This window comes from Elaeis guineensis, chromosome 6 (genome assembly GCF_000442705.2).
Source record: "Elaeis guineensis isolate ETL-2024a chromosome 6, EG11, whole genome shotgun sequence".
Lineage (NCBI taxonomy): Eukaryota > Viridiplantae > Streptophyta > Magnoliopsida > Arecales > Arecaceae > Elaeis > Elaeis guineensis.
This window is the reverse complement of record NC_025998.2, coordinates 123,302,380-123,374,468: the sequence shown is the minus strand read 5'-3', so window position 1 is coordinate 123,374,468 and position 72,089 is coordinate 123,302,380. Positions and strand designations below refer to the sequence as shown.

Below are 72,089 nucleotides of genomic sequence, written 5' to 3'. Positions count from 1 at the left end.
AGGATATCTGCATGTCGTTAGTGAGATCCAAATAAAATTTAGAGACAGATGGAAACATTGATAGATAGACAAATGGAGGTCTATTAAACCACAGCTTGTCTAGATAATCAACACAAATTATCACAGTATTTCCAAATTATGTAATCATCTAGTTATTAAAAATATATCAAAGTTTTGATTTACTGTAGATTTATCACTAATTATTTGTTAATGAAGCATTTTTAAAGTTCAAAGAATTAGTCCTTCAAGTACTGAAACTCAGAGAACCTTGTTCTATTGACTTTAACAGTGTTTCATGTTATCATGTGCAACATTTTATAGTTTAGCCGGGCCTAATTTAAGTCTGGTTGCTTTTGATTTGACCTTTCTTCATTTGTATTGCTGTTTTCTTTTGGTTTAACCTATGTTGGTTTTTCATTCTTCTATTTAGTGCAAGTAATTAGACTATGTCCAATCTTTCCATAAAAAAGGATTTCTCAGTTTATTTATTTAATTTCATTTTTATTTGAAATGCAGCAACTTTTTGGCTGTCAAATGTCAAGAAAAATTCTTGGAGACAGGGAAGAAGACGATGCACAATTATACGTCCTAAAAAAGGTTAAAAAAAAAGATATTTTTTCTTAATCTTGATGAGGTGGGCTTTTTGGTCCTTAAAATAAGACTTTACAGGTATGAAAAATTCTTTGTGCACTCGAGCACGGTGATTGGCTCACGCACAGAGCTGGGCAGCACATGGAAATTTTTTTTTTTTTTTCTTCTGCACCGCATTTGAGCCAATTATCACGCTTGATGCACAAAGAATTTCTCTAAAGGTATTAAAAGGGAAAAAAAAATAATTTGCATTTCCATTTGATTTGGATCCAATTAACGCATTAACTCTTTCACTAAATGTTAGTAACCTTCTTCGGCGCATTAGATGTTTGCTGGGCTATTCACTATTTGAGCGAAATTCTCTCATGTCGGGCCTTTTCAAGTCACAATGCAAATATAGGCCTTTTGGTGTATCTTCATTCTAGAGCTGCCCAATGGGCCAGGCTACGGGCCTAAATTATGTCCATGTTCACTCAAGCTTCGGGCCAAGCTTATTTAAAATTTGATGTTTTTTGTACCCAAGCCCAGCTCATGATCAACCGTTCTACATTCTGATGACCTGGCCCATTGCTTCTCAAGTATGTATATATAGTATAGTAGTTGAGCAGTTAAAATGTCTAGATCCCAAAGATATCCTCCTCCTCCTCTTCGAGAGAGAGAGAGAGAGAGAGAGAGAGAGATTGTGTACATTATTTTTTTAAGTGAGATATTGGTTGCTTGAGCTTTATTTTTCTAAATTTTAATTGTTGATAAGACTAACATTGAGCAGGTTCAATGCACAAAGGATGGATGGTTGTGGTCCAATCCATTGATGTCAAGGTAAGTTTTAATTTTGAAAAATGGTCCTGGTACACATTTCATGCACACATGCCAAATGGCATGAGGACAATGGTTTAACTTATAGAATTTAGCACGATACAAGAATGTCGTTGAATATTCAGTTACCAAGCCAATGTTACATGGTTTTGAGAAATTTTTGGCATTTACGAATTGTCTCCCCAAAGTATTTTCCTTTAGTTTTTATTTTTATGATTTTTGAAAATAGAAAAATTAAAACAAATGGGTTGTATTTTTTTAATTCCTCAAAATCTATAGAAGGAAAGAGATTCCACTGCAGGAAGGTCCATTCTCTCCCTACAATTTTGGTAGTTACAGATCAACTTGACTAAATGGATTAGGGCAAAAGTGAAAAGGATCCTTAAGAACTTGATGAATTAATTTTACCCTTGGTATGTAGATTTCTATTCTTTGGAATCAGAGCATCAAGTCCTCCTTTCATGTCATTCTATGAGCCTCAACATTAGGCAGTGTCAAACTGGCAGAGGAACCAGAGTGTGGCCAAGAAGATAGATAGATGGACACTCACATCAATGAGAGAGAGGCCGTAAAAGGACCAAAAGTGTTGAGAGTTATTACATGTTTATACCTGGATTCTATTCCTAGTTTTATTCTATTTAATTATCCCACTTAGAGTGGATATTTTTTATTCTATTTAGTTACTTTTTCTCTAAAATACTTATTTTTATCCTTTGGTAACTATCAAAGTTTGCCTTTTAGTGGGTGTTGATTTTTGAATTTAGATAGAAATTAAATATCCTACCCACATGATGCTCTATTTAAAGCTCTATTTAAAGGGATCTTTAGCATCCCTTTTATGTTGTATGAGAAAAGAGAGAGAGTGTGTGTGAGGTATTTTCTTTGGTGAGGCATGAGGAAGGACTTTTTTATGTGGCTCAGTTTTTTAATAAAATTTTTGTTTCTATTCTTCTAACTTTCTTCTATCAAGAAATTTTTTTAGTGATTTTTTTGGTATTTATTCTAGATCTTGGGCCAGCACGATCAATTTACTTTAGATAGTATATTGTATTACATAGTATCAAAGCAATATAATAGAAGATTGGTTGCTTGCTTTTCATAGCTAAGCATGGCTAATGAGCTTTCAATAATTCATGGTGTGGACTCTTGCTTGTAGGTGATGCAAATATTGGGATCAAAATATTAAGCAACACTAATTATGCATATTGGAAGGCAAGCATCAAATCTTATTTAATTGAACAAAAATTATGGGAGATCATGAATGGGATAGATATGGTGAAGCCATTGGAAACTCCTAATAATGCAAAAATGAAAACAAAAAAGTGCCAGATCAAAGCTAGAAACACTGTATATTCTTAGGACCAATATGGATGAAGAAAATCACCAACATATTTAAGATATAGGGGACTTGACAATAGTATGGGATATTCTTATTGCTGATCTCTATTTAAAGTGTAACGAGGCTCGGTTTCAATTTTTAAAAAATAATATTGATACACTCAAATAAGATAATCTTGTAATATTTTAATATTTTTTTAAAAGAAAGAAATTATTTGATGGGCATAATATAATTGATCCAAATTTTCGTTATGATGAAAATAAATGGAGAGGTTCATTCTCTCCATGCACTTTGACAGTTAAAGAGCAACTTGGCTAAGAGGATTAGGGCCAAATTAAAAAAGATCCTTAAGAACCTGATAAATTAACCATCCCCAACAAAATAAGAGAATGTGGAATACTGTTCTTTGAAATCAAAGGGAGCCAAGTCCCCCCTTGATGTCGTTCTCTGAGTCCTAGAATCAAGCAGTGCCAAACTGATAAAGTAAACCATCTTACAAAAGCATGGCCAAGGAGGTACATATATGAATACCAACATCAATGAGAGAGAGGCCCTGAAAAGATTTCAAAGGTGTTAATAATTATTGCTCATTTATGCTAGGATCCTATTCCTAATTTTAATATATTTAATTATTTATTTAAAAGAGAAATTTTTTATTCTATTTAGTTGTTCTTTGTAAAATAATTATATTTGTCCTTTAGTGATCACCAAAGTTTGTCTTTTAGTGGATGTTGATTCTTGAATTTATTTAGGAACTAAACATCTCAACCATACGCTGCTGCAGGTGTCTTTTTTTGTAAGTTGTGAGAAGAAAACTTTTTATATATCAAAATTATTTAATAAAATATTTTTTCTCTTTCTTAGATTTTTTTTAAATATTTTTTTGTTGTTTTTTTGATTTTTTATGAATCTTGGATCAGTGTGATCACCTACTTTGGATAGCATGCTATTTTATATGATATTGGAGCCATAAACTTAGAGATCGATTGCTTGTGTATCCGTAGCTCAGCATATTTGACTTCTGATTATCCAATGTGCGGTAGTGTAAGCATATAGACTCTTATTTTATGGTGTAAATATTAGCATAAAAAAAAAAGCAACATCAATCATGCATCTTGAAGGCCTACATCAAATCTTATTTGATCGAATAAGTTTTATAGATGGTCATAAATGAAATAGATATGATATAATTACTAGAAACTCTTGAAAATGCATGAATGAGGAAAAAATTGGATACAGTACATATATTCTTAGGACCATTGTAGAAGAAAATCATGAATATATTCAATATATAGAGTAGCCAAAATTAACATGGCATATTTTTACTGCTCTTCACTAGTTTCATGAGGCTCTATTTCAATTTTTCGAGAATGAGATTGGTACTCTCAAACAAAATAATTTTATAATCTTCTAATATTTCTTAAAGAAAAAAAATTATTTGATTAGCTTGGTATATTTGATCCAAATTTTTATTATTATAAAAATAAATAGAAAGGCACATTCTCTCTCTACATTTTTGGTGGTTAAAGTGCAACTTGGCCAAGACGGCTAAGGTAAAATTCAAAAAGACCCTTAAGAACTTGATGAATTAATTACCCCCAATAAATTGAGAGTATATGGATTTCTATTCTCGGGAATCAAAGTGAGCCAAGTCCTCGCTCGATGTTGTTCTCTCAGCCTTAGCATTAGAAAGTGTCAAGGCGACAAAGTAGTCATTTTTAGGAGAGCATGGCCAAGGAGGTATATCGATAAACATCACCATTAATAAGAGAGGCCCTTAAGGATCCAAAGGGCTTTGGCATTGATTGATTCAAGGCCACATTATCGTATTGAAGCTGTGATGAGCCATGAAAGCAGCCCAACTAATAGCTAGAAGCGCGAGTCAAGTTTAACAGCCATATTGACCCTTGAAATTGGCAGTGCTATTGGACATTGGACTTCAGGATAAAATAACTTTAATAACTCAAATATGCAACTCAAAAAATCACTCAGCTGGTGTGTTGTATTATAATTGCTCCCTTTGTACTTGAATTTGTGAATTTTGCCACATTGTGAAGCAAATGTAAATGGTGGAAAGCAGTTGATTGACTTTTTTGAGTGATTTTTATATTATGATATCACTTGTGCTGATATCAATTATTGGAAATGTCCAGTCAGAACACTACTACTACACGATCTTTTCGATACCACTCGCATCGCAGTAGCAAGAAAGAAAAAAATAATACAGATACAATCAGGTACGTGAAACAGTCTAAGTGCTGCCTCCACGGGACTTATAAGCTTCACTATGAGGAAGAAATAATGCAACAAGAGAATATCCACTCTCAACTCTCTTTATACTCATCTCTCTCAACTAAAAGCTATCCTCACAAAAGCTCTCTCAAAATCTCCCAAAGAGATCCTCTCATAGGCTATCAGTACCAGGATCCTCAACGTCCCTGGACGCTTCCTATGGAGCGAACAGCTACATCATGCCTCTCTGTAGCTACTCTATATGATGCTCTGTTCTGCCCTCGATCTCCTGTCAGTGCTCTGCAATATCTGCTCTGCCTGCTATGCACACTCAGAGCTCTGTTGGACTCTTCCCGATAGCTGCACGAGCCTCCCACGCATTGATGCCTCTGCTTATGGCTCTCTGCCGCACGTTGCTGCTGCCTGAGACCCTTCTCGGCTGTACTATCTAGTTCTATTTCGCTACAGGGCCCTTTAAAGCCCTAAAACCCTAAGTGCATTGGAGAATCACTCTTGATCGAACTCCAACAGGTCTTTGATCATCTGATCAGCACCACTCGCATCTCCAACCATCGGATCATGTAAATCTGTGCTCAGATCATGCCTCTTACCATTGGATCATGCCCGATCAAGCTTATCAGACCCAGATCATGCCCGCAAGCCATCTCGCCCATCCGATCGGATCTCAGCCACCCGATCATGCCCGATCCATAGAAACCCGCCATAAACCGCCATACTGCTATAGATGTTAAGGCAAAATCGTGTGGATGCAATTTTGCATTGCAGTGGACCGTGCCAACCGTGCGTGCCCGTGCTGGGCCGTGCACCCACGCATGGCTGGCCCATGTGCCTATGCATGCCTGGGTCGAGCCCGCACCTGCTAGGCTATGTTGGCTGCTAGGCTGCCCCTTGTGGCCCCCTGGATTGCTTCTTGGCCTGCACACTATGGGCCCCATTGCCTCACGTGCTGCAGACCCGTTGCTCCATGTTTTGGGCTCATCGTGACGTGCTCTTCGAGCTAGGCTTCTTCACTTTTAGATTTTTACTTCTGTGGATTGAATTCAAGATATTTTTTCTAACAATTTTCATCTCGACTCGATATTCAGTCTCCACTTGAATTTGAGAGCTTCTAGATCTCGTCCCTATATCTTGGGATAATTGCGTGCTACTCATGGATGGGCAAACATGGAAACGAGCCAGATTGCTCGATCTCATTTTCGTCATGTGTCGTGCACCTCTTGACCTGAGACCTACTCGGGGTAGCCTCCTGACGACATCACATATCCTCCTCTCGAGTCTTCCATCCCGTGCCCGATCCATCTCCATGTGGAGCTCTACCTCGCACTGGACTCCTGCTGGCATCCTTCATGTAGACGGCTTCTCCTTGCACAAGAGAGCATCGATCAATCCTTCGCGATCGATCTTCACCTTGATTGCGTCTGTCTTCTCCATTTTCAATCTTGCTCATCACCATCGCAATCTTGCACTAGTACCACCTCGTTCTGATATCAATTATTGTGATATCACTTGCTCTGATACCAATTATTGGGGATGTCTGGCCAGGACACCATCACCACAGGATCTTTTCGATACCACTCGCATCACAGCAGAAAGAAAGAAGAAAATAATACAGACACAATCAGATATGTGGAACTGCCCAAGCGCTGCCTGCATGGGGCATGTAAGATTCACTATGAAAAAAAATAATATAAGAGGAGAATATCCACTCTCAACTCTCTGTATGTTCATCTCTCTTAACCAGAAGCTACCCTCACAAAAGCTTTTTCAAAATCTCTCAAGGAGACCCTCTCATAAGCCTGCTAGTAGCAGGGTCCTCGACGCTCCTGGATATTTTTGTAGAGCAAATCACTATATCATGCCTCACTGCAGTTGCTCTACCTGACGCTCTGCTCTACCTTCAATCCTCTGTTGGTGCTCTGTAGTGTTTGCTCTACTTGTTATGCACACTCGGAGTTCTGCTAGACTCCTTTCGATGGCTGCAAGAGCCTCCCACGCACTGATGTTTCTGCTTATGGCTCTCTGCTACACGTTGCTAATGCCTGAGATCCTTCTTGACTGCACTATCTGGTTCTGTTTCGCCACAGGGCCCTTTAAAGTCCTAAACCCCTGACTGCATCGAAGAATCACTCCTGATCGGACTCCAACAGGTCTCTAGCCATCTGATCAGCATTGCTCGCATCTCCAGCCATTGGATCAGGTAAATCTTCACTTAGATCATGCCTCTCACCTTTGGATCATGCCCGATCAAGCTCATCAGACCCAGATCACGCCTGCAAGCTATCTTGCAAGTCCGATTGCATGCCAGATCAAATCTTAGCCATCCGATCGCACCCGATCCACAAAAACCCGCCATAGACCGCCATACCGCCATAGACCATGAGGCAAAATAGCGTGGACCGTGACTTTGCACCATGGTGGACCATGCCAACTATGCATGCGTGGGCCTGGGCCATGCACCGTGCACGCTTATGCTGGGTCGCGCGCCTACATGTGGCTGGCCCATGCACGCCTGGGCGGAGCTCACACCTGTTGGGCCGCATTGGCGGTAGGGCTGCCCCCTTGCGGCCCCCTGGATTGCCTCCTGGCCTGCACGCTGTGAGCTCCACTGCCCCGTGCATTGCCGGCCCCGTTGCTCTATATTTTCGAACTCATCACGATGTGCTCTTCGAGCTGGGCTTCTCGGCATCTGGATTTTTGCTCCTGTGGGTCAAATTCAAAATGTTTTTTCTAACATTTTAAAGTTGCCATGGCATTACTCTGAACTAAATTGTTCATTGATTTTGCTATTGGAAAGTTTTGGTGGAATTTGAACAATCATAAAAGGCATAAAAGCAACAAACATCGGACATTTAAGCTAGCCCTTTTCATCTACTAGAGTGCATGCATGTTCAAGCTTGGCATATGGTGTATTCAAGAATTATTTGATGGACAAAATAGGCATATACTGCCTCAGGTATCATGGTGATTTCCATTTTGTCTTTTATTAATGTATATCTTGCGATGAATAACCATACATTTCAAGCTAGATTACATGCATGCAGCCACAATCAATGAAAATGATCTATCCTCATTAGCCAATCAAGCCAACCTATGTTCTATTACAAAGCCAACCAATCAAAAGATTCTAATAATCAAAACAACAAATGTTGAGCATTGGGAATCACAAAGAATTTAATGGTTTGTTGAGCTTGCAGTTTGCAGATGATATCCTATTATTTTGTGTAGGTAAACAAAAAAGTATATTAGTAGCAAAAGTGAACTTGTTGGCATTTGAAGGTACATATGGACTAAAGATAAATTTTCATAAGAGCTCCATTCTTTGTCTGAATATTGATGATGGTGAAGCAGTTATGTTCACTTTTTAGATGAATTGTAAGCAGGATACTCTTCTTTATATATATATATATATATATATATATATATATATATATATATATATATATAGGCCTTCCTCTGTATTATAAGAAGCTACCTAAATATTGTTGGTTGTCCTTAATTGAAAGGATAAGCTCACAATTAGCCTCTTGGAAGGGAAGATTACTTTCATTGGGTGGTAGGCTAACTTTGGTCAACTCAATTTTGACTACACTTCCATATTACTATATGTCTGTTTTGAAATTGCCTATATGGATTGTAAGGAGAATGAACAAGTTAAGAAAAGCATTCTTATGAAAAGGGACAGATAACATTGGTGGATTTCATTGCCTGACGAATTGGGATTATATTTGTATAACCAAGGATCAGCGAGATTTGGGAGTGAAGAACTTTATTTAGATGAATTAGTCACTTTTAGCCAAATGGGCTTGGAAATTTCTATTGGGGTCTCTAAATCTTTGGTGGATCCAGTTGGGACGGGCCTATTACTCATGGAGGAAGTTGGGAATGAGATCAAGGAGTGTGTCAGGCTTGTCTTCCATATAGAAAGATGTTCCTTCAAAAACTTCTATTTTTTGGAGTTGTGTAGCTTTTAAGATCGGGAATGATGCCTTAATCCACTTTTGAGAGGATGTTTGGATTGACATGATCCCTCTTTGCTTTCATTTTGAAGAGCTTTATGATTGTGTATTGAAATTGAATAGATTGATTTCATCGTATTGGCACTGGAGAAATTTAAGATGGTATATCAAAGTTCAAAGTTCATCGACCGTTCTTTAAGAGATCCAATTGTCTTTTTTGCTGTCCATTCTTGCACCTCTTAGGCCATCTCATATTATGGATGTATCGTTTTGGAAGCTTATACAGAATAGTTTATTCACTATTGACTCCTACAAGTTTCTTAATTATGGTTGTCTTACATATCCCATCTCAAAAATTCTTTGGAAAGCATCAACACTTGAAAAAGTGAAATTTTTCTTGTGATTGGCAATAAGGAACAAGCTACATATAGAGAAAGTCCTTGCGAGAAAAGGTTGGAATATCAGCTTCAAGTGTATAGTATGTGGCTCAAGTTCGGAGTCAACAGATACCAATTTATTTTTTAGATGTTCTCTTTCAAGGAATTTGTGGACAACTATAGAATTACAACTGAATTTAAGAGGTAAACTTTCTTGGTTCCTTGATACAAGGGCTGCTTGGAGAAGAAAAAATAAGAACAAACTTGAGAGCAAGGCAGGTGATCAATTATTAACTGTGGTATGTTGGGAAGTTTGGAGAGAAAGGAATAGTCGGGTATTTCTAAGAAAGAAAGGCTCTATCTTCTACATTCTTTAGACTTTTCATAGTTAGGAACACCTTTATTCTTTGAGGAATAAAGACAACCATAGGAGACTTGGGATGAAGCTAGAAACTTTAGCTACAACTGTAACAAATTATAGATAATATTTATTTTTATTTTTCTTTCTTTTCTTCCTTCAATATGTAATGTAGTTTCTATATTTTGCTTCTTTTGGAATGGTAACTTTTATTCTTTTTACTTGCGACAAAAAGGGGTAGCATTCTGCTCCCTCCAATTTCAATCAAATACATAAATAAATAAACATTGAGCTATGTTTTGATCAAAATAAAAAAAAAATAAAGTTGAGGTATTACCACCATTCTTACTCCCTTTTTCATTTTTTGAGAAGTGTAGGAGATTTACTTGCAGTATAATTTACTAGGTTTAGATTTTTAAAGATGCACCATTTAAGAATTTAACCTAAATTCTCTTGCCACTAACTAGATAAAATGTAACCACTAAGGCAAGCCCCAATTCATTATTGTGGATTTGCTTGAATGTTTACAATTGTCAATTTCTCCTGTTCTTTGTAAATTGATGAGTATGGTATTCAATGACAGCAAATATAATGTTTAGTTATTCAGTTTTAATTTGTAGAGTCACTATGGTCCAGTATACTAACTTGAGTTTGAAACCTTGATGGTCTCAATATATTTCAATAAGCCTTTATAATCTTCATTTCAGAATGTTTTTATTTATTGCTTTTCGATATTTATTTTGGTGGATCCGTTCTTATTGTAGGTCAATAATATACTATAGATATTTTTGGCTTGGAGAAAGTTGAGCTCTGAAATGGGAAAAAATGACTTCTATTTTAATTATTTGGTCGGTGGAAGTCCCATTTTCGTTTTGAATTCAAAAATGAATAAGAATATTTTAATTCTCCAAAATCTAATATATACTTTCCACTAATATTTAAAGCCCATTCAAATTTTAATTTGAATTTCAATGGCAAATCAAACACGATGAGATATATGGCCATTTGAATTTCTATTCTAATCCATTTCAATTTTAATTCCAGTTGCAAACCAAAAGCACCCTACATATAGATGGTGAAGTTTGGTGAGCTTCAAACTAAGGGGCTTATCCCTCGTTGTTTTAGCGATTGGACCTCTTCTTGGTTGAGAGAAGAGCTTATGTTTCAACTTCTGGACAACATTTGCTCAAGTGTTTTGACATGATAATAATTCCATCAATCTATAAAATAATCGATGACACTTCCCTTATTACTTCACGTATATATTTCTTATGCAACTAACGTACATTGAAAGCAACAAAGAAGTTTCTCACCCGATGATATATTTCTAGGTTTTGACTGCCACAATTACTTAGAATGGATGATCAGCAATACTTGTTATTTCAAAAAAGCTCTCTAATTGGCTTGCCTTCAATATATAGAGTAGCCAAAATTAACATGGCATATTTTTACTGCTCTTCACTAGTTTCATGAGGCTCTATCTCAATTTTTCGAGAATGAGATTGATACTCTCAAACAAAATAATTTTATAATCTCCTAATATTTCTTAAAGAAAAAAAATTATTTGATTAGCTTGGTATGTTTGATCCAAATTTTTATTATTATAAAAATAAATAGAAAGGCACATTCTCTCTCTACATTTTTGGTGGTTAAAGTGCAACTTGGCCAAGACGGCTAAGGTAAAATTCAAAAAGACCCTTAAGAACTTGATGAATTAATTACCCCCAATAAATTGAGAGTATATGGATTTCTATTCTCGGGAATCAAAGTGAGCCAAGTCCTCGCTCGATGTTGTTCTCTCAGCCTTAGCATTAGAAAGTGTCAAGGCGACAAAGTAGTCATTTTTAGGAGAGCATGGCCAAGGAGGTATATCGATAAACATCACCATTAATAAGAGAGGCCCTTAAGGATCCAAAGGGCTTTGGCATTGATTGATTCAAGGCCACATTATCGTATTGAAGCTGTGATGAGCCATGAAAGCAGCCCAACTAATAGCTAGAAGCGCGAGTCAAGTTTAACAGCCATATTGACCATTGAAATTGGCAGTGCTATTGGACATTGGACTTCGCGATAAAATAACTTTAATAACTCAAATATGCAACTCAAAAAATCACTCAGCTGGTGTGTTGTATTATAATTGCTCCCTTTGTACTTGAATTTGTGAATTTTGCCAAATAGTGAAGCAAATGTAAATGGTGGAAAGCAGTTGATTGACTTTTTTGAGTGATTTTTATATTATGATATCACTTACGCTGATACCAATTATTGGAGATATCTGATCAGGACACTACCACCACACGATCTTTTCGATACCACTCGCATCACAGCAGCAAGAAAGAAAAAAAAAATACAGATACAATCAGGTACGTGAAACAGTCTAAGTGCTGCCTCCACGGGACTTATAAGCTTCACTATGAGGAAGAAATAATGCAACAAGAGAATACCCACTCTCAACTCTCTTTATACTCGCCTCTCTCAACTAGAAGCTATCCTCACAAAAGCTCTCTCAAAATCCCCCAAAGAGATTCTCTCATAGGCTATCAGCACCGGAATCCTCAATGCCTCTGGATACTTCCTATGGAGCGAACCGTTACATCATGTCTCTCCGTAGCTGCTCTATCTGACGCTCTGTTCTGCCCTCGATCTCCTGTCGGTGCTCTGCAGTGTTTGCTCTGTCTGCTATGCACACTCAGAGCTCTGTTGGACTCTTCCCGACAGCTGCACGAGCCTCCCACGCATTGATGCCTCCGCTTATGGCTCTCTGTCGCACATTGTTGCTGCCTAAGACCCTTCTCAACTGTACTATCTAGTTCTGTTTCGCTACAGGGCCCTTTAAAGCCCTAAAACCCTAAGTGCATTAGAGAATCACTCCTGATCGAACTCCAATAGGTCTCTGACCGTCTGATCAGTACCACTCACATCTCCAACCATCGAATCATATAAATCTATGCTCAGATCATGCCTCTTACCATTGGATCATGCCCGATCAAGCTGATCAAACCCAGATCATGCCCGCAAGCCATCTCACCCGTCCGATCGGATCTCAGCCACCCGATCATTCTCGATTCATAGAAACCCACCATAAACCGCCATACTGCTATAGACGTTAAGGCAAAATTGTGTGGATGCAATTTTGCACTGCAGTGGACCGTGCCAACTATGCGTGCTTGTGCTGGGCCGCGCACCCATGCATGGCTGGCCCATGTGCCTACGCATGCCTGGGCCAAGCCCGCACCTACAAGGCTGTGTTGGCTGCTAGGCTGCCCCTTGCAGCCACTTGGACTGCTTCCTGGCCTGCACACTGTGGGCTCCATTGCCTCACGTGCGGCAGGCCCGTTGCTCCATGTTTTGGGCTCATCGTGACGTGCTCTTCGAGCTGGGCTTCTTCGCTTTTAGATTTTTATTTCTGTGGATCGAATTCAAGATATTTTTTTTAACAATTTTTATCTTGACTCGATATTCAGTCTCCACCTGAATTTGAGAGCTTCTGGATCTCGTCCCTATATCCTGGGATAATTGCGTGCTACTCATGGATGGACAAACATGGGAACGAGCCAGATTGCTCGATCCCATTTCCGTCATGTGTTGTGCACCTCTTGACCTGAAACCTACTCGGGGTAGCCTCCTGAAGACATCACATATCCTCCTCTCGAGTCTTCCATCCCGTACCCGATCCATCTCCACGTGGAGCTCTACCTCGCACTGGACTCCTATTGGCATCCTCCATGTAGACAGCTCCTTGCACAAGAGAGCATCGATCAATCCTTCGCGATCGATCTTCATCTTGATTGCGTCTGTCTTCTCCATTTTCAATCTTGCTCACCACCATCGTAACCTTGCACTAGTACCACCTCGCTTTGATATCAATTATTGTGATATCACTTGCTCTGATACCAATTATTAGGGATATCTGGCCAGGACACCATCACCACAGGGTCTTTTCGATACCACTCGCATCACAGCAGAAAGAAAGAAGAAAATAATACAGACACAATCAGATATGTAGAATTGCCCAAGTGCTGCCTCCATGGGGCATGTAAGCTTCACTATGAAAAAAAAATAATATAAGAGGAGAATATCCACTCTCAACTCTCTGTATACTCATCTCTCTTAACTAGAAGCTACCCTCACAAAAGCTCTTTCAAAATCTCTCAAGGAGACCCTCTCATAAGCCTGCTAGTAGTAGGGTCCTCGATACCCCTGGATGTTTTTTGTAGAGCAAATCACTATATCATGCCTCTCTGCAGTTGCTCTGTCTGACGCTCTGCTCTACCTTCAATCCTCTGTTGGTGCTCTGTAGTGTTTGCTCTGCTTGTTACGCACACTCGGAGTTCTGCTAGACTCCTTTCAATGGTTGCAAGAGCCTCTCACGCACTGATGTTTCCGCTCATGGCTCTCTGCCACACATTGCTGATGCCTAAGATCCTTCTTGACTGCACTATCTTGTTTTGTTTCGCCACAAGGCCCTTTAAAGCCCTAAAACCCCGACTGTATTGAAGAATCACTTCTGATCGGACTCCAACAGGTCTCTAGCCATCTGATTAGCATCGCTCGCATCTCCAGCCATTGGATCGGGTAAATCTGCACTCAGATCATGCCTCTCACCATTGGATCATGCCTGATCAAGCTCATCAGACCCAGATCACGCCCGCAAGCCATCTTGCCAGTCCGATTGCATGCTAGATCGAATCTTAGCCATCCGATCGCGTTCGGTCTACAGAAATCTGCCATAGACTGCCATACCGCCATAGACCACGAGGCAAAATAGCATGGACCGTGACTTTGCACCATGGTGGATCGTGCCAACTATGCACGTGTGGGCCTAGGCCATGCACCGTGCATGCTTGTGCTGGGTCACGCGCCTGCGTGTGGTTGGCCCTTGCATGCCTGGGCCGAGCTCATGCCTGCTGGGCCGCGTTGGCGGTTGGGCTGCCCCCTTGCGGCCCCTTGGACTGCCTCCTGGCCTGCATGCTGTGGGCTCCACTGCCCCGTGCATTGCCGGCCCTATTGCTCTATATTTTCGGACTCATCGCGACGTGCACTTCGAGCTGGGCTTCTCGGCATCTGAATTTTTGCTCCTGTGGATCAAATTCAAAATATTTTTTCTAACATTTTAAAGTTGCCATGGCATTACTCTGAACTAAATTGTTCATTGATTTTGCTATTGGAAAGTTTTGGTGGAATTTGAACAATCATAAAAGGCATAAAAGCAACAAACATCGGACATTTAAGCTAGCCCTTTTTCATCTACTAGAGTGCATGCATGTTCAAGCTTGGCATATGGTGTATTCAAGAATTAGTTGATGGACAAAATAGGCATATACTGCCTTAGGTATCATGGTGATTTCCATTTTGTCTTTTATTAGTGTATATCTTGCGATGAATAACCATACATTTCAAGCTAGATTACATGCATGCAGCCACGATCAATGAAAATGATCTATCCTCATTAGCCAATCAAGCCAACCTATGTTCCATTACAAAGCCAACCAATCAAAAGATTCTAATAATCAAAACAACAAATGTTGAGCATTGGGAATCACAAAGAATTTAATGGTTTGTTAAGCTTGCAATTTGCAGATGATATCCTATTATTTTGTGTAGGTAAACAAAAAAGTGTATTAGTAGCAAAAGTGATCTTGTTGACATTTGAAGGTACGTATGGACTAAAGATAAACTTTCATAAGAGCTCCATTCTTTGTCTGAATATTGATGATGGTGAAGCAACTATGTTCACTTTTTAGATGAATTGTAAGCAGGATACTCTTCTTTATATATATATATATATATATATATAGGCCTTCCTCTGTATTATAAGAAGCTACCTAAATATTGTTGGTTGTCCTTAATTGAAAGGAAAAGCTCACAATTAGCCTCTTGGAAGGGAAGATTACTTTCATTGGGTGGTAGGCTAACTTTGGTCAACTCAATTTTGACTACACTTCCATATTACTATATGTCTGTTTTGAAATTGCTTATATGGATTGTAAGGAGCATGGACAAGTTAAGAAGAGCATTCTTATGAAAAGGGACAGATAACATTGGTGGATTTCATTGCCTGACGAATTGGGATTATATTTGTATAACCAAGCATCCGAGAGATTTGGGAGTGAAGAACTTTATTCAGATGAATTAGTCACTTTTAGCCAAATAGGCTTGGAAATTTCTATTGGGGTCTCTAAATCTTTGGTGGATCCAGTTGGGACGGGCCAATTACTCATGGAGGAAGTTGGGAATGAGATCAAGAAGGAGTGTGTCAAGCTTGTCTCCCACATAGAAAGATGTTTCTTCAAAAACTTCTATTTTTTGGAGTTGTGTAGCATTTAAGATTGGGAATGATGCCTTGATCCATTTTTGAGAGGATGTTTGGATTGACATGATCCCTCTTTGCTTTCATTTCGAAGAGCTTTATGATTGTGTATTGAAATTGAATAGACCGATTTTATCGTATTGGCACTGGAGAAATTTAGGATGGTATATCAAAGTTCAAAGTTCATCGACCATTCTTTAAGAGATCCAATTGTCTTTTTTGCTGTCCATGCTTGCACCTCTTAGGCCATCTCATATTATAGATGTATCGGTTCGGAAGCTTATACAGAATAGTTTATTCACTATTGACTCCTACAAGTTTCTTAATTATGGTTGTCTTACATATCCCATCTCAAAAATTCTTTGGAAAGCATCAACACTTGAAAAAGTGAAGTTTTTCTTGTGATTGGCAATAAGAAACAAGCTACATATAGAGAAAGTCCTTGCAAGAAAAGGTTGGAATATCAGATTCAAGTGTATAGTATGTGGCTCGAGTTTGGAGTCAACAGATACCAATTTATTTTTTAGATGTTCTCTTACAAGGAGTTTGTGGACAACTATAAAATTACAACTGAATTTAAGAGGTAAACTTTTTTCGTTCCTTGACACAAGAGCTGCTTGGAGAAGAAAAATAAGAACAAACTTGAGAGCAAGGCAGGTGATCAATTATTAACTGTGATATATTGGGAAGTTTGGAAGGAAAGGAATAGTCGGGTATTTCTAAGAAAGAAAGGCTCTATCTTTTACATTCTTTAGACTTTTCATAGTTAGGAACACCTCTATTCTTTGAGGAATAAAGACAACCATAGGAGACTTGGGATGAAGCTAGAAACTTTAGCTACAACTGTAACAAATTTTAGATAATATTTTTTTTTATTTTTCTTTCTTTTTTTCCTTCAATATGTAATGTAGTTTCTATATTTTGCTTCTTTTGGAATGGTAACTTTTATTCTTTTTACTTGCGACAAAAAGGGGGTAGCATTCTGCTCCCTCCGGTTTCAATCAAATACATAAATAAATAAACATTGGGCTATGTTTTGCTCAAAAAAAAAAAAAAAAAAATAAAGTTGAGGTATTACCACCATTCTTACTCCCTTTTTCTTTTTTTGAGAAGTGTAGGAGATTTACTTGCAGTATAATTTACTAGGTTTATATTTTTAAAGATGCACCATTTAAGAATTTAACCTAAATTCTCTTGCCACTAACTAGGTAAAATGTAACCACTAAGGCAAGCCCCAATTCATTATTGTGGATGTGCTTGAATGTTTACAATTGTCAATTTCTCCAGTTCTTTGTAAATTGATGAGTATGGTATTCAATGACAGCAAGTATAATGTTTAGTTATTCAGTTTTAATTTGTAGAGTCACTATGGTCCAATATACTAACCTGAGTTTGAAACCTTCACGGCAATTGATGGTCTCAATATATTTCAATAAGCCTTTATAATCTTTATTTCAGAATGTTTTTATTTATTGCTTTTTGATATTTATTTTGGTGGATCCGTTCTTATTGTAGGTCAATAATATACTATAGATATTTTTGGCTTGGAGAAAGTTGGGCTCTGAAATGGAAAAAAATGACTCCTATTCTAATTATTTGATCAGTGGAAGTCCCATTTTCATTTTGAATTCAAAAATAAATAAGAATATTTTAATTCTCCAAAATCTAATATATACTTTCCACTAATATTTAAAGCCCATTCAAATTTTAATTTGAATTTCAATGACAAATCAAACACGATGAGATATATGGCCATTTGAATTCCTATTCTAATCCATTTCAATTTCAATTTCAATTCCAGTTGCAAACCAAAAGCACTCTACATATGGATGGTGAAGTTTGGTGAGCTTCAAACTAAGGGGCTTATCCCTCATTGTTTTAGCGATTGGACCTGTTGTGGCCAATCCTCCGTCCCCCGATCGTCGATGTCGTGCATCTGCAAGAGAAATCCTCACAGACCGGAGATGCCTCCGGTAGGACCCTCCGACGGTCAAGTCAGAGAGACTAGGCAACAGCGAAAAATCAGAGGCTCAGCTCGAGAGGGCTAGGGAAAGCTTCGGAAGCTGAAGGGAGCGTTAGAGAGCTTACCAAGACTGTTGCCTTATCCCTTTTTATAGTAGAATACGGCGTGATCCCGCCATTAATGGTGCAGACAACTGGAGAGTTGTCAAATCGTCGAGGACTGTCAAATCACCGTGGACTGTCAAATCACCGCGGGTTGTCAGAATCAACCCATGTCCCTGGTAGAACAATGCTCCAGGGCGGTCACACAGCACGTCCTTGACAGGACAGCAACCCATAGAGGTCGTACGAAATTTGGGAGGGTTGGCCGACCATACGTCAGTATTCAGCTGTCGGGACGTCGGGTGATGACCCGGAGGCACCGTCGGCTGGTCTGGTGCCTTGCTTAAGTCGGATGTTGGCTGCCACCCCCGACAGTGAGTCGGTAATATGGGTTTGGCCGCTCGGTCGGTCGGAAACAGCATGGGTCGATTCGGCCGACACACCTTCGGTCGGATATTGTCGGCAGCCGTCTATCGGAGTCGTCCATCGGAGTCGTCCGTCGGGATCGATCGGGGTCGTCTGTCAGGGTTGTCCGTCGGTCGTCCGTCGGGGTCGTCGGTCGGGGTCGTCCGTCGGGGTCGTCCGTCGGAGTCGTCCGTCGGGGTCGTCCGTCGGGGTCGTCGGTCGGGGTCGTTCGTCGGAGTCATCCATCGGTCGGGGTCGGGGTCGTCGGTCGGGGTCGTCCATCGGAGTCATCCGTCGGTCGGGTCATCCGTCGGGGTCATCCGTCGGGGTCGTCTGTCGAGGTCGTCCGTCGGAGTCGTCGGTCGGTATATCCCAACAGTTGCCCCCCCACTCCTGAGTTCGATGTCGTGTTGGCTCGCGTGAACACGTGGGCGACGGCTTCGGACGAAAGGAGTGGTTTTCCGTCTCGTCTTGCCCCGACTCTGGCGATCACATCAACGAACGATCCAATATCGGTCGTTCCGACTGTAGGTCGAGCATGCACGTCGGATCGGAGGTCGGCCAACCTCCGAATGTTGCTCGTCGACACGATCTTTCCGCAGAGTCTGATAGTCGAGTAGCGTCCGACGTATTCGGATAGGATAACGATGGCAAGTCGAATATCCGTTGTCCTCCCTTGGTCGGGCGTATGCATCGGAATATATGATAAACAGTGGCAAGCCGAATCTCCTTCAACCGGTCATGACCAGATCGGTATGTCGCGGATGCGACTGCGGTCGTCTTGATGTTTTGCCCTTCTTAATCGAAGCTAAGTCGGCAAGTTAGCCAGCCATATTAGTCGAAGCCCTTTGCCTTCAGAGGCGGGGGCCGTCATAGATATTCCGCCCCTTCGATCTCCGTCGTAGAATCCGATGTGTCCTCGATGATCGAGACGTAGATTGAGCCGTTGGTTCGGCGATTCGACGATCAGGCCGTAAATTCATCGTAGATCCGGCGATCGACGAGCTAGCTGTTGGTTCGGCGATTGGCGATTAAGCCATAGATTTGTCATAGATCCGATGATCGATGATTGAATCATTGGTTCGATGATCGACGATTTGTTCGACGACGAAGTCGTAGATTCGGTGATCAACGATCGAGCCGTTGGTTCGGCGATCGACGATCGAGTCGTTGGTTTGGCGATCGACGATCGAGCCATTGATTCGGCGATCGACGATCGATCATGTTGGTCGGAGCCTTTTGCCTTCAGAGGTCGAGGCCATCGGTTCGACGATCGGTGATCGAGCCATTGATTCGATGATTGGCGATCGGCCATGTTGGTCGGGGCCTTTTGCCTTCAGAGGCCGAGGCCGTCGGTTCGACGATCGTGGATCGAGCCATTGATTCGATGATCAACGATCGACCGTGTTGGTCGGGGCATTTTACCTTCAGAGGTCGTGGCCATCGGTTCGGCGATCGGGGATCGAGCCGTTGATTCGATGATCGACGATCGAGCCGTGTTGGTTCGGTGATCGACGATCGAGCCATTGATTCGACGATCGATGATCGACCGTGTTGGTCGGGGCCTTTTGCCTTCAAAGGTCGAGGCCGTCGGTTCGACGATTGGGGATCGAGCCATTGATTCGGCGATCGACGATCGAGCCGTGTTGGTCGGGGCCTTTTGCCTTTAGAGGTCGAGACCATCGGTTCGGGATCGGTGATCGAGCCATTGATTCGACGATCGACGATCGACCGTGTTGGTCGGGGCCTTTCGTCTTCAGAGGCCGAGGCTGTCGGTTCAACGATCGGGGATCGAGCCGTTGATTCGGCGATCGACGATCAAGCCATATTGGTTTGGCGGTCGGTGATCGAGCCATTGATTCGGCGATCGACGATCGGCCATGTTGGTCGGGGCCTTTTGCCTTCAGAGGTCGAGGCCGTCGGTTCGACGATCGATGATCGAGCCATTGATTCGACGATCGATGATCGGTCGTGTTGGTCGGGGCCTTTTGCCTTTAGAGGCCGAGGCCGTCGGTTCAGCGATCGTGGATCGAGCCATTGATTCGGCGATCGGCGATTGGCCGTGTTGGTCGGGGCCTATTGCCTTCAGAGACCGAGGCCGTCGATTCGGCGATCGAGGATCGAGCCGTTGATTCGATGATCGACGATCGAGCCGTGTTGGTCGGGGCCTTTTGCCTTCAGAGGTCGAGGCCATCGGTTCGGCGATCGATGATCGAGCCATTGATTCGACGATCGGCGATCGACCGTGTTGGTCGGGGCCTTTTGCCTTCAGAGGCTGAGGTCGTCGTAGGTTCTCCGCTCCTTCGATCTCTATCAGGATCTGCGCACGAGGAGCGGAAAGAGGGGTGTAGGAGTCATACCTGTGATGTGTCGGTCTCAGACTCCGTTGTCGGGATGAGACCCGTCTATCGATGGGGCCCGCTGGGTTCAGCAGGAGCCCGATTTTTCTTCCGCTTCTCTTTCTGACCCGTGTCCTCGGTCAAGCACCGGTAGAAAGCTCCTTCGTCTGCGCGCATGTATTTGTACGTGCGCTCCAGCAATTCGGCGTACGTCCGAGAGGGTCTTGTCCAGAGAGTATGTGAAACGGGACACCCTTAGCCCCCTCTTCATGGCCGAGGTAGCCATATCTTCGTTGAGGTCCCGGACCTCAAGTGTGACCGCAAAAGAGTGCTCGAGCTACCCGAAGGAATGGATATTTCTAGGGCGAAGATCGGAGTACCAGGCCCGGGCGGCTTTGCGAAGCGTGCCAGGGAAGTCGATGCAAAGGAGGGCATCGGTCGCCCCTTGGATCGTCATGAGAGCCTTATAGCTCTCCAAGTGGTCGATAGGGTCGGTAGAGCCGTCGTAAGGCTCCAAATATGACATTTTGAACCGACCGGGGATCGGTTCGTCAAGGATGAGTCGGGAGAGAGGTTGGGTGGTCTGAAAGTCGACGTCGTTCGAGGACTTCTGTCCGTCCACTTGCAGCTGGGCAAGCCGACGGTCGATTTCTTCGAACTTGCGTTCGTAGTCGTCGACCCATCGATGCTGAGAGACCCCGGGAGTGGAGTCTCCCGATGAATCCGAGAGTGAGGCGGACGGCATCCGCGACCGCTTCTCTCTCCTCGCTCGCTCCAGTTGGGAAGGAGAGGGACGTCGAGACCGGCGGGCATCACGCTGTGGCCGCCTCCCCCCTTCTCGGTGGGAGTGGTGAGATGGCTGCTCTTGAGGAGGAGATGGAAGTGGATGCGGGCGTCGGTGGCTGCTTCTGGACGGCATGGGATGCGCCACCAGTTGTTCCGTCGGCGGTCGCGGCAACTGAGTCAGTCGCTGCTGGAGATTTTTGACCGCATCCGTCAGGACGGTCATTTGCCGCACGATCGCCGTGATCTGTGCCTCCATGGTTACCGCCGGGTGCGGAGAGCTGGGCTCCGCCATGGAGGGTGAAGGAGAGGGCTCTTCCCGACGGGAAGAGTGCCTCGCCGACCCGGTAGCTCTCGATCGCTGAGCTCTATTTTTCATCATCTCGAGAGGTCTCTTCAAGCTTTTGTGGAGCTCGTTGTCTTACCTCTGTCGAGCCCCTTCCTGGCGTGCCAAATCTGTTGCGGCCAATCCTCCGTCTCCCGATCGTCGGTGTCGCGCACCTGCAAGAGAAGTCCTCACAGACCGGAGATGCCTCCGGCGGGGACCCTCTGACGGTCAAGTCAGAGAGACTAGGCAATAGTGGAAAATCAGAGGCTCAGCTCGAGAGGGCTAGGGAAAGCTTGGGGAGCTGGAGGGAGCATCAGAGAGCTTACCAAGACTGTTGCCTTACCTCTTTTTATAGTAGAATGCGGCGTGATCCCGCCATTAATGGTACAGACAACTGGAGAGTTGTCAAATCATCGAGGGCTGTCAAATCGCTGTGGACTATCAAATCACCGTGGGTTGTCAGAATCAACCCATGTCCCTGGCAGAACAATGCTCCAGGGCGGTCACACAGCACGTCCTTGATAGGAGAGCAGCCCATAGAGGTCGTACGGAATTTGGGAGGGCTGGCCGACCATACGTCAGTATTCAGCTGTCGGGATGTCGGGTGATGACCCGGAGGCACCGTCGGCTGGTCTGGTGCCTTGCTTAAGTTGGATGTCGGCTGCCACCCCCGACAGTGAGTCGGTAATATGGGTTCGGCCGCTCGGTCGGTCGGAAACAGCATGGGTCAGTTCGACCGACACACAGGCAGAGACCGTCGGTTTGGCGATCGGGGATCGAGCCGTTGATTCGACGATCGACGATCGAGCCGTGTTGGTTCGGCGATCGGTGATCGAGCCATTGATTCGATAATCGGTGATCGGCCGTGTTGGTCGGAGCCTTTTGCCTTCTGAGGTCGAGGCCGTCGGTTCAGCGATCGGAGATCGAGCCGTTGATTCGACGATCGGCGATCGAGCCATGTTGGTCGGGGCCTTTTGCCTTCAGAGGCCGAGGCCATCAGTTCGACGATCGGTGATCGAGCCATTGATTCGGCGATCGACCGTGTTGGTCGGGGCCTTTTGCCTTCAGAGGTCGAGGCCGTCGGTTCGACGATCGTGGATCGAGCCTTTGATTCGGCGATCGACGATCGAGCCATGTTGGTCGGGGCCTTTTGCCTTCAGAGGCTGAGGCCGTCGTAGATTCTTCGCTCCTTCGATCTCTATCAGGATCTGCGCACTAGGAGCGGGGAGAGGGGTGTAGGAGTCATACCTGCGATGCGTCGGTCTCAGACTCCGTTGTCGGGACGAAACCCGTCTATCGATAGGGCCCGCTGGATTCAGCAGGAGCCTGATTTTTCTTCCGCTTCTCTTTCTAACCCGTGCCCTCGGTCAAGCACCGGTAGAAAGCTCCTTCGTCTGCGCGCATGTATTTGTACGCGAGCTCCAGCAATTCGGCGTACGTCCGGGAGAGGGTCTTGTCCGGAGAGTATGTGCAACGGGACCCCCTTAGCCCCCTCTTCATGGCCGAGATAGCCATGTCTTCGTTGAGGTCCCGGACCTCAAGTGTGGCCGCGAAAGAGTGCTGAGCTGTCCGAAAGAGTGGATACTTCCGGGGCGAAGACCGGAGTACCAGGCCCGGGCGGCTTTGCGAAGCATGGTGGGGAAGTCGATGCAAAGAAGGGCATCGGTCGCCCCTTGGATCGTCATGAGAGCCTTATAGCTCTCCAGGTGGTCGACAGGGTCGGTAGAGCTGTCGTAAGGCTCCAAATGTGGCATCTTGAACCGACCGGAGATCGGTTCGTCAAGGATAAGTCGGGAGAGAGGTTGGGCAGTCTGAAAGTCGACGTCGTTCGAGGACTTCTATCCATCCACCTACAGCTGGACAAGCCGACGGTCGATTTCTTCAAACCTGCGTTCGTAGTCGTCGACCCATCGGTGCTGAGAGACCCCGGGAGTGGAGTCTCCCGATGAATCTGAGAGTGAGGCGGATGGCGTCCGCGGCCGCTTCTCTCTCCTTGCTCGCTCCAGTTGGGAAGGAGAGGGACGTCGAGACCGGCGGGCATCACGCCTCCCCCCTTCTCGGTGGGAGTGGTGAGACGGCTGCTCTTGAGGAGGAGATGAAAGTGGACACGGGCGTCGGTGGCTGCTTCTGGACGGCATGGGATGCGCCACCGGTTGTTCCGTCGGCGATCACGGCAACTGAGTCGGTCGCTGCTGGAGATTTTTGACCGCATCCGTCAGGACGGTCATTTACCGCACGATCGCCGCGATCTGTGCCTCCATGGTTACCGCCGGGTGCGGAGAGCTGGGCTCCGCCATGGAGGGTGAAGGAGAGGGCTCTTCCCGACGGGAAGAGCGCCTCGCCGACCCGGTAGCTCTCGATCACTGAGCTTTGGTTTTCGTCATCTCGAGAGGTCTCTTCAAGCTTTTGTGGAGCTCGTTGTCTTACCTTTGTCGAGCCCCTACCTGGTAAACCAAATCTGTTGCGGTCAATCCTCCATCCCCCGATCGTCGGTGTCACGCACCTGCAAGAGAAGTCCTCACAGACCGGAGATACCTCCGGCGGGGACCCTCTGACGGTCAAGTCAGAGAGACTAGGCAACAGCGAAAAATTAGAGGCTCAGCTCAAGAGGGCTAGGGAAAGCTTGGGGAGCTGGAGGGAGCGTCAGAGAGCTTATCAAGACTGTTGCCTTACCCCTTTTTATAGTAGAATGCGGCGTGATCCCGCCATTAATGGTGCAGACAACTGGAGAGTTGTCAAATCATCGAGAGCTGTCAAATCGCCATGGACTGTCAAATCACCGTGGACTGTCAAATCACCGTGGGTTGTCAGAATCAACCCATGTCTCTGGCAGAACAATGCTCCAGGGCGGTCACACAGCACGTCCTTGACAGGACAGCAGCCCATAGAGGTCGTACGAAATTTGAGAGGGCTGGCCGACCATACGTCAGTATTCAGCTGCCGGGACGTCGGGTGATGACCCGGAGGCACCGTCGGCTAGTCTGGTGCCTTGCTTAAGTCGGATGTCGGCTGCCACCCCCGACAGTGAGTCGGTAATATGGGTTCGGCCGCTCGGTTGGTCGGAAACAGCATGGGTCGGTTCGACCGACACACCTTCGGTCGGATATTGTCGGCAGCCGTCTGTCGGGGTCGTCCATCGGAGTCGTCCGTCGGGGTCGATCGGGGTCGTCTGTCGGGGTCGTCCGTCGGAGTCGTCCATCGGAGTCGTCCGTCGGGGTCGATCGGGGTCGTCTGTCGGGGTCGTCCGTCGGAGTCGTCCGTCGGTCGTCCGTCGGGGTCATCTGTCGGGGTCGTCCGTCGGGGTCGTCCGTCGGAGTCATTCGTCGGTCGTCCGTCGGGGTCGTCGGTCGGGATCTTCCGTCGGAGTCATCCATCGGTCGGGGTCATCCGTCGGAGTCATCCGTCAGTCGGGGTCGTCCGTCGAGGTCGTCCGTCAGGGTCGTCCGTCGGAGTCGTCGGTCGGTATATCCCAATAGGACCTCTTCTTGGTTGAGAGAAGAGCTTATGTTTCAACTTCTGGACAACATTTGCTCAAGTGTTTTGACATGATAATAATTCCATCAATCTATAAAATAATCGATGACACTTCCCTTGTTACTTTACATATATATTTCTTATGCAACTAACGTACATTGAAAGCAATAAAGAAGTTTCTCACCCGATGATATATTTCTAGGTTTTGACTGCCACAATTACTTAGAATGGATGATCAGCAATACTTGTTATTTCAAAAAGCTCTCTAATTGGATTGGGGTCTATTAAATATAAAACTCTTTGCAGTAACATACTTTGTTTCCTTATTTTCATCAGAAAAAAAAAAAAATCAAAGTAATCAATCTCTCCTACATTAACTTCCTAAGGAGTCCTTCATCAACAAATATCCCTACGTCTTGCTATAGAATGCACCACATCCAATCGGGGTAGCTTAGGTGGAAAGTTGAAAAAAAATTTTCACCATTTTTATCTCATTATTAGAGGTGTAATATCTATTTGGATCCATTTTCATATCCGAATCAATTCAGATATGGAAGAAATTTGATAATCTGATTAACATTCGCATCCGTATCCATATCTACTAATGAAAAAAAGGATATGGTAATAAATAAACAACTATCCAATCTGTACCTGCATATTCGAATTTATCTGTAATTTTATATAATTTTATATAGTATTTATTAATTTTTAAGAGAAATATACAACCATATAAACATCTTATTAATTTGATTTATCATCTATATAATAATATTTTTAATTCTGTAGTCATAAAATTTAATTATCCAACTTATATTCATAATTTTTTTTTATTTTCAATATTTGAATTATATCTGTATTTGTTTAAAATAAATATAAATATAAATTTTTATATTTAAATAATATCTGTATCTATATTTGTCAGAAAAAAATAAATATGGATATGTATCTATATCCAATGCATATTTGATCTCGTTTCAGCCCTTCAATCATTATGATGGCAACTCCCCGTCTTTTCTGGGGGAGAGAAGCTCTTCTATCTAATTATACTCTTGCGGACTGGAAATCTAAAACGGGCATAGCAATTAGGGGTCCCGGAGTTGGACATGTTAGGATTACCCGTCCATTGTCCCCCTTGGCAAAGCACAGATAATGTTTTTCTCTTCCTTTATTTTTCCTTCAGATGTATGATTAAGTTTGCTGATGGGAACAAATGATGATCCCGATTAATGTAACGTCCTTAATGATCAAGGAGTGGGTGAATGTGGAAAACCAGTGGCCTTTTTAGGCTGAACCATTGTCCCCCTTTTTAGGCCAAAGCGGGCCAATATTAGCAAGGTTGCAAAGTCTGCCTGCAACAGGCAGAAGGGCCCAAATCCTTGGTTAATATTTCGCACTTTCTACCGCAATTCAGCCAAACAAATATCTACCCGGTGATGTGCGCAAAACTTAAGATCTCACCTAAAAAAGACTAATCAAAAGATTCAATTCCTTTATCCTATATAAGTATCCAGTATATAGCTGATATAAGACTGTGCATATACCTTCTCGCATGCTTTCTCTATTTAATCTCTATCATTAGTATGTGGCAACCTAAATGAAGCTATGGTCTCCAAATCTATGTAGGCCATGAGTGGCCTCCTCTGATATCATTTCTAAGAATCAGGATCCCATCTAAAAAAATAGTCAAAAAATTAAGTTCCTTAGTTTTGTATGAATATCCAAAATCTATCATGTGTATAATTGATATGAGATTAAACATATATATGCCCACACATCTAAACGTAATCTGAGCATCAAAATATAATGCAAAATAGATTTTGCCGCTTTCAAGTGCATCCGAAAAACTGCACTTATAAATAGTGTCACTAATATGATACCACCGCAACAATGTAAACTTCTAGGGCAAAAAAATTAGCTCCTAAAAATTATAAAATTATTTTTAAAATATTCATAGAAATAAATTAGTGGTAAAAAAAAGAATATATTTTTTTTAATAGCCACCCCATCTAAAATTCTAGTGACAATATTTATATTTTGATACCAAAAACGTTATATACAAATAGAAATCTTTTAAGAAATATAATTTTTAGTGTTGTGGGTATATTTTGATACACTTTTGGATACGTGGATTAGAATACTCTGGTTAGAATGCACGTTCCCTTCTCTCCTTCTATCAAAATAAATAAATAAATAAACATCATTTAAAACTCATGATACATATAAATTGCATTATTTGTCATATAGATATATGCTTTCGTGCAGAGGGGATCGTTTCTTTCGGCGGTGCACGTCTAAATGAAGCGAGCTGCATGCCTACGAGCGTGAAAAAGGAAAAGTTATGTCTAAAAAGCTGAATTCTTTTTAGAGACGACAGCACTCTCACAGAGAATTTGGTCCAAGCCATGATGACAAGCATCTTCCCCTTTGGGTCTCATCATGTCAGCGAAAGAACTAAAACGTTTGCGCCAAACAAAAAAAAAGAAAAAAAAAAAAAAACAATTGGAGAACTTGATATATTAACACTCCGCTTTGTTACATACTCCTTTTGCAGAAGAAGTTTGTCTAGATGGGGAAGAAAGAGTGTTTTAGCACCAAGGATTGTGTATATATCTGTAAGGGTGCAAAAATTGTTGGCTAAATTGTTGCATTATAGTGTAAAGATTACGCTTTTCACATCATTACGAGTCACTCCATCATCCCTTTTGATCGGTTCTTATTCAGTTGAAATGCTGTGTAGGCCCTTAGTTGAATGGGCTATAGTGTGCTTCATCTGCCTGGCCCATTGGGCTCTGTCTCTCACAAATACAATAACAATTGTCTATATTTTCTTCATCCCATTATGTGTAAGGCTGCAAACGGATCGGGTTAACCCATGACTCGACCCGATTCGGCCCGTATAGATCCGATCAGAAACGTTTTGAAGGATTTGTGGATCCGGGTCAGGTTCTAAAAGTGGACCCATTTCATTTTTCTGATTGGATCTGGATTTACTGATTTTGACCTGATCCAACCCGATTCGATCCGTGGAGACTTTTAGGTTGATTTGAGTCTTGAGACAAATAATCCGATCTAATCCAACTCAACTCGATCCGATCCGAACCTATCTCTTATCTCCTTTTGTTCCTATATTACATGAATGTTAATTTTGATTGAGCCTATTTTAATATATGTTGTTTTTGAAAAAATATTCTATTGATTTTTAAATCATCATCTTTTAAAATTTTGTTAAAATATTTTGAATTTGGATTAACTAAGTCAGGAGCAATGGTGAGGAAAATGTGATTAAACTTTTTGAGTTCTTGGATGAAGAGTATGGGACATGAGGACTCTAATAGTCTCATACATCAAGATCAAAATTTGTAGTACAAATAAGGTTTGTTTATAAATCTTCTACCTATTGATCTTGTTATTTATAACTCAAATATGAATCAATCTAGATCTGGATCCGTATTTCATGAATCAAGGTTCGGTTATACATGGACTCGATCCGATTCGAAGGACTCATTAGATCAAAAAATTTGATCATATACCCAATCCGATCTTCTGTTGGACTGGATTTAGATCTAATATTTAAATTAGATCAAAAAATCGGATCGGATCTAGGTCACTCATGATCCAATATGATCCGATCCATTTGCACCCCTAATTATGTGCAGACGCCCTTAAAATAGGAAAAGCATTCAATAGAAAGATAGTTTTTTAGGGAAAAATATAAAGTCGAACACTTTATTTCTTTTCATCGTTATAAGATAATTATAATATTGATTTTAATGGAGAATAAAAGCCACGGCCATATTCTTGATCATCCAAAATATGATCTAATTCTAGTGATTATTTTAGCAAGTTGCTTTTTTGCACCTGAGGGTACTCAAGATAGACCTCACCCATTTGCTTCCAATCTAGACATGGTCATTAATGTGGGAGAGAGTTAAATATAGGTTGCATGGTCCACAAGATCGATATTTACAAAGCTGAGGATAGGGAAAGTGTAAACTGTGAGGATAGCCGATCCTACAAAAGGGGTTATATATTTTGTGTAGAAGAAGAATTCACCTTTCCTAAGATCGTATAATGGTTGCTTTGAGATCTATGAAGATGTAATTGAAGAAGCTCGAAGTGTTTTAAGATCTGTGCAAGGTGCAATTTGACAACCAATATCATGAAAGACTATCAATCATTCTTTTCTGTGAAAGATACAACCCGAACACAATCATCTACATGCAAAAGAAAATGAATCCTAGCACCACACTTGTAAGAAGTTTCTACAAGCAAGGTGTATGGTAAATTTTTGCTTGCAAGAATCCAAATACCCTCTCCACTTTAGCAAAGAATACATGAAGAAATCATGCCCGGAAATCTTTAAAGACCCAAGGGTAACCCTGGAAACCTGAAACCTTTTCCAACTGCAATACAAACAACATGAGGACTTTCAATAAACCAAAGGCAGGTTCCCCTCGGCTGTCGCAGTCCCCTCTCCAAGCTTTCCTTTGGATCCTGTGCTCATGCCTACAACCACCACCACCACCTCCCAAAACCCCAGGTGCGGCGGCTTCTTCAGTCTGAGAGGCTGCCCCGGCGAGCCCCGGGTGCGGCGATCGCTGCCGGCCGGCCATGGGCAGCCGGGCTGCGGGAGGATCGACCGGGTGGCCACATGGGTGGGGAACGGCGTCGCCGCCGCGTTCTTCGCGTCGTTGGAGCGGTGCTCCTGCATCAACATCGACACGGATGACGACCGCAACGAGGCCAAGGACGTGCCGCTGATCTACAACGATGGGAACGCCCGCCGGGAGGCCGGCGGGCTTGGAAGAGGCCAGAGGCGCAGGAAGGGGAAGGGGAAGAAGAGTGGAGGTGGGTGTTTTAATGACTTCATGTATGATGATAAGTAGAAGCTTTGCTTAAACCCAGGGGAAACTATTTGTGTGATATGCTGTATCCTATCTATTATTCCTCAATGGATTTTGTGGATGTTTGTATGCTTCTATGAATTATTTTTCTTTTCATGAACAATTGGACTGAAAAGAGGGGGTTGAGATTCGCCATGTTCTGGTTCACTGAATTTTATGTCATCATTATTTAATTTTGTTGATGTTAAAGTTTTTTGAGAAAATAAATTAAATTGGAGGTAACTAAGGTAATATTTTTGAAGGAATAGTGTTGCAAATTAGACTTGTTCATACTTTATTACTAATTGGTATTGCTAGTTCAGTGGCATTCACTAAGTGGATGGGAAAATTTATGAGCAAAGACAAATCCAGGCATGTAGCTCCACCAAGGAGATGATGAAGTTTGTGACTTCAATTTTGTCACTTTGGCTGTTTTAAGAATAAAGGTGGTTCATCCAATAACTAAACACCGACGCATGAGAAAAGAATTATTTGGTTTGAGTTGGCTCCATTGCATGGGCCCTTCCATTGCCCTAATGTGAAGGACAGAATATCTTCCAAGATCTATCCGAAATTTGTTCTTTGAAGATAATCCAACATGATGATTTTTTTCTTTTCTTAACTAGAGTTATATGCACACTTGGTAGCAATAATTTGCGAGTTCATAAGCTCTCCAATTCAAGCCAGCTTCCATCAATAGTCATCGATTCTTATGGAACCATTGATGATTAAGTGCAATGTATTGCAAACTTAAGTGGATTTGAACTCAAATCTTGTTGCCTCACTAAACTAGCAGCATTTGTGGCACCTTTCTTGATGGTGAAATAGCACTTGATTGCCAGCTAGCATGAAAGGCATATCATTGACATAAGCAATAATGGACACAAACCATAGTTAAAGGTGCAACCAGCAACACAATATTCTTTTATTATTATTATTATTATTTTGGAACCACATGATATCTTCATCACGCTAAACCTATGAAATCACATGCCGTCATTTGGATGGAACACTTTGCTCCATGTCATTTATATAAGTTCCATCATGAAGGGCCAACTTGATGTTGATCAACCAACCACTTTTGGGACCAATATTTAACTAATCGTATATAAAATTCAAACAGTCTGTATCTAGCGTAGATGTGCCATAAATTGATCCACATTTCGCATGGTCATACGGTCACACCCATGGCTCATGCGAGGCCTAAATTGTGGACTTTTTCTTTCTTACCTTTTTCCTATGTTCCTTTTTCCCTTTCCAATTAATCTAAACTTATGTTTGCTTAACCTCGTGCCATCATGAGTACTTCAACAACTGTAATCATGCCTAGGAGTACCACAATGGCCCATCCTTGCAGACTAGTCGAACATTTTATGTTTCTCCACGTGCAAGTCACGTGATAGCCAACGGTAGCTTTGGGCGGTTGGAATCTGCGCACTGCCTACCGTCCACGCAACAAGGAATATCGGAAGGAACCAGAAAGGAAGGAATGCCCACAAGACAATGCAAAAGTAATGTTCATCTCATGGCACCACTAAATTTCTTTTGACGTCGTAGCAATCTCTTCTTTGAAAAGCCTTGGAATCTGAAATCAATCTCAGCGGCAAGGCATCCAAATGCGTTGAAGGTGGAAGACAAAAAGTCTTTGGTGGCCCACCTCTGTCTTTCGTCAGACTTTTTTCTTTCAAATTTATATGTTTATTTCTCCATGCTCGCTATGATTCTTTTTTTTTTTGCACAAAATAACATAAAAATGGAAGAGACGATGTAGCTTTCTTCACTATCTTATTAGGAAACAGAATTTGGAGCACTTAATATAGGTTATTGATATTCCTTTATTTTTTTTTTTATAGTACTGTTACAAATTATCACATCCCAAATCCAACATCCAGATCAATCACGTGAAATGGTCATACAAAGCAATATCTAAAAGAATATGTAAGATCTAAAATTCGCTATAATCTCAAAATCAATGAATAATAATAATCTCAATTCATAACAGATAATAAAGCTGGTATAATTATAAAATTCAATCATCCATACAGCATCAATGATGCTCTATTCATTCATCATTTTACCCATGATTCCAACTATAGCCAAGTACTATGCATAAGTACTATGCATTCTGCAACTCAAAAAAGAAAAAAAAAAAGTTAGTGTGAGCTTTATAATCCAATAAGAATTTTCATTCATCCATCCCAAACTCAACAATCAGATCGACCATATAATGTGGCCACATAAAATCTAGAGTGATATCCTAAAGATCATATAAGAGCTAATGTCATGCTCCGAACCCAACATCCAGATCGGATACATAATGGCCGCATACTCTTTAAGGTACTCTAAAGAATAAGCAAGGCCTAAAATAATTCATTATAATATTTCAATATCTATAAATAATAATGATCTATTTTCATAGCAATAAGCAAAATCTATACAATTACAAATTCAATTCCTTCTATCATCTGACTGGATATCAATAACGCTCAATCCATTCATCTGCTCACCCGCAAACCCAAACCATAACTAATTATGAGTATCCTGTAACTCTGAGAAGAAAAGAGAAATGGGGGGATGTAAGCTTTACAGTCCAGTAAGAATCCCACATATCACATCAGTATAATAATACAATCTGAAAATAATGATAAGTAATATAGTATGAAATCTCATATTCAATATTTAGGATATTACAAATATCCATAAAATATATGTCAAATATATGTCAATTATCTATCTTGTCAAAAGAGATGTGTTATCATAAGTCAACAAGTAAAATCCTTTACCAGTATTACTTCATATCTCATATCACAATTCCATCATAATTTCAAATTTCTTAATTTTTTCTTTCCAGCTTTGGACTAATCAAATCATGCCTCAATTATTGGTCTGATCCAAAATCCCATGTGTAAGCCCGTAGGGGCTGTTCTAAGCATAAGCTCCTGACTAGCTATCTCAGATATAAGCTCCTGACAGGCTATCCTAGGCATAAGCTCCTAGAAGCTATCCCAGGCATAAGCTCTTGACCAGCTATCCTAGGCATAAACTCCTAGAGGCTATCACAGGCATAAACTCATGGCCGGCTATCTACATGATGAGGTTAGTCCCAACTATATCTTTTTATTTCATGTTGAATTTGTCCCATCAATTTTCGTTTGAGATGTGATTAAAATAAGTATATCAGATCCATAGAGTCATACAGTCAATTACTGGTGCACATATATCTGATCAACACATAATATACTCATGCTAAAAATTATACAAATGAAACAGTTATATTTCAAACATGACAAATTCATCCATCCAAATCCAATGATATAAATTCAATGATATAAATCTAACAGTAAAAATAATATATATAATGATGATCATGTACAGAAATTCTTACCTCTACTGGTGACCGATCTAAATACAGAAATCGATAAGCTCCTCAATCTACGAATTCGAAATCAAGATATTTGCTCGATATCTTCTTGTACAATAATTGTATATCTACATGATTAGGATTAAATATAAAAAACATATGCGATTAAGGACAGAAAAATTATAAAAAAATCTCTAAATATTATAAGTCCAGGACTCTCCTAGGGTCAACCAATTATCTGGGTTATGTAGGTATTTGGACTCTCCACTGGTCCATAAGATTTTTGGAGAGAGAAAATTATAAAGAGAGATAAAATAGAGAGAGAAAATTGGGGTTCAAACCTAGAGCAGAGGTAGGAAAAAGAGAAAATTCTCTCTTTTTCTTTTCTTTTCTTTTCACGGGAGAGAGGACCCATGCATCCTCTCTTTTCCCTTTCTTCTTTCATGGAACAGGGTGCTTGTGCTCCCCTTGTTCCCGAATAAAGAGGCCTCCTCCCCACTGACGATCTCGAAGGATGGAAGGGGGGCGATAATCGATCGAGTCCAGTGACCAACGGCGGCCCAATGGCAACGAAAAATCAAAACAAAATAGAAAACAGAGGAACCCAATAATCCATTATTTTAAGAGATTTTTGGTTGAGAAATTAGGAAAAATTTGAGCTTGTAACCCATACAAAATTGAGGGGAAGATGTTTGAAGAATTTACCTGATTCTTTGGATGGGATTTGATCTGATTTCCATGGTCAAAGAAAATCAAATCACCGATAATCATAGAAAAAGGGGCAGCCAATGATGGGATTTTTTGTGAGGAAAGATCCAAAGAATTGATGCCTTTATATAGACCTCTAATGGGAGGGATTTAGAGATACATTTCAATTCAAAATTTGTGAGGTTTTAGGTTTCTAAATGGAAGAAAACCCGTTTAGGAGTTCTTCATATGTTTCCCAATTTCCACCAAACTCTTAGCTCCCCCAACACGTGTTGGCTTTAAAACCTCCCTGCCTTTTATTTTTTTAAGGAATTTTGGGCTTCCAAAGTTTGGGCTTGGTCCAGGGCCCAAATGGGCTGGGTTATTATATTCTCTTCTCCTTAACATAATTCTGTCCTCAAAATTAAGTTGTATTGTTTAAGGTACATACTTCAAAAATATACATTCTTCATATCATTTTCAAGCTTCCAATAATGTCTTACATATTATTTATTTCTCATGATCTTGATATAACAAAATTATTTGAAATCTCAAATTTATTTCTTTTATATTGATTTCTCAACTTTTTCGAAGAACAGTAACTTTTTGATCTTGTATTAAAATATCATAATTATTTATCCAATATATTCTACTCAAAATTTATAATTATCTCAGACTACTTATGATAGAAAATAAAGAAAGGCCGAATATCAGGCACTCTTCACAATCATCGATTTTTTTTTCTTTTGACCTTCCAACAAATTTAGCAGGTGGATTTTCATCATAAAAAAACCTCAACCTTCTATGTCAGTTCGAATAACAATATTAAATTTTAAAAAATGAGATCTGTGTCAAGACATTCTATATTTGAACTAATAAAATAACTATCAAGCTATTAACAATAAACTTGAGATATCTAGGATTTCTTGGTGTTATTTGCAATAAAATAACCTATCGGCAAAAACTGCATGTCTATGATCAGATTAGGTCAAAAATATCAGTAGCATCCTTTCATTATCAATAAAATCTTTTCTTATTTGTAACTAATATATGTCATTATAATATCTATTAATTTAAGGGATTAATATTTTTAATCAATTTAAACCATCATGCTTTTGCTGTGCACTCTGATCTTAACTTATCAAATTATATAAGTTTATCAAAGATAAAAATATCCTTGTATGTTAGATCAATCAAAGATAGATCCAACCTTTCAATTTTTATATAGATCTTAGAGCAAAATTTTAAATTTTTTGTCTTTACTATCCCTTGGGCATAGCACATCAAAATTAAATCTTGATCTACTTTCTATGTTTGAAATCATTGCATAAGCTTCATCACTCCAAAAGAATCCAACATATCTAGAATTAATTAGAGTTAACCTTGAATTTACCTTACAATCATTTAGATAATTTTCAGATCAATCTTTTTTTGCAAAAGAATTAACTCCAACTTGAACAAATTAGAAGAACTCAAGTCAATATCTTTGTAAATAGAATCAACTTTATTATTTCTTGTAGAGCTTCTTTCGTCACAGTCCTTAACATCAATCGATAAATTCAAGCAAAATCTTGTCCCTTATATGTTAAGATTTATATAAGTCATTCAAAATTTAATAATAACAGGAGATCTTAGATCAGCTAAAAAAATTTAAACTTTAACTTGAATAATTAATACACTCTACTAACTTCAATAATCATAAGAAAAATTAAGAAATCTAATCCAAAGATGGTAATATGAATTATTAAAGATTTTATCATAACATATATATTATACTCTAACAAAATCAATTTTCATATTCAATTTAACAACAATATCAAAACATCCTAGATCTATTTAGAAAAGCAAACTTCTAACTTAAAATTCAATACAACTTGAAAGATCAAGAAATCAGATCTAAATATAATTTTTTTTTGAATAATCAAAGATTTCACCAAGATGTATGTCTCATATTTTTATAATAAAATCTAAATATATTATTTTTTTATCTAAATTTGAGTTTCATATATGATCCTCTTATAGGTTCAATGCTCGAAAATATTTCTCTCTCATATGATATAATTTCTTCTTAGACTATACCCTAATTAACTTCCTTCTGATAAGTCTAAAATTTATAATACTCAGATAATTAACATCGAAATCAAAAAAAATTATCATGATCTTCACCCATATAAGTTTAGCATTCTAAAATCATCAAGTATACTCAACACAACATATCAATATCTCTCACTTCATTCCAGGGTCAATATTTCTCATATTTAGGTCAATCTCACTAATTGAAATCTAAGATATAACTTGTCAATTCTATTATAGACATCATATGCCACTTATGCATAAATTTCATCATAGTATCTATTCATTCGAAATCCAAACATTGAATCTTTTCTTCTATGTCTATCATGTCCCCAATGATCATAATCTCCAGTTCAAATATCACTAAAGTTACAATCTTAGATAATTATAACTTTAAGCTCAAATACCACTTAAGTCATATTCTCTAGTAATCTCTAAACTCTAATATCATTCCATCACATCCTTAGTGATCATAACCTTAAGCTCTAATATTATCTATCATACTCTGTTGATCATAATCTAAAATTTTGATATAGCTTATGTCACAGTCTCTAGTAATCTTAAACCTAAACTCTGATACCACTCTGTCACGCCCCGAACCCAATATCTGGATCGGATATGTGATGGCTGCACACTTCCTAAGATGTCCTAAAGAATATGCAAGGTTTAAAATAATTCATTACAATATCTCAATATCTATAAATAATAATGGTCTATTTTTATAATAATAAGCAAAATTTATGCAATTACAAATTTAATTTCTTCTATCATCCAACTGGATATTAATAACACTCTATCTATTCATTCGCTCACCCACAAATCCAAACCATTGTCAATCATAAACATCCTATAATTTTGAGAAGAAAAAGAGAAATGGATAGATGTGAGCTTTACAGTCTAGTAAGAATCTCACATATCATACCAGTATAATAATATAATTTAAAAATAATGATAAGCAATATAGCATGAAATCTCATATTCAATATCCAGAATATTATAAATATCCACAAAATGTATATCAAATATATGTCAATCATCTATCTTGTCAAAAGAGATGTGTTATCATAAGTTAACAAGTGAAATCCTTTACCAGTATTACTTCATGTCTTGTTATTTATTCCTCTTATCACAATTCCATCATAATTCAAAATTTTTTAATCTTTTCTTTCTGACTTTGGACTAATTAAATCATTCCTCAATTCTTGATTTGATCCAAAATCCCTTGCATAAGTCCGTGGGGGTTGTCCTAGGTATAAGCTCCTGACGAACTGTCTGAAGCATAAGCTTTTGACAGGCTATTCTAGACATAAGCTCCTAGAGACTGTCCCAGGTATAAGCTCTTGGCCAACTATCATAAGCATAAGCTTCTAGAGGCTGTCTCAGATATAAGCTTCTGACCGGCTATCCACATGATGAGGCTAGTCTAAACTATATCTTTTTATTTCATATTAAATTTTTCATATCAATTTCAGTTTGAAATGTGATTAAAACAAGTATATTAGATCTATAGAGTCATACTATTAATTACTGGTGCATATATATCTAATCAATACATAATATACTCATGCTAAAAATTATACATGAAATAGTTATATTTCAAACATGACAAATCCATCCATCCAAATCCAATGATATAAATTCAACGATACAAATCCAATGATAAAAATAATATATATAATGATGATTATGTACAGAGATTCTTACCTCTAGTAATCAATCTAAATACAAAAATTGATGAGCTTCTCAATCTACGAATCTGAAATCAAGATATTTGCTCGATACCTTCTTGTATAATAATTATATATCTACATAATCAAGATTAAACATAAAAATCATGTGCAATTAAGGACAGAAATATTATGAAAAAATTTCTAAATATTATAAGTTCAGAACTGTCCTAGGGTCAACCAATGATCTGGGTTACGTAGGTATCTGGACCCTCCACACTACAAAAAAAGAGGCCATTAACGACTTTTTCGTGCCGACGCTTTTGAAAGCGTCGGCAGGTTGCGCTGACCTGCCGACGCTTTTAAAAAGCGTCGTTCTTTAACGACGCTTAAAAGCGTCGTAAACTATGTGCGTGTCAACGCCGACGCTTTTAGCAAAAGCGTCGTTAAAGTAACGACGCTAAAAAGCGTCGTTAGGTTCGTTTAATACCACCCTCCTCCCGTGCCCTAATCTATCTACCGCGCCGCCCCTTTCCATCTTCTCCTCCGCGCGCCGACCCCATCTCTGCCGCCGGTGCACTCCGGTCTTCCTCGCCGCCGTCCTCGAGTACCTCTCCGCCGCCGTCCTCCGAGGTTGGTCCTTCTCCTCCCTTTTTCTCTTCGTCTTTCAAAAGCTTTTGAGTTCTTGGTAATGTGAGGGGGGGGCGAGTAGGTGGGGGGTTGGTGCCGTGGAGAAATCGCGGGCCATAGGAGGGGGTGGGCTGTCGGGGGGTAGGTGGGCGGTGGCTCCGGCGGGGCGTGGTGGCGCAGAGAAGCCGCGGATCGTGGGGGGAGGTGGGCTGCGGTGGCGCGGAACCGGTTCTCCTCCCAAGGTCTCCGACGATCCCTCTTCTCGCCGGAGTGTAGAGGGACATGGGCTCAAGGCCGTAGGGTCAGGCCAGTGGCATCTGGGCCGATGGGGTCGGGGTGGCCGCAGGCATGGAGGGACGTGGGCTCGGGGCCGCAAGATGCCAGAGGGATCAGGTGGGGAAGGAGGAAAAGGGGGTTGGGGGCCATTAAGGGGGGTTTGGGCACCGACGAGAGGAGTCTCCAAATTTCTTTTGATACTCTCATGACAGTTTTTCTCATGATACTTGATTCTGTTACAATAGTAATTGCTATTCGTAGTTTAACAAATAATGTTTGTTTTTGTAAAATTCTTAGCATGAAAGATCAATTTTTTGTGTTGATAATGTTGTTCTCTGAACTTTGTGGCTGTTCCTGTTCTTAAACCAGTAAACTTCCACAAAATTCTGGAATTGCTTTGCATAATTTTGAACGACGTTCGGGAAGTGTTTTACCTCCTCCAAGGGACAATTTCTGCAGCAGCAACAGTAGTGTTGCTAAGGACAAATTTCTCATCCACTCTGTTGTTTATGTAAGAAACAACATAAAACAAAATTACTATTTATCCACATATGATTTTGTTAAAAATTTTATGAACAACATTGCATGCAAGCACATTTTTGCTTTCTTTCCTCTGTAATTAGGATAAATTATAATGGCATCTTTTTAATTTTTCGTAATTTATATTTGCTTATAAAAAAATTTTAATTTTTCAATTAGATCCCAAGCTGAGCCATCCGGCTCTTTTAAAATTCACGACCATATGATAGTCACATGAGATAATTTTAGATGAGAAGAAAGTTACTGAGTTTTGGTGAGAATGGGAAGGAGATCAGGTAGAATGGGGCTTCTTAGTCCCGTTTCAATCTAGTTAAAAGAGAGTTATTATTATTTTTTTCTTATTGAATGGGGGCTTCCTGATCTAATTTTAATCTAGTTCAAAGAGAGAAGAGGAGAGAATGAAAAGAGGAGAGACCATTGAGAAACAGAAGGAAGAAAAGAGGAGAAAATAGAAGAGAAAGAGGAGGAGAATCTGAAATTTATATAAGTATGAACTCTAATCTTTCACCAGCTCCTTCTTATGTTCTAGAACTGTAGGTCAAAGGGCTCCATTGAGGATCTCATAGGCCATAGCAAATTCCAGCATCAGTTTATTGGTGCTCCATGTACAAGACCAGAAAAGAATGCTATTTTTAACTGATTTTTTTCAAACAAAATTTCTCCTATTGAAAATTATTACAACAAGTTCGTTGGCATTGAAATGAAGCGTTAGGAACTGAGACGAGACGGTTACTATGAAGGATTCATCAAATAAACAATTGTAGATATAAGACGTTATAAATATTTTAGGATGCACATAAAAATCGTAAAAAATTATGAGGATGTTTTATAATTTTTCAACAAATTTTTTAGATTTTTAAATAAAAAAATAAAGTAGTGTTGCATGTGCATGTGTGTTTCTGTAAATTCATGCATTTTATCTATAACAAAATTAGCAACAAACAAGCCATCCAAAGAATAAAAAAAACCTTTTTCAAAATCATCATAAGTTCGAAACACATGCTTCAAATCCATGAATACATAGATCATAATACATAGATCAAATTAGGAGAGATTGAAGTGGTGACCCACATGCATGAAAGGAAACATAAGATGGCTCAGATGGCAGATGCTTTTATCGCTTTGCCTGGTGGATATGGAACGTTTGAAGAGTTGCTAGATGTTCTTACGTGGGCTCAACTTGGGATCCATAAGAAACCAGTTGGCCTTTTAAATGTTGATGGTTTTTATGATTCATTGCTGTCACTTTTCGACAAAGCCACTGATCAAGGATTTGTAACCCAAGCTGCTCACAACCTCATCATCTCAGCCCCATCAGCTAAGGAACTTGTTGGAAAGTTAGAGACATATGTGTGGAATTATGAATCTGGCTTTGTTTGGGATGTCAAGGATCAGACCCCTAGAAATGAGTAGAAAATATTTCTTTCTAACTTTTTCAGCTTGATCATCCTTAATTCCCTATTTGGTTATATGAGGGAAGAAACCGTTATTTATCAAAAATCTACCTCATTTATTTTCAGATTAGTTTCGTTTTGACGTACCCTACATATATGAGAGGAGTAAGATCCATTGATGAGAGGGGATTTGCATGCCTTTGTTCCGGATTAGTTTCATTTTGATATGGAAAATCGCGTGCAAAGATGATTTGTTAGGCTAGGACTGGTTAGACTTTGACCAATGGAAAAGCCACATCATCAAGTCTGATTTCACAATGACAATAGTATCACCGCTGTGTTGGAATCATAGAAAACCTATGAGCTGCAAAATGTTTGCTGCAGTGGCACGCTAGAATGCAAATAAAACTTGTTATTTAATAAATAACACTAGGTTCCCTTTTGTGAAAAGTATAAATAGTAGTTTCTATTAGGTTATGCAAGGAATATCATAATACAATAAAATATGAGTGATCAAACGGTATTCAAGGTTTGTACCAAAAAATTCTAATAATATATAAGGTAAACTACAAAGGATGTGACTACCCAAATCTAGTTTGTATGTCCTTATTTGACATGTATTTACGGTTGAAAGTGGCTTTTTTTGATTTGTATGGTCTAATGTTCACATACTACTGATCAGTCCAATCAAATGACACTTGTTTTTTTTTCTTTGTGGCTCTTAGCCTAATGCTAGCGAGATATCAAGCTTTTCATTTATCAAATTAGACTTCATTTTGTTGTGATTGAAAAGTTAAATATCTTTTCTGTTATATGGAGATTATGAGCACATGGTGCATAGTTTTCTATATCATTGTGAAATATTCAAGTTGGTTGATAATCTCTCATTAAATTGTAGTATTAGTTGCAACTTTTTATCACAGAAATGGCTAGATTTTCAAATGCATGCTAAGTAGATTTTCATGGGTGTTTTTGTGATGGTTGTGAATTTAATGCCAGGCAATGTTAATTATGAATTAATTTAAAAAAAAAAATTGCATTGCATAGAAACATAGACCCGTCTTTTGATTAATGTACATATTCTATTGTATCCGTACATTTATTTATTTTTATACGGATAAAAGAATTATGTACATTGATCAATTGATTGTCCAGTATGGACAGTTTGGAAAATGTGAGTAATTCTATAGGTCATTACCATAATCAAATAGTATGCTGAGGGTTCGGAATAAATTTCGGATGGTATTTTCCTTTTGTTCTTCCTATACGGAAGAACTAAGGGGAAATGCTGCCGAAATTTTTTTTGGCTCTTGTTGCATATCATTTGATTTTTGTAATTGACCTATAGAATTAATGCATTTTCTGAATGGGATAGGACTTTCTTTACCTATTAGTTGATGATAGCAAGCATTTACTATGTAAACTTTATGTAGCTGTTATTTTTTTGGATTTTATGAAATGACTGATATTTTTTACTCATTGCATTAATATAGATTGTATAATTTTTTTTATTTTTAGATAAATTGCAAGTTCGGTCAGTTTTATTCTACAATGGACAAAAGTTGGATAAATAAACCAAGGAATAGTAAAGAATATTTAGATGGAGTTCATGACTTCATTAAATTTGGTATGGAGAAAAGTAGTTTGAATGGAAAGATTTTATGTCCATGTCGGAAATGTGTAAATAGTTCTTCTTTAGATCCACAAAATGTTGAAGAACATTTGGTATGGAATGGTTTTTTAAGAGGTTATACCGACTGAATTTTTCATGGAGAATCTATGTTGCCATCATCATGTAACCAACCCTTGACTCATTGCGGATCCACTAGCCTAGAAGACAATTCTGCAAGAGATGATGATATAAGGGGTTTGATCACAGATGCTTTTGGATTTGATGTTCAAAATTTAGGAGAATCCAGTAGTATACAAGAAACAGTTGGGATGTTTGATGGATGTACGCATACGGAACGTATGCATGTTGAGGAGCCCATACATACATCTAATGATGAGACAGCTCGTTATCACACTTTAATGAAAGATGTAGACGAAGAATTATATCCGGGTTGTACAAAATTTTCTAAGATTTCTTTTCTTGTACATTTATTTCATATAAAATATTTGAATGGATGGTCTGGAAAGAGTTTTACCATGCTGCTCAAGTTATTAAAGGATGCATTTCCAGAAAGCACTCGTTTACCACCATCGTATTATGAAGCCAAGAAAGTAGTAAAGGAATTGGATCTTGGATATGAAAAGATTCATAGTTGTCCGAAAGATTGTATGTTATATCGGGGTGAAAACGCTAATCAAGAGTCATGCAATGTATGTGGATCTTCAAGATGGATAACACAAAAAGAAGATCGAGATGATGTACTGAATGAATTGGATGCAACGCGGAGTAAAAAGAAACCGGCTAAGGTATTGCGTTACTTTCCTCTTATACCTAGATTGAAAAGGATTTATGCATCATCAAAAACAGCTTCATCAATGAGATGGCATCATGAAGGACGTACAAAGGATGGAATGTTGAGACATCCAGCAGATAGTCTTCAATGGAAAGCATTTGATGATAGGCATCCTGATTTTGCCTCTGATGTTCGCAGTGTTAGGTTTGGCTTAGCTTCTGATGGCTTCAATCCATTTCGGACCCTGAGTTCTACCTACAGCACTTGGCCAGTCATTTTGATACCTTACAATTTGCCACCGTGGATGTGCATGAAACAATCATTACTTATCTTGTCAATGGTTATTCCAGGAGATAAGGGTCCAGGCAATGATATTGATATTTTTCTACAGCCTTTGATAGAGGAATTGAAACAGTTGTAGGAGGGTGTTGATGCATTTGATGCTTCCAACGGCCAAACATTTAAACTACGGGCAGCTTTGTTATGGACTATTAATGATTTTCCAGCATATGCCAATTTATCTGGCTGGAGTACAAAGGGACGGATCGCATGTCCTTGTTGTGGAGATTCAACACATTCAATTTGGTTAAAACATGGAGGTAAATTTTGTTACATGGGACATCGTCGATGGTTGGAAGCAAATCATCCGTTTCGATTTCAGAAAGATTTGTTTGATGGTACTATAGAATTGGGATGTGCCCCTATTCCACCTTCTGGAACTGATGTTCAGAGACAAATGGATGGCATGAATTACAGCTATGGTAAGCACTCAAAGTCCTCTAAAAAAAGAGGAAGGGATGATGTTGAAAGCTCAGTGCACGAAGGGTTACCAGAGGAAGTCAGTATCAGTACTATAGATGCAGAGTTGTTTCAAGATCCAGATAATTATTTCGAGGATGAAAATGAGGAAGACACACAGATAGCATCTACACAACAGCCAAGTAAACATTTATGGAAAAAATGAAGTATCTTTTTTGACTTACCTTATTGGAAACATAATCTTATTCGGCACAATCTTGATGTCATGCATATAGAGAAGAATGTTTGCGATAATTTACTTGGAATATTTTTAAACCTTGATGGAAAGAGCAAAGATAACATGAAGGCACGTCTTGATTTAAAAGAAATGGATATCCGACAGGAACTTCATCCTAAAATGCTTGCTAATGATAGAATTTATGTGCCTCCTGTATGTTACACAATGTCTGCTCGAGAAAAGGATAATTTTTTGGGAGTTTTGAAAAGTATCAAAGTACCCGATGGATATGCATCGAATATTTCACGATGTGTGCATCTAAAGGATCGAAAACTTTCAAATCTTAAAAGTCATGATGGTCACATATTGATGCAAGATATTTTTCCAATAGCTTTAAGATCGTCATTACCGAAACAAGTTGTTACAATTGTACTTCGATTATCGTCATTCTTTAAGGCATTATGTTCCAAAGTTATTGATCCTCGGAAACTTGATCAGTTAGAATCGGATATTACAATTACACTTTGCCAGATGGAAAAGATTTTTCCTCCTGGATTTTTCACTATTATGGTTCATCTGCTCATTCACCTAGCTTCAGAAGTTAAAGTTGGTGGACCGGTACATTATAGATGGATGTATCCTATTGAGAGGTATTATTGCAAACCTTAAATCTTTTGATAATTTTATTAGAAACAACAGCATACTGATATTTTAATAAATATTTAATTCTTGAAGGTATCTTGTGCGTCTTAAAGATTATGTGCGAAATAGAGCCTATCCCGAAGGCTTGATTGTTGAAGCATATATTGCGGATGAATGTTTGACATTTTGTTCAAGATATCTTCAAGGTGTAGAGACTATTTTTAGTCGACCTCAACGGCATAATGACTTTGTGGAGAATGCAGAACTGTATAAGTTCTTAACTGCTGGAAAATTCTTGGGAAGAGGTGAAGGTATTGTACTTGATCAAAAATCCTTAGCACAAGCACATCGTTATGTGTTACTTCATAGTGACATAATATCTGACCATCGCAGGTTAGTATATTTAAGGAATGACATCAAAATTTAAATTTTATATTAGATATAATATTCTAAATGATATATTTATATTTTATGCAGTGAATTTTTAATTTATCAGAGATGAGCCAATCATAACATTCGTCCTAATGCAAGGATTGAACAGCGATGGTTGGTCGAGTTATTCCCTATGTGGCTTTCGAATCAGGTGTGATTTATATTTAATTATGGGATATATTAATTTTTGATACATATTTAATATCAGATAACTCAACTGCACTTCGTCATATCATTTTTTGTTAGGTATCAAAGATGATGGAGACAAATAATTCAGATGAACTAATAGCTCTTGCTCGAGGACCTAACAAGATTGTGAATAGATATAACGGTTTCATAATTAATGGCTTTAAATTTCATACTAGAGAACGGGAGAAATTTAGAAAAACACAGAATAGCGGTGTTATGGTGGAAGCGGATGGAAAATCCTATTATGGTGCACTTAAAGATATCTATGAGTTGGATTATTATGAAAAATTTAAAGTAGTACTGTTTAGATGTGATTGGATAGACATAAACTCACCAAGGGGTTTGAAACAAGATGCAAATGGATTTACACTTGTAAATTTTTCAAGGTTGATACACACTGGTGTGTTATTGAAGGATGACCCATTCATTTTTTCATCTCAAGCTCGTCAAGTATTTTATGTACAAGACGCAAAAGATAAAGATTGGTTTACTGTCATCAAAACAAAACCTAGAGACTTATATGATATGGGAAATCAAGTGGAGGATGATGACAATGACACTTATACACAATGTATGCCCTACAATTTTGTGCCAGCTGATGATTTAAATGCTACGACGACGTTGGTTAGAACAGAATTCGAAGAAAACACTACTGCTTGATTGTTACTGGTAATAATTATTTATGATGTATATATTTTGCATTAATTATTATGTTATTTTACTCCATATATTAACTGATTCTACCTTTTATTTATATAAATGCTAGGTGACATCATGCGTCGCAGGGGACGATATGCTAGTGTGCAGTTTCAGTTTTCACAGACAGAGGCCGGTACATCTTCTTCAGCACAGCAGCCTGAGGCCAGTTCAGCTGCACAGCATTCTGAGCCCTGTCCTTCATCATCAGCACAGCACGATCCTCCTGTTCATCAGCCAGATGATGAGATACACGTGCAGGGTATATATTGTCTTTCATATAATTTTTTTTTATTTCATTTTATGTATATTTATGATATAGTTACTTTTATGTATTTTTTGCAGACGGATCCGGGAGAGTACGCCCCAGACGCGGACCCACAGTAGTACGAGATGTGTGGCAGATGCGTGAGGGTGAGAGGATTGTTGTGGAGTGCAATCAGCTAGGTCAGTCAATTAAGAAAGCTGCCTGCTTATTGACTTCATTTTTGGGGACTGTTGCTCGGAGGCCTCAGCTATGTCCGTTGGGCTATGCAAAATGGAATGACATGCTTCCAACGTACAAAGTTGAGCTCCTCCGAGTTATAGAGGTAATGAATTGATGTTCATACTGTATATAAATTGTTAATCATTTATATAATTTATTTCATTTAACTTTTTTTTTATAGAGCAAGTTTGTTCTCCCTCCATCCACTCATGATTTTATAATGAAGTCTCTCAACCGCAAATGGAAAGAGTATAGAGCACAATTGAAGAAGGACTATATGAGACAGGGTATGACAGAGGAGGAGGTTGCTAGGAATTGTCCTCCTGATGTACCCCCTCATCAGTGGATGGAGTTGGTTCATTATTGGTTCTCCGAGAGGGCACAGGTATATTATCTGTTTATTATCTTTTTTTCCTAAATATTTTATAAAAATATTGATTTTTATTATATATTGTATATATAACAAGTTCTTTACTTTATTTTACAGACTTATTCTGCTATTGGTAGAGCTGCATGAGCAGCTCAGTCTGTTCCTCATACATCGGGGTCGAAGAGTTATGCACGACTCCGACAGGAGTTTGTATGTTCCTTAAACTTTCATAATTAACTTTTAATTTTTATGTTCAAATATTTATATAACTAATATCATTATGTATCGTGGACCATGTCTGTATCATGATACTCATATATTTTTTTAAATTATCATAACTGTTTGCTTAAAATTGAAATTATTTGTGTAGGAGGATGAGCATGGGAGGGAACCCGGACAAGTGGAGTTTTATCGGATGACTCATACTCATCAGGATGGTACTTTTGTTCGAGATGAGTCGAGAGATTTATATGTACGGCATTATTAATATTATATTTTTTGCAATGATTTAAATTTAATTTTGTTAGCTATTAATGTATAACTCTTGTTTTCAAAAAAAATACAGGAGAGGGCTACATCTCTCATTGCGGAGCGTGACGACGAGTCCGCAGCATCTACGCAGTAGAGCTGTATCGAGGCTGAGGTATTCACAGAGTTGATGGGACCAGAGCGCTACGGCCGAGTGAGGGGTTATGGAGTAGGAGTCACCCCCACTCAGTTATCTGAGGTTAGTAGATATACGCAGCATGTTGCAGCAGATGCTCAGGATTCACGCGTTCGCAGACTCGAGGCGGAGATACAGGAGATTAGACAGAGTCGTGCCGCTGAGATGGAGGAGATGCGACAGAGCCGTGCCGAGATGCAGGCCATGAGGGGACAGATTGATCGCCTTACATCTTTATTAGAGATGTATGGTTCATCTCAGGTAAACACATAATATTAAATATATATTTTTGTATTAATTTAATGATTTATATATTTTATTTATAGATATGCAAATCATGCTTTTGATATATTTTTTGTAGGCTCCTGGCATATCAGGCACCCGTCGAGATAGCGGCACGTCACGTGGAGACAACGACGACCATCCGCCTGCAGATTGATGTTATTTTATTTTTGTTGTATTTTTATATTTATTTATATTACTCTTGATTGTAATGGACGATTAGTACTTTATTTTTATTTATATAAAATATTATCTTTTGGTTTGATTAAATTTTTTATTTCAGCTTGCTTTTGATGTGAATGATGGTGATTGTACAGGTGTGAATGTGAATGTGGTGATTGTACATGTTTATTGTATTGTACATGTTTATTGTACAGGTGTGATATGATTTCGTACAGGAATGTATTGTATTTTTTTTTTTTTTAGATAATATCTATATTTTTTTTTCCTCTTAAAACCTTTAACGACGCTTATAAGCATCGTTAAAATTATTTTAACGACGCTTATAAGCATCGTTAAAGACAAAAAGCCGACGCTTCAAAAAGCGTCTTGGTAGACTGTATAAAAGTCTAAGGTCATTAACGACGCTTTAAAGCGTCGTTAAATTTGTCTTTTGCGACGCTTTAAAGCATCGTAAAGATTTACATTAGCGACGCTTATAAGCGTCGTTAAATTTGTCTTTTGCGACGCTTTAAAGCGTCGTAAAGATTTACATTAACGACGCTTATAAGCGTCGTTAAGACAAATTTAACGACGCTTTAAAGCGTCGTTAATGTAAATCTTTACGACGCTTTAAAGCATCGTTAAAAAATAACGACGCTTTTAAAAAGCATCGGCGCTATTCATCCCCACTCTTACATAGTCGACGCTTTGCCGACGCTTTTCGAAGCATCGTAAAGCGAAATAGCGACGCTTTAAAGCATCGTTAATGACCATTAATAGCGTCGTTAATGACCATTTTTCCTGTAGTGCCACTGATCTATAAAATTTTTAGGGAGAGAAAATCATAAAGAAAGAAAAAATTTTGGAGAGAGAAAATAGGGGTTCAAACTTAGAGTAGAGATAGGAAAAAAAGAAAAATTCTCTCTTTTTCTTTTCTTTTCTTTTCATGAGAGAGAGGACCCATGCGTCCTCTCTCTTCCCTTTCTTCTTTCACGAAACATGGGTGCTTGTGGTCCCCTTGTTCCCGAACTAAGAGGCCTCCTTCCCTCCTGCGATCTCGAAGGATGGAGGGGGGGGGGGGGTTAGTCCCCGACGGCAACAATCGATCGGGTCTAGTGATCGACGGTGGCCTAATGACGATGGAAAATCAAAACAAAATAGAAAAATAGAGGAACCCGATAATCCATGATTTTAAGAGATTTTTGGCTGGGAAATTGGCAAAAATTTGAGCTTGTAACCCATACAAAATTGAGGGGAAGATGCTTGAAGAATTTACATGATTCTTTGGATGGGATTTGATATGATTTTTCATGGTCAAAGAAGATCAAATCGTCGGTAATCATGGAAAAAGGGGCAGCCAATGATGGGATTTTTTGTGAGGAAAGATCCAAAGAATTGATGCCTTTATATACACCTCTAATAGGAGAGATTTAGAGAAATATTTTAATTCGAAATCTGTGAGGTTTTAGGATTCTAAATGGAAGAAAACTCATTTAGGAGTTCTTCATATGTTTCCCAATTTCCACCAAACTCTCAGCTCCCCCAGCATGTGCAAAGCATGTGCTGGCTTTAAAACCTCCCTAGCTTTTTTCTTTTAAGAGAATTTGGGCTTCCAAAGTTTGGCTTTGGTCCAGGACCCAAATGGGCTGGGTTATTACAGCTAAGATGAACAAATTTTTAACAACTCTAGAAATTTAAAATAAATATTAATATTAAATAATCTAACTAAATAAATCCATCATATTCAAATAATTAAATTTATTTAATTACAAAATTTTTAGATGTTCACCAATATCAGAAAATAAACTAACCAGCTAATGGCTCAATCACTCAAACTCTATGCCCAACCCCATTGATACTACATATCCTCCAACTATGCAATGAAAAGGAGAAAAAAAAAGAGATAGTGTAAGCTTTATAGTCTAATAAAAATTCCAACACACCCGCATTATTATATAACAACAATCAAGAAATTATTAAATAATTAGTACTTATATAAATTTCACACCATGAAATGCCATAACAAAAATGCGAGAACCAGTCCCTTTGAACCCAGTTCACCTTGAAGCCGGCATCCTTTGCCGACTTCATCGAAACAAAAAAAAAAAAGTGAGAAAGAGTCTCAAAGGGACTTTGTTTCTCCCTCTCCCATGATCGATGAAGCAGGGAGATCGGATTGATTTCGCACACCAGTGGGGAGGTATCCAGATTGATCACACCGACGAGATCCGATCTTATTCAAGGAGGAATCGATTCCATCCCTCCTCTATTTAAACCTTACACCTCTCGATAGAATCCTCATCGAAATTCCTACTGTCCTCCTTCTTCTTCCCCTCTGGCAGCCACTATGTTGCCGTGTCGAGTGTCACTACCTTCCTAAAATCCTAACCCTCCTTCCCAAGCCCTAACATACCTATGCCAGGGGACTTTGGATAGAACCATCAGAAATCCAGCTCATCAACTGCTACCATTATCACCGCCATCTTTGGTAAGTCCCCTTCTTCCTCTACCTTCAGATCCATGGGTTGCTGTCATGGCTTTAAGGATAGTGCCTTTTTTTCTTTTTTTTTTTGGATACCCGATCACCCTTGGTAGGATTTTCCCCTAGGCACCGTCGTGCCACCATCGTTGGTGGATCCGGTTGCCTTGTAGCCAACCCCCACCTTTGGTTGATCTCCATGAAAAACCCTAGAGGTCTCGATTATGGAAAAGAAACCAAAAGAGAGAGAGAGAAAGAGGAAGAGAGAGAGAAAAATAGGGACCTAACCTTATTCATGGTTAACCTAATTTCTTTAGACACAATTCAATTGACCCTAGATCAAATCAAGTTAGTAGATTTGTCTTAGGAATTGAACCTAATCTATTAACTGGACTCAATCTAATTGAGTCTAGCTAGTCTGAATTGTATGGATCTTATCTAGACTAGACCAGATTGAGAGACCCTTTCTGTTTATTTTATTTTTTTTGAAATTGAGGCTAAATAAAACTTGTTATCAAAGCCTTCAATACTGGAAGAACATCGGACACCAGATCTAGAGAACGAATTAAGCAGATTATAGAATTTTTGATTTGATCAATTGTAAGTTTTCTCTTATCTCTGGACTTATTTTTATACATATTTATATGTTTAAAAAGTAAATTTTATATATAAAATATTTAAAAATTATTGAAGTTTAAAATTATAAATTTATTTATGAAAAATAATTTAGAAAAGTAGGATCAAGCATGATGTCACTTTTGTATAATGCAAATTTTTGGAAAGAGATGATTTTATTGTATTAATATTGTATGACCTCTGGAAAGAAAATTATATATGTTCATTGATGCATGAAATCTCGAACAAAAATTATTTTACTGCTCTTTTGGATGGTATGAAAATTGAGTTGATACTGTTATAAAAATTAAGTAATATTATTTATAAAAATTTAATTATAATAAAATTATGAGAAAAATTCTCTAGTTAGACTATAATCTGGATCTAGCCAACGAGATTGATCGTTGGCCACACATCAGAAATGTATTTCTCCTAGGCCTAGCTAGTCGGGACTGATCGCTGACAAAGTTAGTCCTCCTGGATCTAACCAGTCAGAGCTGATCGCTGGTACATACTGATACATCGCGTGTTTCTTATTTTAAGACTAATCTCTTTGCCTTATCACAGGGCTAATCGTGGCCGTGTGAATTAAAGCTAGTTTTCCTCCTGGGTCTAGCTAGTGGGGTTGATCACTGGTATATATCAATGGATCGAGTGTTCTATGGAGCTAGTCTCTCTTGGATCTTGTCACGGGACTGATCATAGCCATCACCAAAGACTAAGAAAGGATTTTTGGATATTTATTGATATGCATGGCATGTTTTAAAAAAAATTATCTTATTATATATTACTATTATATTGTTATAATTTTAAAAAACTAATTGTGTTTGATCTCTCAGAGATATTAGTAACTTACTGAGTTCATAAAGCTCAGTCCCTCTTTTTATTTTTTTTTGTCAGATCCGAAAGATTTTATGGGGCTTGGGATTGAACAGTGAGGAGTATAGGATTATATATTGACAAAAAAATAGGTCTTACATATTCTTTAGGATCTTGCCTTAAGAAGTGTGCGGCCATCATGTGTCCAATCTGGATGTTAGATTCGAGATATGATAGAGTAGTATCATAGCTTAAGTTAAAGATTGTAAGAACTTAGATTAGTAAGAGTGGGGTAGAACTAGGATTTTGATTGATTATGGATGTTTAAAGTCGATTAAATTGTTATGTAATATCCAAGCTCCCCTTATGGATATAAATTATGGTCCATCGGATTGAAGCATAGAAGATTAACATAGATTAAATTTTGAAGAAGTTATCGAGATTAAATAACTGATATAGGAGAAAATATATATTGAGTAATATAGATTGGTTGTACTATGGATTTATTTTAGAAATTTAATTTGATATAATAGCAATCTTGAATCTATTGAAAGTCATCTTGAGTTAGAGGACTATAGTTGTTTTGATTGATAAGATAATACAAAGAGGGTAATCGAATGATTACTAAAGAATATTATGAATAAGGAAGACTTCTATGATCATGGTAAAAAAAATTTGGCTAAGAAGAATATTTTATTTACCTAATATTGTGAGAGGGTCTTCTAAATTGATTTGTTTATCTAATTATGATGTTCTAGCAGTTTATAGGATCATAATGAATAAGTCAGAAGTTGATTTTCTCAAAAGAGAGAGATTTATTTAAATTATCTAATTAAATTGTTAAGGTGATCTAAAGTTGACTTGACTCAAATCAAATTTGAAGTTAATACCTTGATCATATAATAGTGCAAATATGAAAATATATTGAGTGATAATTATGATCTGATGTACTTAGACAACAAAATCTTTGCTTAAATTTTAATCTGAAATCATAAAAAAAAAATTTGGAGAATGTTAAGTAGAGTGCGTAGTGGAAGTGTGGTTGTCTAGTCATTTAAAATTAATCAAAAATATTGATTATGGTTTGAAATATATTATGATAGAAGATATGATTCTAAAAAAAGAAAGACTTTTATTTATAAATAGAATGTGAGTACTATAGATTCTTAAGAGAATCCTGATGTGACTATATTAGTTGTGCTAAAGAAATTTTTGACCATCTTATATCTAAGGTTAGTTGATTGTTAATTAAATTTGATCTATTTATCAAGTATCTAAATAAATATATTGTGATTTGTTTCTCCCTTAAGATCTCAACTCTGACATAGAAATTATGATATCAATACTTATTCTTCTTGGATTCAATTTTTATGATTCAATTCTGACATTAATTTCATAATTATGATGGATCATTTTTATCTAAAGTTATTACTATATTATCATGATCATCTTTACAGTCATCTGATTATTTGATTTTAATCAAGGTGGAAATTATTTTGTGTGAAATAAAAATTTTATCATAGTATTTGTACCGAATTCATTTCAAGCTCTATTCCAAATAAAACTATTTTTAATAATCAATCTGCTAAAAGATTTTGTATCTAATTGATCTCAATTCAATATTAAATAAACATACACTTATCTCAATCTCAGGATCTTGATCACTTAATTAATGCTGATCTTATTAGTTTGTATCTTAATTTTAAATGTCATAGAAAGTTTTTGATTATCTTGATTTTGATCAAGGAACATGAGATCTTAGTTGTTTATCCAAGGGAATAAGTTTTCAAAATTGACGTAGAGATGTCAAATTATAAAATATTTTTGGAAAGAGTCTGTGCTTTAGTATAGAAATATGCACGAGCATTGTGCTTGACCTGAGAGGTCAGATTGCTTGTGAGCATTTTAGTAATATGATCATGTGTTTGTTTTGATAGAATTACCAAAGCCAGACAAAATTGTATATATAATTTTTGGGGTTGAGCACCTTTAACTTAGGAAGATCTAGATTTCTCAAATTTTGAAGAAAGGAGGGAGAATGTGAGAACCAATTCCTTCGGACCCGATTCACCTTGAAGCCGGCATCCTTTGCCGACTTCACCAGAACAAAAAAGAAAAATGAGAAAGAGTCTCGAAGGGAACTTTATTTCTTCCCCTCTCATGATCGATAAAGCAGGAAAATCGGATTGATTTTGCACACCAGTGGGAAGGAATCTGGATTGATCACACCGACGAGATTCGGCTTTATCTGAGGAGGAATCAATTCCATCCCTCCTCTATTTAAACCCTACACCTCTCGATAGGATCCTCACCAAAATGTCCATCATTCTCCTTCTTTCCCTCTGACAGCCACTGTGTTGCCGTGTCGAGTGCCACCATCTTCCTAAAATCCTAACCCACCTTCCCAAGTCCTAACATACTTGTGCCAAGAGATTTTGGCTAGAACCATCGAAAATCCACCTCATCGGCTGCTATTGTTACTGTCGCTGTCTCCAGTAGGTCCCGTCCTTCCTTTTTCACCTTTCGATCCATAGGTTGCTACCATGGCTTTAAGAGTAGTCCCCTTTTTCCTCTATTCATTCGGACATCCGATCATCGTTGGTAGGATTTGCCCTTAGGCACTGTTGCACCACCGTCGTCGGTTGATCTGATTGCCTAGCAGCCGACCCCCACCTCTGGTTGATCTCCATGAAAAACCCTAGAGGTCCCGATTTCGGTAAAGATACAGAAAGAGAGAGAAAGAGGGAGAGGGAGAGTGAGAGAGAGACTGTAATATGGACCTAACCTTATTCATGGTTAACCTAATTTCTTTGGACCCAATTCAGTTGAGCCTAGATCAAATCAAGTTGGTAGATTTGACTTGGGAATTGAACCTAATCTATTGACTGGACTCAATCTAATTGAGTTTGGACTAGCTCGAATTGTATATATCTAATCTAGACCAGACCAGATTGAGAGACTCTTTCTGCTTATTTTAATTTTTTTGAAATTGAGGCTAAATAAAACTTGTTATCATAGCTTTTAACACCGAAAGAACATCGGACACTAGATCTAGAGGATGGACTAAGTAGATTCTAGAATTTTTGATTTGATCAACTGTAAATTTTTTCTTATCTCTGAATTTATTTTTATATCTATTTATATGTTTAAAAATTAGATTTTGTATATAAAATATTTAAAAATTATTGAAGTTCAAAATTATGTATTTATTTATGAACAATAATTTAAAAAAGTTGGATCAATCATGATGTCGCTTTTGTATAATGCAAATTTTTGGAAAGAGATGATTTTCTTATATTAATATTATATATAAGAAAATTATATATGTTCATTGATGTATTAAATCTCAAACAAAAATTGTTTCACTACTCTTTTGAATAGTATAAAAATTGAGTTGAAACTATGATAAAAATTAAGTATCATTATTTATGAAAAATTGATTGTAGTAAAATTATGAAAAAACTCTCTAGTTAGATTATGATCTGGATCTAACTAATGGGACTGATCATTAGCCACACGTTAGAAACACATTCTCCTAGGCCTAGCCAGTCGGGACCGATCGCTGGCATACATTGATGCATCGCATATTTCTTATTTTAGGACTAATCTCTTTATCTTGTCACGGGATGAATCATGGCTGCGTGAATTAGAGCTAGTTTTTCTCTTGGGTCTAGCCAATGGGACTGATCACTGATATACACCGATGGATCGGATGTTCCGTATTTAGGGACTAGTCTCTCTTGGACTTTATTATAGGATTGATCATAACCGTAGTCACCAAAGACTAAGAGAGGATTTTTGGATATTTATTGATATACATGGCATATTTTAAAGAAAAATTATCTAGTTACATCTTACTGTTATATTGTTATATTTTTAAAAAACTAATTATGCTTGATCCTTCAGAGATATTGATAACTTATTGAACTCGTAAGCTTAATCTCTCTCTCTCTCTATTTTTTTTTTTTGCTAGATCTGAAAGATTCTATGGGTTTGGAACTGAATGGTGAAGAGTATAGGATTGTATATTGACAAAAAAGTAGGCCTTGCATATTTTTTAAGATCTTACCCTAAAGAGTGTGCAGTCATCACGTGTCTGATCCAGATACTGAATTTGGAGTGTAACAAAAAATATATCTTTCTTTACAACTAATTATAGCAAATAATTATCTCAAATTAGTACATATCAGATCTAATAATATTTAGGTTCTCAGTCTTAGACTACCATAATTACATTTTTAGCCTATGGTAAGGCATCAATAGTACCATAGTTTCAACTTATGATGGGGCATCTATCAATACCACATTTTCAGCCCATGGTAAGGCATCAATAATGTGGCTAATCCAAAGCATCATAACTAACCATGAAAATATATAATTTAATTATATATTTATTAAATAAATATAATTCAAGATCATACTCTTTTATAAAATTCAATGGACGTAAGTACCAAAGACCACACGAAGTATAACCAGTAATATATGTTACATAAATTTTTAAACATATGCTTAACAAATATGTATATAATAAGCAACTATTGTATAGTATGCAAAGTAAAATCATTGAAGCATAAAAATAGTTGATTTATAGATGATTGATGTCCAAAAATTCTTATCTTGACTAGTGATAGACTTAGTATAGATAACACCAATCCATTCTTCAGTCTATAAATTGTGGAGGATAAGGTGTTCTTCTTAACACCATTTTGTCCAAGTAATTGTTTATTTTAAAGCAAAACTTTATCATCAAAATAACCGTAAACATCTAAAAATTCATAACAAAAAATTATAGAAGAATAAAATAGATGGTTGTATAATGCAAAGCCCGGGGTACTTGTTAACATAACATCGGTGAGGGACCCCTCCGAGGGTTGACCCAAATCCATAAAATACAAGGACCCTTCATTAGCCCGTAAGGCACCTAGAGAGAGAAAAAGAAAAAGATGAGAGAGAAAAAGAGAGGAAGTAGAAGAAGTAAGAGGTTCTCTCTCCAAAAAAGAGGAAGAAGAGAGCTCTTGGGCCAGACACACCCACGATGGCGACGGCTACGGCAACATGCATGGCTGTGGTGGTCGACCAGACAGGAAGAAGAAGAAGAAAAAGAAAAAAAAATAAGAGAAGCCCTATTCCTTGTGATTCAGCGATCAATCAATGGCTGACTTTAGAAAGAAATTGCTAAGGAGAGAAGAATCATTTGAGCTTGACCTCAACTTTGGTGAGATCGCACAGTCGGATTGATGAAAAACCTAAGAAATCTCTATAGAAAATCTTTAAAATTATGGCTCAAATCAAGGGATTTCGAAGATGGATGCTGATGAAGAGGGAAGGGGGTTTTTTCTATTGATCAAAGAGAAAGTTTGGAAAGGAAATGGTAGGCCCTAGAGTCATCCACCTACCCGGATCTGAGAAAAATATGGACACCTTTCAAAAGTCCACTTCTTCCTCCCAACTCACATGCGCCGTGTGGGACAATTTTTTTTTCTTTTCTTCTAATGTTGGGCCACCGTCGATGCTTGGCTAGTCAATGAATAAGGCCTAGTTTAATTGTCAGGCCAGTTGAAGGGCCGGGCATCACACAAATAGCTTTAAAGCCTAGCTGCCATGCATTAGAAGACTTTATTTTGGCTATGCTCTTTTGTAGTTACATCAAGTATCTGTCAGCTTGAAGCTTATCATGTCTTGGCCGGTAGATACTGATGGGAATGACTATTTGATGGAGGATAGGTGATGTGTTATGCTTTTGTGTGGCCAAGTTTGAAGTCCTGTGATGGATTGATTGTAAACAATTTATATTTCATGTCTCTTGCTTGGCTGTTGCTTGCTTTCTATCGATACCATCTTCCATTGCTCGCAAGCTGTGAGGAATGTTAGCAAGCTGCATATGGTTAAAAAGCCAATATTATTACCAAAGCACTATGGTTGATATTCCTTTGATTGACCAGGTGCATAGATTGGAATCTGTTGTGAAGGCTGGACTCTATTTGGACTTCCAAGAAGAGAACCAAGGTTTTTTTTTTTGGTTATGTGCAAAATTCAAGGATTTATTAACTTATTTGAGGTCTTTTTACAAACACCCTGTGGATGTGCATGCAATCCTACACAAAATCTAGAGCATTTAGGTCCTGAGCAATTAAGTAGGAAAAAAAGAAAAAAGAAAAGAAAAGAAAAAAAGTAAAAAACTAGTAATAAAAACAATATATCGGTTGCATTTAAAATCATAATAGAAAAGTATTTAAAATTAACAGCACATATCGGTTACATTATTAACTTATTAGAAACCATTAGAGTTGAAGATTTGTTTTAAGGGTTTTTGTCGACTGTATTCGATGCAATCACAATCTCATTTTATTGCAACCATCTAGCATCTATAGACGATCTTGAAATTTTACTCCACAAAGGACTGTGGGAAGGGTAGAAATTTTTGTATTAGATTGAGGGGGTATTTGGTTGGGAAGAGTGGGGATCTGAAATCGGAATCAGAATGAATGACTCCCATTCCAACCGTCTGGTGGGGAGGAGTTCCATTCCGATTCTGATTTCAGGGTGGAATGGGAATGGTTCTATCTATATAGAACTCAATCCCTACTCTCCTCTATGGATTCAAATTTTCATTCCAATTTCAATTTCGATTCCGATTCTGATTCTGATCAAGAACGAAATACTTTGGAGAATTTGGCCATTCCAATTCTGATTTCAAGTCATTTTGATTTTCATTTCCATTCTGATTTCGGTTACGAACCAAACACCTCCTGAATGTACAAGCTCATTTCTCATGGGGTTAGTCCAAATTGCTTCAATATAAGCATGAACCATAAGAATAATATGAGATCTCCGGCTTAGTAAAGAGGGTGATACTGAATTTCTTGTATAATACTAATTATCAACTATAAGCATGAATTGTAGTCCCTTGCTTAATAGATATATGCTTCCTCACACAATAATCACAATCAGCAAACTCTATTTCATCCTTCTGAATTCCTTGTATATAACCTATAGATTTTAATTTCTTCCATGTTATATGTCTTTCTTTAACATCATGGATTCTTGCCTATAATGCATCGTGTACATTTTGTAGAAATAATTTCTTAATTCCAGAAACCATAAGAGCCCTTATTTTTCATCAGACAAAAATCTAAATATTCTTCTCAAACTAGCTATTAGTATTCTACCCACAAATTACTTCTATGTGATATCTCCTAAGCTTCTCTTGCATATCCGCTATATTTCCATGTCAACTTATATAGCTTGCATTTTAGTTTCCTATTCATCATTAACTCCTAAAGATTGTAATAAGTAGGAAAAGGGTTAAGGAGGGGGTAGAATAGGTGGTCAGATCTTTGATCAAGAAAGATCGAACTCATTTATCATGCTCATCGAGGCTAATGCCATCCCTCTTAGCCCTCGTATTCTTGCTTTCTTTGCTCCGACCCTAGGAGGCAACATTCTTGGCAAGCCTTCTTCGTTCCCTAATGTTGGAAGCAATCTTTCTTTTTCCTCTCTTACTCGCACTTCACGAGACCCTCTCTCTTTCGCCTTCATCTCTTCTAGTCCTCAACCTTCCTTTCTATTCAAAAAAGGTGCCTATTTTTTGCCTACTTTAAGTGTGGGGATCTAGGATATTTTAAAAGAAGTATAGGAATGGTATGGTCTACTTTAAATGTAGAGGAATTGGGCACATTTCTTCGCTATGTAAAAGATCTGCTCCTTTTTCCTCTACTACCCTCAATCTAAAACCTCTTCTAGTCCCTCTGTCTTCCTAGATATTGATGATGATATCAAATCTAGGTTTTGGAGTCGAGGAGTTTGGGTATTGTTCAAGCATCAACCTTAAACAATTCTCCTATCTCTATTACTCAATTGGTTAAGGCTTTCTCAAACTCCTTCCTAAATGTAAGTTAGAAACTTAGAGTTCTAGGACTTCATCTCTTTCTCAACTAGGTTAGACATCATGAAAGCTTTTCCAGCCGGTGTCTACTACTCACCTCATTTCTCTTTCTTTATCTATCCTTAGTCAATCAGGGAAGGTAGTTCAAAACACCACCTTGAATAGCATTTCTGGATTCGGCTCTTAAGTATTCTTTTATCCTGTAAAAATATCGCTTCAGTCTTTAAAATCATCTCGGGATTTGGGGTTTTTGATCAATTTGATCTGGGCCCTCAAACGTCTAGGAAATAGATGAAATTTTACTTTTCATCTTCTCTGACTCTCCTAAATCTATTCCTTCTTTCATTAATCTATTTTGTGGGGGATTTATGTTCAAGGTTCAAATTACTATTGCTAAATCAGAATGATGTTCCTTCTCTTGCATCGACCCCTCCACATATCTCAATCTTTGCTCTGCCTCCTCTGATTAGAGGGAGAAGATGACCAAATTGATCTTGACTAAGTCACATCCTATCTCCAATCCCATTTAGCCTTCTTTTGAGTTAACTCAGTCTGATGCCTCTCCTCGAGCTATCATCACTGCTCTTTTGGTGTCATTGATTTCTCCTACGCCATCTTGTCAGATGAAAAATCTGAAAAACTTAATTTTTTTAGCCCATATCTCTAACAGATCCCTTAGTGTCACATCCTTCGACACTAAAAATTAAGCTCCTGTCCTCTTTTGACTCGATGCTTGACCCCTTTTGCAATGCCATATTGGAGAGATATCATCATCGAGTGGATTCACAGGTGGCAGTTGATATATATCCTTTACTTCTCTTGCCAACCTCCTTAGGCTGGTGGGGTCAGCCTCATCCATCCATCAAGTGGGCTATGGACTAGATTGCTCTCCCTTGGTGCCGTTAGCTTTCGGTTTATCATAGGAGCCCTCTGTCATCGAGATGGCATCTCCAAACATGGACCTTGTCTTGGTGCTAACTTGGTGATGTCATCTTTGCCCTCTATTTATGAGGCTGAAGTTGTAACAACTAAAGCTCTCTTATCTTATCTTATTGCAAGTCCTAAGTAGAGCCTATGCTTTAGGGCTCAGTTGGCGGTGGTTCTACCACTGCCAAGCTTCTTTCTTCTAAGCAGCATAAGCAACTGGTGGTGGCTGAGGCTAAGACTGAAAACTAGGAGGTTACTCAAGTTTCATGTGTGGAGCAGAAGGACTTAATCCTCTATATGATGTTGCTTCTAAAACTCTTTCAGAATGGGGTAGATTGTGTGGCCTTTGATACCCAAAAGCCAATTGATCTTCTTCTCCACATAGAAAAAGATAGAGTAGCAAAGGTCGGTAATGATTAATGATGACCTAGTCTTCTTCCTCTGGTATGGCTCCTCTTTTCTTTACTCTTTATCTTTTTTTGTTAGAACTCTTTTCAATGTCTATGTCCATCTTAACTTGGAATATTCATAGTCTCGATAATCCATCTAAAAAATGAATGGTGAAAGACTTCATCTTTCTAGTGGTTGTCTTGTTGTTGGATTGTAGAAGTCTAAGTTGGATTCCGTGAATCGCATATTCTTATATCCTTTATCGATGGAAACATCGAACATCAATTTTTGGTGCAGTCTGAATAACATCAGTTCTTTAGGGAGTATTCTCTTGGGAACATCAATTTTTAGTGCAGTTTGAATGCCATCAGTTCTTTAGACAGTATTCTATTAGATTGAGATTCTGGAAGACTTACTCCTTTTAGGAAAGAAATCCTCGCTTTTTCTTTCACTATTTCTTAGCATGACTCTTTTCTGAACTCCTCCTGGTCTCTTACTATTGTTTATGACCCAACAGATCATGATCTCAAGTCTTTCTTCTGGGATGAGCTATGAAAAATTAAATTGATGTTTCTGGGCCTCTGGATTGTTAGTGGTGACTTCAATGCCACTCAAAAGCCATCTGAGAGAACAGAAAACTCTCAATCTAGGAAGGTATCTTTCGGCTTCAATCATCTTATCATACACCTTCTCTTAATTGATCTTCCTCTTAAGGGCCAAGATTTTATTTAGAATAATAGGAGGGAGGAATCTATCTTTGCTAAACTTGACTGATTTTTTATTTACGAGGAATGGGACTTGCTTTATCCAAATCATTCTCAACTCGCCCTTCTCAATTCCTACTTAGATCATATACCTTTGAAGCTACTTTTTGCAAATTATTGGAAACCTAGGAAATTCTTTAGATTTGATTGTAGTTGGTTATCCAATGATGTCTTCCTCCTCTCATTGCCTCAATCTAGAGGGGCACCTTGTCTGAAGATACGGCTAAAACTTTGGTGCTAAAGCTTTATAAAATTAGAGATTTTCTCAAGGGTTAGAATCTAGATTTCTGTAGGTCATCAACTTAATGAAAAACTAACCTATTGGAGAAAATTCAGACTCTTGACCATAAAGAAGAATTGAAAAATCTTACTTCCTCTCAGAGAAAATCTAGATCCTCTTGGAAGATGGAGTTATTTGATATTTATAAAAGTGAAGAGATTTATTGGAAGCAAAGAGCTAAGACTAAATGGATCAAAGAGGATGATGGAAATATTGCTTATTTCAATCGAATTGCTAATTTTCATAAAAGAAAAAATTAGATCTCTCACATTTAAGGGTGACCAATTCATTAAGCATAAGAAGATCCTTAAGACCCTCACTAATTACTTTAAAAAAAATCATTGCAAAACATCAGAAGTCTTTGATGAAGTTGGATTGGAGATCCTTATATCCTTCGAATCTTCCTCAGCTGAAAGATCTTGATGCTTCTTTTTCTATAGATAAAATTAAAGATGTTGTCTTCAATTTTTTTCAAGACAAGAGCTTGGGCCCGAATGGATTTTCTATGATTTTTTTAAAAAATTTTTGGGATCTTATAGCTCCAGACATTATCTCTCTCTTTCATCAGTTGTATGATAGCAATATGATTATCTCTCGATTGAATTATACTTATTTCTTTCTTATTCCTAAAAGAGATGTAGCCTCTTGCTAGTCAAATTTCAATCCTATAAGTCTGATACACTCTTGTATTAAAATTATTTTTAAAATACTTGCAAGCCATCTACAACCTCTCATAAATTTTCTCATTGATCATGTTCAAAGTATCTTCATCAAAGATAGATCTATTCTTGACAATAGTTTTTGTGCTCATGAAATTAACCATCGCTCCAAAAAGAATGAAAATCATGGGTGCCTTATGTAAACTAGACTTCTTTAAGACTTTTGATATTCAAGATTTGAATTATCTAATTGATCTCTTTCTTCACTATGATTTCTTATGAAATGATGCGGTCGGATTAAAAACATACTTTTCTCATCCAAGGTTGTGGGTTGTGCCAATGATGAACAAGGTGCTTGGTTCTCTTGTAAAAGAGAAGTGCGGCAAGGAGATCCTTTGTCCTCTTACCTCTTGTCTTTGGTGGTTAACTTTCTTTTGAAGCTCATTGCTAACGCTAATTGTTGGCAAATATCTTTAATGATTTCAAAGTGATAGAGATTCTTCAATATATCGATGATACCTTAATCTTTGCTCAAGGTGACAAAAGATCCTTTATTGTCTTAAAATTAATTCTTTATTCTTTTGAGCTCCTTTCAGACCTCTCTATTAACTACTTGAAAAGTTTGATGGCATCAATTGATCCTGCTGGCTCTTGAGAGGTGGTCTTTGCTTTCTGGTTGAACAGTAAAACTTTCTTCTTACCTATTAGATATCTTGGGCTTCTTTTGAAAGTAGATAGTCTGCGGAATTTTGTTTGGTTGCTACTTATCCACTCCTTTGAAGCTTGGCTAGCATCGTGGAAAGAAAAATTGTTATTTTTTGGAGACAGAATAACACCTGTGAACTCCATCCTTTCTTTAATCCCAACTTATTTTCTATTCTATACAAGTTGCCTTCTTGGGTTTGCAATTAAATTAACAAAATCCATCGGAGCTTCCTTTGGACTGGTGTAGACATAACTTTTAGTTGTGTTTGCAAAGTCAATTGAAAGAAAGTTTGTCTTCCAAAAGATGAAGGGGGTCTTAGTGTTGAGGATCTCAAGCCCTTCAACAACTTTCTTGTTACTAAGTAGGGCTAGAGATATTTATTAAGTGATTCGGGCCTTTGGAGGAAATTGCTTTGCCACTTTTATTTTGAAAGATTTAAGCTTTCGCCATGTTGGAGAATGGAGGAATAGATATAAATTTCTTATTGAAAATGGGGCTGCCAGATTCTTGGCTTTGCAATGCCCTCCTCATATGGTTATTTCCTGGTCTCCACAAGGCTTACAGAACCAAGCTTTTCAATGTGACAAAATTTTATAATCATGCCACTATAGTTTGGAACATTCATTTTTCTAATTTATTGCCTGAGCAGGTGGTCTCAAAGGATATTCTCTTATTTTTGTTATAATATAAATCTCTTTCCATAGATTTGAATAAGATTTTTTGGCTTTCTGATTCAAAAAAAGTTTTCTCAACTTCCTCCTTATATAACTTTCTAGTGAGAAGAGGAGTTAAGTAGACTTTAGCTCAAATCATTTGTAAGTCTTATAGCCCTTCTAAGGTTAAAAGTTTCCTTTGGCTTGCTCTCTTAAACAAGCTTAATACTAGGATTGTTCTCTCTGTAAAGCTTGGTAAATTGTTGGGTAACTATGGCATCTATAACATGGCTGCTGAAACTAGAGACCATCTTTTTTTTAGTGGCCCTTTTGCTAATATAATTTGGAAAGTTATCCGTACTAAGATCTTGATTTTTCTCCCCCCAATAATCTGACTCATGTCTTCTCCTCTTGGACCAAGAGAAACTTCCATGGTTCTATGTTATCGATTATTACTTGCTTGTTGGCAGCTGTCTACTGATGCATTTGGACTGAGTGAAATACTTATATTTTTCTTCAAAAGCATTGTTCTTGTTGTGGAGGGATGACACCATTAGTCCACATTGATTGTGAGTCAAAGGAGAATCTGACTTCTATGGAATGAGACCTTCTCTCCCTCATGAGGCATCTTTTAAAGGGTAAAACTATAAGGCCTCATGCCATAGTGACCAGAGATTAGAGCAGACAATACATCATGCATGCGAAGTGGAGACCAATCCATCCGATTCACAAGTCCTTGACTGCAACATTAGTGTTATCTATGGGAACTAGACTTTGATACACCTCTTGCCCACACACATACTTTCCTTTGACTGAGAGGCTATATTGTAGAGGGACAACATCATTAGTCCAACATCGGTTGTGAGTCAAAAAAAAATCTGGCTTATATAGAATAGAACACTCTCTCTCCTGTGAGGAACAATTTGAATGAAAAAAATATGAGACCTCATGTCATAGCGACCAAAGCCAAAACGGACAATACCTCACGCACAAGGGAGTAAAGACTGACCCATCCAAGTCACGAGCCTTTGACCGCAACAGTTCTCATTGGATGTCATTGCTAAAGCTCTTAGTCTTGTTTCAGATTGGACCATCCTTGCTAAGTTCAATGATGCCCGACTTTCCATTACTGTGGGCTAAAGCTCTTTGGCTTATCTTATGACTGATCTGTAACACCCTGACCCATTTGGACCCTAGATCAAGCCCAAAACCCAAAGCCCATACAAAAAAAAAAAAGAAAAAGAAACAGAATGGGAAGAAGACTCCCGATGGGAGTCTTCTTCTCCAATGAATCCCGGATGGAAAGGGAGTTCTAGGACCATCAGAGCCCTAAAGACCTCTATAAATAAGCCTCTCCCTCTCTCAAGACCCTCCATCGGTGATCTTCAAACCCGATTCCTCTCCTTTTCTCCATAGAAGCCGCAGCAGCCTCTTCCCATGCTCATCGAAAATTAGAGCTGGTGATGCTGCTGAAGCATGAGGTAAACCCATCTTCTCTTTCCCCTCTTCCTTTCCCTCCCTTCCATGGTACGGTGCACCCTCGTCGGCCGTCGAACTCGTCGAAAAATCCATGAAAAACGGAACCTCTGTTTTGCTCTGTTTTGGTCGGGTCTTTTCCTTCCCTTTTTCGATCACCGGCACCACCAGTTGCAGCATCTCACCACTAGAATGGGACTCTCACCTCCCAACCTTCCTTCCCTATGGGTCTTGGCCGCCGGCAATAGACCAATGACCGAAAAATAAAAAGAAAAGGGTGGGGTCCCTGTTTTTCCAAATTTTCCTCCGTCGGTCGAACCTCGCCGCTGGCCTTCTCTTGCCCTGTCACCGTCAACCAGGTGCCACCGCCCCTCGTCGGAGCTCGAACTACCAAGCTCCTCCCTCGGGTCCTCCCCTACTCGACCAAGGAAGAGGAAGAAAGATGGAAACGAGAGAAGGAAGAAAGAAAAGAAAAGAAAAGAAGAAGGAAAAGAAAAAAAAAAGAAAAAGAAAAGAAAAGAAAAAGAGAAAAAGAAAAAGAAAAAAAAGAGAGAATTTTCTCTCTCTCCTCTCCCTCCTTTCTCTCTCTTTCCTCTCTCCTCTACATTCTCTCTATATTTTTTCTCTATAGATTCTCTCTCTAGACCTTTCTCTCTCTTTATGGATTTTATCTCTCTAAGTTCTTTCTACTCTCTCTCTGATTTCATCACAGATCCTAGGATAAATTTGAAATAAAAATATGATGATTTGAGATTGCTCCAAAATTCGTGCAGTATATCTGATCCCAGTCCGATCCTATTCGAAATTTATAATATTTGATTCATATTAAATTACCCTGATATGATCTCTGATAATCTCGATCATGATTATCTTATTTGAAGGATACGAAGATTATCTCTCTACTTTCTCTCTCTACTTTCTCTCTCTAAAATTTTTTCTCTCTTCATGGATTTTTTTTCTAGAAGTCTTATGGATCAGTGGAGGATCCAGATACATAAACAAGTCCTAATTTTGGTTAATCCTAAGAGAGGTCCTCGATCTGTGTTATTAGGATCGATTATCGGTAATTTCTCTATATGTAATTTTTATATTGATCAGGGTCATGAAGAGATGATTGTCTGCATTTGATATCGAGTGGAATATTTTGTTAAAAAAATTCATAAATCAAAGAAGAACATTGATTTCTGTGCTTGGATCAGTCATCGATAAAGATAAGAATCTCTATACATGATCATCATTATATATATTATTTTACCATTGGTTTTATCTCATTGATTTTGCATCGTTGGATTTGAGATCGATGAATTTGTTATATCTGAGACACTGTTATTTATTTATATGATTTTGAGCATGAGTATGTTATATCAATACATATGTATCAGCGATTGATGGCATGATTATATGGGTATGACATATTTATTACACTGCAAAATTTGAATTGATTAATGAAGTCAAATATTATAATTTCATAAAAATAAAAAGAAAAAGAAATATGGTTTGGACTGATCTTGTTATGTGGAATAGCCTGCCAGGAACTTATGCCTGGGACAGCTCCCACAGGCTTATGTATGGAAGAATCTGATCCGAGAAAGATCATGAATGATTTGATCCGAGAAAGATCATGGCCACTTTGATTCGAGAAAGATCATGAATATTTCGATCCGAGAAAGATCACAGAAATCGATCCGAATAAAAGATCGTCGCATGATCCTGGTAGTCCAAAGCCAAAGTCAAAAAGAAAAGAAGTAAAGATGATGTGATAATAGAAGAAAATAGAAAGATAAGACATGAAACAATCGTTGAATAAAATTATTTCACTTATTAACATATGATAATGCATCTCTTTTAATAAAATAGATAATCTGTAAATATTTGCAGTATTCTGGACAGTGAACATTGGCTTTTATGTGTCATTGCTTATTCTTTATTTTCATATTATATTATTATATTGGTGTGATATGAAAATTCTTACTGGGCTATAAAGCTCACACCCTTCATCTTTCTTTTCTTCTTAGAGTTACAAGATATCCATGGTTGGCTATGCTATGGATTTGTGAGTGAGCGGATGCATAGATAGAGTACCGTTGATACCTGATTAGAGGATTGAAGGAATGTTAATTGTAATTATGCAAGTTTTATGATTTATTATTGAAATTAAATATTATGGTTGATAAGATTGTAATGATTTAATTTGGGCTTGCATATTCTTTAGGGCTTGCTCTAAGGAGTGTGCGGCCATCACGTATCCGATCTGGATGTTGGGTTCAGGGCATGATAAAATGGTATTAGAGCTTAGGTTTAAGATCATCAGAGATTATGAAGAGATATTAAAACTTTATGTAAGATCAATAGAATGTGACAAAGTAGTATCAGGGCTCAGGTTATGATCATTAAGAATTATAATATAAGTGATTTAAATATTACAGAGTAATAACAGAGTTTAGGTTATGATCATTGAAGATTATGATATAAGTGATTAAGATTTGATAAAATGATATTAGAGCTCAAGTTTAAGTCACTAGGGATTATGAAGTGATATCAAAACTTTATGCATGATCAATAGGATGTGACAGAGTGATATCAGAGAATATGATAGAACAGTACTAGAGCTCAGGTTTAAGGTCACTAGGAATTATCATATAAGTGATATCAAAACTTTGGGATTATAATCAATAGAGTATGATTGATAATATCAGAGTTTAAGATTATGATCATTAAAGGTATGATAGAATGATATTAGAGTTTAGGTTATGATCACTAGAAAATATGATTTAAGTGATATTTGAGTTTAAGGTTATAATTATGCAGAATTATAATTTTAGTGATATCTGAACTTAGGTTATGATCATGAGGAACATGATAGATATAAAAGAGAAGATTCAATATTTAGATTTCGAATCAATAGATATTAAGATAAAATTTATGCATAAATGACGTATGATGTCCATAATAAAATTGACGAGTTATATCTTGAATTTCAATTAGTAGGGTGGCCTGAATATAAGAAGAGTTGATCTTAGAATGAAGTGCAAGGTATTAATATGTTATGTTGAGTATACTCGATGATTTTGGAATGCTAAACTTTTATGGAAGAAAATCATGATAATTTTTTTGATTTTGATGTTAATTGTCTGAGCATTACAAATTTTAAATTTATTAGAAGGAAGTTAGGATATGGTCTAAGAAGAAATTTCATCATATGAGAGAGAAATATTTTTGAGCATTGAACCTATAAGAGGATCATATATGAAACTCAATCTTAGATGAAAAAAAAATATACTTGAATTTTATTATGAGAATATGAGATACACATCTTGATGAAATCTTTGATTACTCAAAATATCATATTCTGAATATGATTCCTTGATCTTTCAAGTTGCATTGAATTTTAAGTCAAAAGCTTACTTTTCTAAGTGGGTCAAAAGTATTTTGATATTGTTGTTAAATTAGAGAAAAAAATTTATTTTGTCAGAGTATGATATACAAGTTATGATGAAATCTTTAATAATTCGTATTACTATCTGTGGATTAATAATTTTTTTAATTTTTCTTATGATTGTTGAAGATGGTGAAGTGTATTAATTATTCAAGTCAAAGTTTGGATTTTTTTAAATTGAACTAAGATATCTTGCTAGTGTTAAATTTTGAATGACTTATACAAGGGACAAGATTTTGTATGGATTTATTGATTAATATTAAGGGTTGTGATGAAGGGAGCTCTATAAGAAATAATCAAGTTGATTCTACTTATAAGGATGTTGGCTTGAGTTCTTCTAGTTTGTCAAGTTTTTATTAATTCTTTTAAAAATGAAGATTGATTTTGAAATTATCTAAATGATTGTAAAGTAAATCTAAGGTTAACTCCAATTGATTCTAGACATGTTGGATTCTGGAAGAGTGATGAAACTTATACAATGATTTCAAACATAGAAAGTGGATCAAGATTTAATTTTTATATGCTATACCTGAAGGTAGTAAAGATAAAGAAACTTAAAATTTTGCCCTAAGTCTTATATAAAATTTGAAGATTGGATTTATCCTGGATTGATCTAACATATAAGGATATTTTTATCTTTGATAGACTTATATAATTTGATAAATTAAGATCAGAGTGCGCAGCAAAAGCGTGGTGGATTAAATTGATTTGAAATATTAATCTTTTAAATCAAAAGATATTATGATGGAATATATTAGTGACAAATAATGAAGGATTTTATTGATAATGAAAGGATGCTACAGATTTTGATCTAATCTGATCATAGCCGAATAATTTTTGTCAGTAGGTTGTTTCATTATAGATAATGTCAAAAAATTTTAGATATCTCAAGTTTATTAACAGCTTGATAGTTCTGATATTAGTTCAAACTTAGAATGTCCTGACATAGATCTTATTTTTTTTCAAATTTAATATTGTTACTCGAACTGATATAGAAGATTGAGATTTTTCTTAAGATGAGAGTCTACATATAAAATTTATTGGAAGGTCAAGAGAAGAAAGAAATCGATGATTGTGAAGAGTGCCCGATGTTTGACCTTTATTTATTTTTCTATCAAGGGTAGTCTGAGATAATTATGAATTTGAGTGGAATGTATTAGACAGATAATGGTGGTATATTAATATAAGTCCAAAATGTTACAGTTCTTTAAAAAGTTGAGAAATCAATAAGAACGGATGAGTTTGAGATTTCAAATAATTTTGTTATAACAAGATCATGAGAAATAAATAATATATAAGATATTATCGTAAGTTTGAGAATGATATGAAGAATATATACTTTGAAATATATATCTCGAACGACATAACTTAATTTTGAGGATGAAATTATTTGAAGGGGGAAGAATGTAACACCCCGGCCCATTTGGACCCTGGATCAAGCCCAAAACCCAAAGCCCATACAAAAAAAAAGAAAAAGAAACAGAACGGAAAGAAGACTCCCGATGGGAGTCTTCTTCTCCGATGAATCCCGGATGGAAAGGGAGTCTTAGGACCACCGGAGCCCTAGAGACCTCTATAAATAAGCCTCTCCCTCTCTCAAGACCCTCCACCGGTGATCTTCGAGCCCGATTCCTCTCCTTTTCTCCATAGAAGCCGTGGCAGCTTCTTTCCATGCTCATCAAAAATTAGAGCCGGTGACGCTGCTGAAGCATGAGGTAAACCCGTCTTCTCTTTCCTCTCTTCCTTTCCCTCCCTTCCACGGTGCGGTGCACCCTCGCCGGCCGTCGAACTCGTCGAAAAATCCATGAAAAACGAAACCTCTGTTTTGCTCTGTTTTGGCCGGATCTTTTCCTTCCCTTTTTCGATCACCGGCACCATCAGTTGCGGCATCTCACCACTAAGATGGGACTCTCACCTCCCAGCCTGCCTTCCCTATGGGTCTTGGCCGCCGGTAACGGACCAATGACTGGAAAACAAAAAGAAAAGGGTGGGGTCCCTGTTTTTCCAAATTTTTCTCCGTCGGTCGAACCTCGCCGCCGGCCTTCTCTTGCCCTGTCACCATCAACCAGGTGCCACCGCCCCTCACTGAAGCTCGAGCTACCAAGCTCCTCCCTCGGGTCCTCCCCTACTCGACCAAGGAAGAGGAAGAAAGATGAAAACGGGAGAAGGAAGAAAGAAAAGAAAAGAAAAGAAAAGAAGAAGGAAAAAAAAAAGAAAAAGAAAAGAAAAGAAAAAGAGAAAAAGAAAAAGAAAAAAAAAGAGAATTTTTTTCTCTCTCCTCTCCCTCCTTTCTCTCTCTTTCCTCTCTCCTCTACATTCTCTCTCTAGATTTTCTCTCTAGACCTTTCTCTCTCTTTATGGATTTTATCTCTCTAAGGTCTTTCTACTCTCTCTCTGATTTCATCACAAATCCTAGGATAAATTTGAAATAAAAATATGATGATTTGAGATTGCTTCAAAATTCGTGCAGTATATCTGATCCCAGTCCGATCCTATTCGAAATTTATAACATTTGATTCATATTAAATCATCCTGATATGATCTCTGATAATCTCGATCATGATTATCTTATTTGAAGGATACGAAGATTCTCTCTCTACTTTCTCTCTCTAGAATTTTCTCTCTCTTCATGGATTTTTTCTCTTTAGAAGTCTTATGGATCAGTAGAGGATCCAGATACATAGACAAGTCCTAATTTTGGTTAATCCTAAGAGAGATCCTCGATCTGTGTTATTAGGATCGATTATCGGTAATTTCTCTATATGTGATTTTTATATTGATCAGGATCATG

At 38.2% G+C, this 72,089-nt stretch overlaps 2 protein-coding genes and 2 long non-coding RNA genes across 4 annotated transcripts; all 4 read left to right on the top strand.

The window, feature by feature from the left end:
- The first annotated feature begins 29,665 nt into the window (after window positions 1-29,665).
- LOC105060060 (uncharacterized) lies at window positions 29,666-30,432 on the top strand. The gene has a single exon (XM_010943649.4). The coding sequence runs from the start codon at window positions 29,896-29,898 to the stop codon at window positions 30,277-30,279; it is 384 nt and encodes a 127-aa protein (XP_010941951.1). The 5' UTR covers window positions 29,666-29,895; the 3' UTR covers window positions 30,280-30,432.
- A 10,170-nt stretch (window positions 30,433-40,602) lies between these two features.
- Window positions 40,603-40,923, top strand: LOC140858835 (cytokinin riboside 5'-monophosphate phosphoribohydrolase LOG-like). The gene has a single exon (XM_073260114.1). The coding sequence runs from the start codon at window positions 40,603-40,605 to the stop codon at window positions 40,921-40,923; it is 321 nt and encodes a 106-aa protein (XP_073116215.1).
- Window positions 40,924-47,245: 6,322 nt separating this feature from the next.
- Window positions 47,246-47,728, top strand: LOC140858576 (uncharacterized). The gene is made up of 3 exons (XR_012142144.1): window positions 47,246-47,311; window positions 47,472-47,573; window positions 47,667-47,728. It is a non-coding gene; the product is annotated as an uncharacterized lncRNA (long non-coding RNA).
- A 32-nt stretch (window positions 47,729-47,760) lies between these two features.
- LOC140858369 (uncharacterized) lies at window positions 47,761-48,317 on the top strand. The gene is made up of 2 exons (XR_012141930.1): window positions 47,761-48,026; window positions 48,127-48,317. It is a non-coding gene; the product is annotated as an uncharacterized lncRNA (long non-coding RNA).
- Window positions 48,318-72,089: the final 23,772 nt, after the last annotated feature.

What these genes read in the sequence shown, in the direction of transcription:
- LOC105060060 (XM_010943649.4), top strand. Translation starts at nt 29,896, where the DNA reads ATGCCTACAACCACCACCACCACCTCCCAAAACCCCAGGTGCGGCGGC.
- LOC140858835 (XM_073260114.1), top strand. Translation starts at nt 40,603, where the DNA reads ATGGCTCAGATGGCAGATGCTTTTATCGCTTTGCCTGGTGGATATGGA.